Raw genomic sequence first — 71,510 nt, 5'->3', positions numbered from 1 at the left:
GAAACACACCTCTGTGTACAGACATGAACGTCAGCGCTTCAAACCCCGAGGAAGAGAGCTTGACTGCACATGTCAGACAACATGAAGGAATACTTTACAACTCCAAATAATCCAGACAGACTTCATTTTCAGTCATCTTTACTGAGTTAGAAATCAACAGCTATAATTTTATTATGTCCAAAGATTTCCTAAATTTTCTAATTTCTTATAGTGGTGCAAAGAAATAATTATTACCTTGTGAACATCGAGTTTTCCAACTTCATCTAGATCTAAAAACATGTCTAAATCACATCCTAACTTGCCAAATGTGTTCACTGAGGAGCCAAAGGGCCGAACAACACAGCCGGGAAAATACGCAGCAGCTATGTCCTCAATGAGGGAGCAGGTGAGATGGCGGAGCCTGACATTCTCCTCTGTGAGCTGGAAGGCCTTCAGGAGCGTGTTCAGCTGATCGTCCATCTAGCTGGCCAAAGAAAGCAACAGAACACACAGAGGTCTGTAAAATAATGTCATCTGCATGGCTTTGGAGATTTACCTTAAAAATACAATTATTTTCTTCTTCAGTCTTAAAAGTAGATTTAAAAAAATGTATTTGCATGTATGCACTCACACATGTGTACATGTGTATGTGGTATGTTAGTGTGCACAGGTGTTTTCACCTCTTCATTCACGAGGAGATTAAAGGTCAACACTGGGTGCATTTACAGAACACGATGTAGACAATTATTACACTAAAAAGAGGAAACATCTGAATTGTCCAAAAGGGCCACAAACGTGGGCAATCCGTGGTTTATCAATAAGGCTCACAACGGCATGGAGAGTTGCAAGGTGCAGAGGGGAGACTTTTATTTTCCATTCAACAAATTCTGTGGTGTAGATTTCTTTTAATTACATGACACATGTATGTCAGAGAGAGAGAGAGAGAGAGAGAGAGAGAAAGAGAGAGCGCACCCTGGAGTTAGAGTTACAGGTGGTTTTGAGTACCTGACTTGGGTGCTGGGAGCCCGACTTGTCCTCTGTAAAAGCAGCAAGTGCTCAGAACCTCTGAGCCATCTTTCCAGCCCCCAGGTGGAAAGAATTTCTTAAAGCAATTCCACTCATTAATAAAATTAAGAGTTGTAAAAAAAATTAGCCAAGCAAATACATGTTTTAAAGTACATCTTGACCAAATAGATAAAGTCTATGAATACAAGAACGGCTTGTAGTGAGGACATTTAAGACTGCAATTCATTGCTCTGAAAGAAATCAGGAGGAAAAACATACGAGAATTTTGAGATCCCTTGGCAGTTATCAAGATAACCTCAAAGACTAAACTCAACAGCTATCTGACAGGCTGCATCTACAACTCCTAGCAGAAAGCTGTCCTTGATAAAGCTATGCATCGATCCTCATCATTCACCTCCATCTCCTTTCACCTCCTAAAACTAAACCCTGTACCTACTAAACATAATGGAGCTGAGTATCAGAACTTTTCTAATGCACGAATATACACTTAATAAGTCTCAAGTATACATGTAAACTTACGCTTTCTGCGTAACTCAGTAATTCAAAGAGTTTCTTGCTTGAAGGAGGTGACTGGTTGTTTGTTTGTGCATATGACTGTTCAGATATCTGGTTAGATGGATTCTTCAGCTTTAAGTTCAAGAAACGTGACTTAAATGGAATCGCAGGCTCTGTTCTCTGGTTTGGAGTATGTGTTCCATTCTGCAATGAGTTTACACTGTCTTTTTGGCAAAATTCTACAACAGCATAGAGACCCTGTATGAAAGGCATAAGAAAAAGAAAAAAGAACATGTTTCACAATGTTATATTCAACACATTAACACAGCATTCCCAAAACAATTATATTATCACAAAATACTACATTTCAAATTTTATAAATGATATACTTCTAAGACAACTCATTACAAGTAAATTAGGAAAAGGAACATTATAATACCCTGAAAAGAACATTGTAACAGGAGAGCACAGAGCAAAGCTTAGATCCCTTTGTCCATATCTACAGTACTAGACTCCAGGGCAGCTGCTCGCAAATCATGGGTCGATCAGATATCCTGTATATCAGATATTTACGTTATGATTCATAATAGCAGCAAAAATTACAGTTATGAAACAGCAACAAAATAATTCTAAGGTTGGGGGTCACTACAACATGAGGAACTGTACTAAAGGACTGAAGCATTAGGAAGGTTGAGAACCTCTGCACTAAGGTCTTCAGATTATGGAATCACTCCATTAAAAGTTACTAACAACTCGGGCTTGCTTTGCTGCTGTTGTTTTTGGTTTCGAAATGCTGGGGACTGAACCCAGGGTCTCCAGTATGCCAAACAAATGCTTAATTACTGAGCTACATCCCAGGAACAACTCTAAAACACTGCAATAGGGTTTCTTTTCTCATACACAAAAAGGAAAAGCCTCATTAAAGAAATCAAGGAACAGGTAGAATATCAAGAGATCTTTGTCCACACACTACAAATAGCAACAAAAACTACCTTCAAAAGCATAACCACCAAGTTAGACAGGTATTAGATACATACAAAGCTCTCATAGAAGAAATGATTGTTAATTGGTCCATGCTGGGATAAATACTTGAGAAACTTTTTCTCATTGATATTATTTGGGCAATGTATCAAAACAGTCCGCTGGGCCTGTTCTCTTCTCTCCTTCTGCACCTCAGAGAATCTCTTTTTGAGGGTCTTGTCTTCAGAGCCTACAAATGAGACAAAAACATTTCTACTAATACACATACAATTTAAAGCATATATTGACTTAAGTATATGAAGATTATACATGCCATTAAAACCATTTTATCCTAATCATATACCTAAAATTTATTCGTTTACTGTGTGTGCACATATGTGCCTATGCATTGGCATACATGTGGAGGTCCGAGGACAACTTTGGGGATAAGTTCTCTTCTTCCACTATGTGGCTTCTGGGGCCCAAACCCAGGTGATCAAACCTGGCGGCCATGAGCCCCTTGTTAGCCTAGCTGCATGTTTTATCCTCTCTTCTTTTTAAGGTTTATTACGACAGATTGATTTCAATATTCATCTAATGATTTTTTTTTTTTAAAGACACTCTGTAGCCCTGATTGGTCTGGAACTCACTATGTAAACAAGACTGGCCTTAAGCTCAGAGATCCTCCTGCCTCTGCCTCTCAAGTGCTGGGATTAAAGGTGTGTGTCACTACATTTGGCTTATTTTACTGTTCTCTGTGACTATCACTAAAATTGTGATTTGGAATACTTGAGATATATTGCTGAAAACAGCTCTTCAAGACCCTAAAAGCAGAAATAAGAAAGTAAACCATTCATTTAACATTTCCACAAACACATACATACAAAACCTGTACAATCTATAATATTGAAAAGCCTAAAGAAAATTAATACAAGTCTAAGTGTAATCAAACAATGATCTTAAGGCATTTAACATACTGTAATAAGTTACTATAAAGATTTTCTCCATCTAAAATCTTGATCTGACTCAAAACAATTAATACCTCGTTTCCATTGATTAGGCACTCTATCACAGGGAAATTAAAACATTAAAATCTAAGGCTGGAGATGTTACTTCAGTTAGTACAGTACTTGCCTAGCATGCACAAGGCCCTGGGTCCAATCCTCACTACAACATAAACTGGGTCTGAAAAGCACATTTTCATAGAAAAGAGGGAGATTGGGGTTAATGACAGTACAAGGATCTGCTGGATCCAAAACTGTCCTCATCAGAGCCAGTTCAAAGCCAAGTCTCGTACGGCAGAGAATGCTGGCCTTGACCTGCTCATCATTTTTAATGAGGGACCAGACAAGTAGAACTTATTCTTCTCCTCCTGTACTAGACGCCGAAGACACATTCTCTCATATGTGCCCTCCTCTCCACTCCACACCATTCTAACACTCATCTCAGGCCTGTGCCCTCACAACAGCCTGACACCAAAACTGGTCTCAGGCACTCTGTTTTGTCCCTTGATCAATGTTCCACACTCTTGCCAACAGGACCTCTTTTACCTGTAAACTGAAGTCTAAACACCACAGCCCAAGGTGCCTCCTCTCCTCAATGTCAGTATCTTCCACCTCTGCTCTCACACATGGCACTGGACACACAATACCATCACATGCTAACAACTTTCTGCCTTTCATCCCCTGCTGGAATGCCCACCTGCTCACTTTCTGTCTGGCCAACCTCCATTCGGCCTTCAAATTTTGCTCAGGTGTGTGAAGACTTCTGACACTCCACAGTAGACTGTCTTCCACCTCTGTATTCCCCCACTTCAGTATCTATGAAGGAGTGCAATTCATAGGTCATTATGTAATATTTATTTAACAGTCTGCAAGACCATCTTCCTCCATGTTAAGGCCAGAGACTACTCTACTTGCTGTCAATTTGAGCTTCCTGTTCTTCTTCAGTCCTCATTCTCATCTCTTTTCAGGCAGTAGCCTCTGCCTGGACCACCTCGACACTTTTTTGGTTGTAATTACCTTAGACATTCTTGCTTCTCATCTTCACTCTGAGTCTAAACTGGTGTTCAACTGTTTGCTATAAAGGTAAGGTCGACAGTGTAAGATGTACAAACTGGAAGCATCAATCTCTTCTTGACCTCTTACTTTAATAACAGCTAAGATACACTTACTTCTCTCTTGAGCCATTTGGTTACCTGCTATGCCCCTCAAGAGTCCCTGCATACTTATTCAGTTGCGTTATCCTAATGATGCAAATGTGCAACACAATCTATAGTAAAGGAAGAGGACAGCCTCAAAGTCAGGAGAGTTTGATTGCTGTTTTTGCCACTGTATGGATGGGAAAACTTGAACTTGAAAGTCAGACTTGCTTTTGTTTTTCTTCTCATCTATAAAATGGAGTCATAGGGCTGAGGAGATGGCTCAGTGGTGTAAGTGATTGCCACAGAAGTTTGAAGACCGTAATTCAGATCCCCAGAACCCAAGTAAATGCCAGCCAGGCATGCAGGCCCACCTGTAAGAGACAGAGGGTTCCCAGAGCAACTACTGACTCAAGTCACTTTTTCAGGCTCTGGGGTTTGATTGAGAGATACTGCCTCAATGAACAAGGCGGAAGGGCAGTACTGATGGTTCTCCACATCAATCACACACTCGGACCCACGTGTGCTTCTACTCACACACGTGCCCACACATAAGCTACCTTGAACACACATATGCACCACACACACAGAAAATGAAAACAGAAAAAACGGAAGTATTACTAATTCCCTTTGTTCTACTCTACAGGTTTGCCTTGTGTTCTCAAACTTAAACTTAAGCCACCACACAAGAGACTTGGGCAGAATCCTTATTTGAATTTTCAGGGTTACTTAAAAACTTTCAACCGAAGCGGCTTCTCTTAAACCCAATCCAATCACTATTTCAACATGCAGCAAACTTCTTGCAAGGCTGTTCTAAAAATTCTGAAAACAAGTTCTTGGGACACAGGAAAGGTTCAATGAGACTGGGATCTCAATAGACAAGGTGTATACATTTAGAAGGTCCCTGTTAAAACAGCGGACGAAAATCTGTTACCAAACAGGTTGTACTGAAATGCCAAAAAGAACAGATATTTTCATAGGCAGAGGGTTCTGGGAGCCAGGAAAACTGGCTGCTCAGTAGGCTTTGGTGTATTCAGCCTCTAGCGACATCTTATGGGCATCGCACTGGCTAGTTTTCCGTCAACTTGACACAAACTAGAGTTATCTGAGCCGAGGAAACCTCAATTGAGAAAATGCCTCTATCAGGACTGGGCTACAGGCAAGCCCGTGGAGCATTTTCTTAATTAGTGATAGATGTCAAAGGGACCAGTCCGTTGTGGGCGGTACCACCCTGGGCTGGTGGTCCTAGGTGCTATTAGAAAGTGGACTGAGCAAGCCAGTAAGCGCATTCCTCCATGGCCTCTGCATCAGCTCATGCTCCAGATTCCCGACCAGTCTGAGTTTCTCCCTTGGCTTCCCTCAGCGAACTGTGAGTGGAAATTTCTAAGTCAAATAAACCCTTTTGGTCATGGTCTTTCATCACAACATTAGCAACCCTAAGACAGATTATCAAAATCAGATACACTCGGGTCAGGGATGAAGCAATATTGATTATTACTAGTACCACCGCACACGGTTTTTTGTGAACTATAAAGCACTCGCCAACTGTGTTCCTGGCCTAAACAATTTCACTGCTGTGCACGGGAGTCGTCCTCAACAGTGACGAAACGTCCACCTGGGTTTCCACCAGGTCAGCGATGCGGCCCCGGGGCCCGTGCCGCTCGCCCTCCGCCCACCTCGGCCGACCCCGTCACCTGTCTCCGCACCCCCCGAAGGCTGCTCTTCGCTCCCGAAGTTGGCGGCTACAGTCCCGGGACAACTGAGATGCCTGGAAATAGAACGCTGGACTCGGCTCCTTCTCTGGGAATGCAGGGGCAAACGGGTCAAAAGCCCCACGCCGCGAGCCGCCATTGTCAAGGCAGCAGGAAGTAAACGGCGAAGGTTAGCGGGCTTCTGAGCATGCGCGCCTAGAGACAGTGACGACGGGAAGCCCATTGGGTCAAACTGGGGAAAAAAAAGTTTCGCTTTGAAAGCAAAAACATGGATGCCAGAATGGAAAGCCCTGATTTGTTGTTGTTGTTTGTTTTTGTTTGGGGGTGGGAGGGTTCCGAGACAGGGTTTCTCTGTGTAGCTTTTGGTGCCTGTCCTGGATCTCGCTCTGTAGACCAGGCTGGCCTCGAACTCACAGAGATCCTCCTGCTTCTGCCTCCCGAGTGCTAGGATTAAAGGCGTGCGCCACCACCGCCCGGCAAGTTTGCATATTCTTACATGGTCTGAATTTAACTGTCTGTCTGCCTGCCTCACTGTACTCTGGTAAGGTGTACATTATACAGAGTTAAACTTGTGCTTTATTCACATTTTGTTGAGGAGGAAAGTGAATGAGCCTCAGGAATCAGACTCAGGTCAGACTTCCACTGTTATTGTTTTGACCCAAAATAAGCACTACAGTATCTTTTCTTAAAGTGTTAAGTGCTACTAATCTTACTAGGTTTGTATGAATAGTAAGTTACTTCTATAACTGACTCAAATTTTAATTGTATTCCCCCTAACTTTCTCCATTTGTTTCTAAGCAGATTTTACTAATTGACCCACATTCCTGCATTCCACCTCACAACAGGAAATTTTCAGTTTTTCTTTATTTGTAAATTATGTGTATGTGTCTGTATATGTTTGTGCATGTGAGTGCAATGCCCGAAGAGGCCACAAGAGGGCATTAGATCTCCTAGGGCTGGAGTTACCCTGAACTGTGATCCACTTCACGTGGGTGCTAGGAACCAAACTCTGGTCCTCTGCAAAAGCAATGTGTGCTCTTAACTCCTGAGCTATCTTCCAGACCCTCGATAAATTTTTTTATACATGTCAATTAGTTGTAAAAATAAAAAAAAGTGAATTATCAAAATAAATATAATGCCTAATATTTAAAATGTATCGAATATGGTATACTTAAAATTACTACAAGAAAAGCTGGATACAAGTCAGCCCTGTAATCTTACAGCACTTGGAGATGGAGTTAGGAGGATCAGAAATTGAAGGTCTAGGTTCATAGACAATTCAAGGCAGGGTAGGCTACATCAAACCATGTCTCAAATAAATAAAAGATTATTCCAAGGAAAAGATAACTTCAAAGGTTTTATCATATGTATATGTATATATTCTGTGCAAATACCTTATCTTTGACACTCCAATACATATTGTAGTAAGATATTTGTACTGGGATAAACAACAAAGCAGTTTTCATTTTTATTTTCAGACATTGTTCTAATCTGTATTTACTCTTTTAGTCTTTACAACCCCATGAGGTGAAAACTATTACCTCCATCCATTGCCTATGGAGGAAGTAACACTCCTGAAGTCACATGTTGCACGAATTCTAAATGGTCTTATAATAAAAACTGGAGCCAGATATCAGTTGAAAGATCAGAGAAGCAAAGCAAGCCACAGCCACCACCTCTTACCTCACCAACTCCTCAGCCTGGAGGATGTGAGTGAGTTCCTGTCTCCTCCTGCCTTATATTCCTTTCTCTGTCCAGCCATATCACTTCCTGTCTCAACCTTCCTAGTGCTGGGATTAAAGGTGTGTAATCCCAAGTGCTGGAATTAAAGGTGTGTGCCACCACTGCCTGGCTTCGTTTCTCTCTTAGATTGGATTAATCTCGTGTAGCCCAGTGTGGCCTTGAACTCACGGAGATCCAGACCGATCTCTGCCTCTGCCTCCTGAGTGCTAGAATTAACGGTGTGTGCCACCCTTGCCTGGCCTTTATGTTTAATCTAGCGGCTTGTTCTGTCCTCTGATCTTCAGGGAAATTTTATTTGTTCATAGTATCACCCAGACAGGAGCTAAATCCGAGTGACCCACAGAATTGTTTCTTTGTTTTTATTATGTAGAGTCACAGTTTTGTAACAATCTCCCTGATAGTGTTTATAACATTTTAAATCATTTTATCTAAGCCCTTTGGCTCTCTTACCCATTCTGTCCCACCACAACCTTATGCACTGACTTTCTTTCTCTGCAGAATGGCTGATTTGGACTATTTTGTTTAACTTAAATCATACAGCATGCGAACTCTCACAAAGAGACTCTTTCATACAGACGATGTTTTCAGTCTTGCTCCCTTGCTGCAACATCAGCCCTCTTCATAGACAGATGGCATCCCATAGTGTCTGTCTCAGTCAGGGTTTCTACTGCTGCAACAAAACACCATGACAAAAAGCAAGTTGGGGAGGGAAGGGTTTATTTGACTTACACTTTCACATTGCTTCATCACTGAAGGAAGTCAAGACAGGTTCTCAAAGGATCCTGGAGGCAGGAGCTGGTGCAGAGGCCATGGAGGGGTGCTACTTATTGGCTTGCTTCCCCTGGTTTGCTCAGGAACCCAGGGTCATCAACCATGGATGGCACTACCCACAATGTGCTGCCTCCACGCCCCCTTGATCACTCATTGAGAAAATGCCTTACAGCTGGTCTCATGGACACTAGCTTGTGTCAAATTGACACACAGACTCGGCCAATACAATGTTGATGTGCCAAATGTACTCCATGTATCAGTTTGTGGGGCTGGGTGGATTGTTCCTACCTTTTGACTGTTATAATTAATGAAGCTAAGAATATTCAGGTACGATTTGTATGTGTGAGTGTGTGAATCTGAAGGTCAGAGGTCAACATCAGGTGTCTTCCTCTATTGCTCTCTATCTTATTTTTTGATAGCGTGTCCCTCATGGACCTGGAGCTCATAGTTTTGTCTGGAGCCTCTGAGATCCTCCTATCTCTGTTTTCCTTCACCTGGAGCAACTGAACTAGACCTGGATCCTCTGCAAGAACAGTATGTATTCTTAACTGTTTGGCCATCAACCCAGCCCCTGTTTTAACACTAAAAATGTAATATTTATTTTGCTATTATTTATGCATATATGTGTGACAGAGAATGTATATGCACACCTATATGGATGCCCGCAGAGGCCAGAGAGGGCATAGGATCTCCTGGAGCTGAAATTACAAGCAATTGTGAGCCACTCAATGTGGATACTGGCAACTGAACTAGGGTCCTCTGCAAGAACAACAAGTCTCTCCAGCTCCTGCTTTAACCTTTGAAGGAACTCCTAGGCTGTAGTAAGTTTTTTTGTTGGCCACCAGCTCACAAATAATGACACGGAGACTTCTTATTAATTACGAAAGCTTGGCCATTAGCTTAGGCTTGTTCCACTAGCTCTTATAACTTAAATTAACCTGCTTTTCTTAATCTACATGCTATCACCTGGCTCGGTTATCTCTACTCTGTGCTGTATGTCTGACCTCTTCAGTGTCTCCCTGGCGTCTCCTGCATGCCTAGATTCTTCTCCCCTCTCAGTTCCTCTCTTTCCCTGGAAGTCCCACCTAGTCTCTCCTGCCTAGCTATTGGCCGTTTAGCTCTTTATTAAACCAATCAGAAGGCACCTTAGGCAGAGAAACATCTTTACAGTGTAAACAAATATTCTGCAACAGTAGGGTTTGTCCTAAAGGGACTGTACCCTTTCCATTGCCACCAGCAACACACAAGGTTTTGAAGTTTCACACATTCTTGACAATATTTGTTAATTTTTGGTTTGTGATATTAGTGACTTTTCTGTTGCTGTGATAAAACACCATGACCAAAGTAACTTATAGAAGAGTTATTTTGGCTTACAGCTGCAGATAGTTAGAGCCCGTAATGGCAGGGTGGAGCAGATAGGCATGGTGACTGGAGCAGGATGCTGAGAGCACACATCTTGAACTTCAAGCACAAAGCAGAGAAAAAGCACTGGAAATAACTCAAGTCTTTAGAAACCCTCAGTGACACACTTCCTCCTGCAAGGCCACACCCCCTAAACCTACTACCAACTGGGACGTATTCAAACATCTGAGCCCATGGGTAACATTACCAATCAAACCACTGCAAATCATGCATCCTAGTGGATTTGAGGTGATGCTTAGATTTTTGATTTGCATTTATTTCCCTGATGGAGGCTGAGCATCTTTTAAAGTAATTCTTGGTCATTGTGTATTCTCTCTGGAGAAAAGCCTATTTCCATGCTTTGCTTTAAAAATAAAAACAAAATACACAAACAAAAAGCTTGAACTGTCATTCATTACAGATCTGGAAGAGGGTTTTCGTGGGGGAGTAGGGGTTGGTTGGCCCTGTGTATTTAAGAGTTGTAATATTTTCCTGTGAAGGTCAGGAATCCAAGATTTTGTACCTTTATGCAAGTGCTCTACACTGAACTGTACTTTCAGCTCCTGAGGTGTTCTTTATCTATTCCTGAGAAAAGACTTAGTTTGGTTATGAGACTTTTGTATTTGATTTGTAAATATTTAATTCCGTTCTGTGGTTGTTTTTCACTTTAAAAACAATTCATCATATGTGGTGGTGGTGGGGGCGGGTACATGTGGAGTTGAGAAGACAGTTTGCAAGAGTTGATTCTCTTCTTCCACCTTGTGGGTTCCGGGATTGAACTCAGGTCATCAGGCTGGGCAGCAATGCCTTTACCCACAAAGGACTCCTGCCTGCCTCCTGTTATCACTTTCTTTAATTTATTTGTTTGTTTTGTTGTTGTTGTTGTTTTGGAGTCTGTCTCACCATGCCTCATTATGCAGCTCTGACTATCTTGGAAGAATGTAGACCAGGTTGGCCTCGAACTCACAGAGATCCGCCTGCCTCTGCGTCCCAGGTGCTGGGATTAAAGGCGTGTGCCACCACACCTAGCTTCTCTTTTTGCTTTCTTAATGACCAGATAGCTATAACACTACAACATCACATCCCCATTAAAAAGCCTCTGAAAGGGATCCAGGCATTTCCACTCTTCCTGGGAGAAAGTCTACAATCGCATCCCTGATATTCAGGGAACCAGAAGCATGGGTAGCCCCTAAACAGCTGCATCATCACAAAGTCTCGCCCATCATGGATGATGATTTTATGGAAGATGGATAGATAGATAGATAGATAGATAGATAGATAGATAGATAGATACATACATACATACATACATACATACATACATATAGATGTTAGATAGATAGATAGATAGATAGATAGATAGATAGATAGATAGATAGATAGATAGGCAGGCAGACAGACTCATTATTATGGGCTTTTCCAGGGGACATGAGAAGAGACATCTATTCCTGTCAGACAGGGAACCAGATAGATAGATAGATAGATAGACAGACAGACAGACAGACAGACAGACAGACAGACTCAATATCATGGGCTTTTCCCATGAGAGACATCTATTCCTGTCAGACAGGGAACCAACAACAGACCAAAGTCTGGCTCAGTGAACCAGTGAGTTTATTATGACTTACAGAGATGGGGGGATCATTACAGGAGCACAGGTGACCCCAAAGCAATCACATCACCCAAGAGCCCCATGCTAGCATGGATGATGACTTCTCCATAGTCCCCTTCAGTCACTCTCCACACAGTATGCTCTCTAGTACCTCCTAAGACCCGAGGCCACATGCAACACAGGCAGACTTCTAGGTGTAGGGAGGAGTGGCTGGAATCTCAGGTGAGTTTTAGTAATACTTCCAAACCCAGGCCTCTGTGAGGGATGTCAACAACCCCAGTCTTGGGGTCTCTTGTGAATAGTCCCAGCTGATCTGATGAGATGATCAGCTCAAAAGATGGTGTTCTAATGCACACACACACACACACACACACACACACACACACACACACACACACGTTTCTCTAAACACTGTATATTTTCCACATAGCTTTCTCTGTGTGTTGTAGTAGGTTTGTGTAGGCTTATGTGTGCCATAGCACCCATGTGGAAGTCAGAGGACAATTTGGGGTGTTGGCCTCATCTTCCACCTTGTTTGAGACGGGGTCTCTCATCATGCATCACTACACACACCGGGCTACCTGCTCCATGAGGTTCAGAAAATTCTTCAGCCTTTGCTTTCCATCTTCCCACAGGAGCACAGAGATTATACATGTGTGCACTTTCAGTTGTTACATAGTTCTAGGCCTGGGAAACCATGTCATCAGGCTTGGCGTATAACTCTGCGATAGATCAAATGCTTATCATGTGTGATAACGCTGGGTTCAGTCTCACACTAAGTAAGCAAATGAACAAATGAATAAATAATGTGCTCAAACTGCATTTTAAAACCATGAAAGCCTATAATTACGTATTTAAGTTGTATTGTTATTCTAACTGTACAGTTACAGGTTTTCTCCTGAATTTTTAAACGGCCACATGAACCTATTAGCTCTAGATATCCATCTGAATTATGAAATATTCTATATATGAAACTTTTCTGACCTCTAGTGTGATACCACAAGTGGGGAGTTCCACATCTGACCTCATGGAATGAGTCACAGTCAAGATGCAGGGACACGAAAAATATCGTATAAATTGACTTTCAGACGCTTTGCCTGAAATGTTGACGAAACAGAAATGAATTTTATGTTAGGTTTGGGTCTCCTCCTCAAATATCTCATATATGCAAATTCTCCAAATATGAAAAAAATTCAAACCAGTAATGGTCTTTCATTCCAGGCAAGGCACCCAAACTGTACTTTAGAGGCTTAAAATTTTTAAAAATCAAATTTTCTTGCTCTTATTGGGTGAAATAGAGAAACTGAAATTGTTTAAGATGGATATGGTGTGCTACGAAATAAAATTTACGAACTATGTCTGTTTCTCAGCCGGCAAGCCACTTCCTTCGTGTGTTCGAAGTGTGCACCGTCTGTGGTACTGCCGGCTGCATGTTCGAAGTGTGCACCATCTGTGGTACTGCCGGCTGCATGTTCGAAGTGTGCACCATCTGTGGTACTGCCGGCTGCATGTTCGAAGTGTGCACCGTCTGTGGTACTGCCGGCTGCATGTTCGAAGTGTGCACCGTCTGTGGTACTGCCGGCTGCATGTTCGAAGTGTGCACCGTCTGTGGTACTGCCGGCTGCACCGCTACAACCCGGGGCCTCCTGACTCCGGCAGCAGCTCACGCCACAAGACCTTCCTGGAGTGACATCTTGGGTTTTGCTATGTCAGTTCCAACCACACACTAAAATTTAGCGAGGGAGATTAGCAGGTAAAAAGAAAACTGCCCAAGTGACTTTCCGTGGCTGTGTTTGCAAATACCAGACTCTGGGTCATCATCTCAGGAAAACGGAGCTGTCCTATCAGCTTTCCAGACGCACGCCCACCTGCAGGGGGAGCATGGTCCTCACATGGCTTGGACCTCCTTATGCAAGTTTTGAGGCCAGTTTTCCATTTCTTGAGGTTTGGGTATGTCAGATTATTTGTGGATCTCAGGCACAGCTTCTGCCATCTAATGGACAATATCTTAAACCAACAAGATGAGAAGTTTGATCTCTTTTACTAACCCATGCCTGTATCTGGTAGGGCCACACGGGGTCGCTGTTGACATGGTGGTTTTATTTGGACCATGTGCTCCCATCCAAAGCTGGGAGGGAGCTCAGCAGGGCTGTCCTGATAAAGATTACTTACTTTTCCCTTGAACTGAGTGTCGCCAGTACCGTATTGTGTCTCACTGCCTGCAGATGTTATTATGCACCCCATTTTATGGAAGCAAAGATGGAAAAAGATTAGGTAAAATGTCCAAGGTTAAAGGGAGGGTTCTAAACCAGGTTTGACTGAATTTCTCAGAACTATGCCTGAAGAATGGTCACGATACAGTAATTCCACCTTTGAAAACCTACCCAAGTAGAGATGCATTCACTCAAGGATTTTAAATGCTAGCCATAATAGTAGAAAGCAGTTTATCCACAAATCAGAATATAGATTACACTTAGTAAGTAACTAATAATACTAGTCGATCATAGATCATCGTTCACTTAGCAGTCCCCCAAACAGAATCACATTCCATCTATCTAGGATATCAATAGTATTTGACACTTTTTCTTTTTCTGAACCACTAAGGAAGTGCTGGAGCGTAGTTCAGATGGACCACTTGCTCAGCATGCACAAGGTGTCAGGTTCAATTCCCAGTATGGTAGGTATCTGAGAAAACAAAATGTGTTGCTGATTAAGAAACAGTGTGGGAGCTGGACAGTGGTGGCACACCGCTTTAATCCCAGCACTTTGGAGGCAGAGGCAGGTGGATCTCTGTGAGTTCGAGGCCAGGCTAGCCTATAGAGTGAGTTCCAGGACAGCCAAGGCTACACAAAGAAACCCTCTCTCAAAAAAACAAAACAAAACAAAACGAAACACACAAACAAAAAAACTGTGTGGGGCTGAAGTGATGGCTCAGTGGTAAAGAATACTTGATGCGGCCGGGTAGTGGTGGCACACACCTTTAATCCCAGCACTTGGGAGGCAGAGCCAGGAGGATCTCTGTAAGTTCCAGGCCAGCCTGGTCTACAGAGTGAGACAGAGGCACCAAAACTACACAGAGAATCCCTGTCTCAAAAAACAAACAAACAAACAAAAGAACTTGATGCTCTTGTAGAGGATGGGCATTTGGTTCCTATCACCCACAAAAGTGCTTAGACCCATGTAAAACCCCAGTTATAGGGGTCCGGAAGCCATCTTCTGGCCTTCAAGGGCACCTGCACGCAGGTGGTGCACACACCAACAAGCAGGCTGTATTAGTTACTTTTTGTTACTGTGATAAAACACTCCGAGCAAAAACAACTTAAGAAGGAAAGTTTATTTTGACTGACAGTTAAGAGGCTGGATAGCCATAATGGTGGGTAAGCATGGTGGCAGGAACAGGAAGCTGAGAGATCACATTTCAGCCACACACAGGAAACAGAGAGAGCAAACTGGAAGTGAGGTGAGGCTATACCCTGAGAGTCTCTGCCATCAATGGACTTCCTTCAGAAGGCTGCCATCAGAGAAGTCCCATAGCCTCCCCAAACAGTGCCACTAACTGGGGGCCAAACGTTTAAATACATGAACCTGTGGGGGACATTTCTCATTCAAACCACCACACAGGCACAGACAGATACACATAAAAGCTTTAAAATAAATTGCTTTAAAATTTTTTTGATAGTAAGAGACTTAGAGACATTAAAATATGAAAAAATCCCATGTCTTAAAACGGATATTATTCTCTCTGTCTCTCTCTCTGTCTCTCTCTCTGTCTCTCTCTGTCTCTCTGTCTCTCTGTCTCTGTCTCTGTCTCTCTCTGTCTCTCTCTCTCTCTCTCTCTCTCTCTCTCTCTCTCTCTCTCTCTCTCTCTCTCTCTCTCTGTGTTGTATACATTGACTGATGAATGTCTGCATATGGAAGCCAGAGGACGAAATTCTCCCTCATTCCCTTGAAATGGAGTTGGTTGTCTCACTGACTCTGAGGCTTATGTTTCAGCTAGGCTGCTAAGCTCCAGGGGTCTGCCTGTCTCTGCCATTCACCCCCCAGCTCTGGAGTTACCGGCACACGTGGCCTCATTTTTACCTGGGTGTTGGGAATTCAAACTCAGGTCTTGATGTTTGCTCAGCAAGTGCTCTTACCCACCGAGCTCTCTCTGTAGCTTGGTAATTGTTGCTATAAAAATGTAATATCTGAAATTATAAAAATAGTCACAGTATCAATCATTCTCCGGGCGAGAAGAGTTGAAGTACTCCAAAGGAAAAGCTGTTGAACGGAGCTTTTGAGCCGCACTCAGATCCCGAGAACTCTTCTCCACGGACCAGGAGAAACCTCTGGTCCCAGACCAGAGCCCTGGCAGAAGAGGCTGGCTCCTTGTCTCTCCTGCACCTTCTCCGACCCTCTGAGGATCAGGCTTCGTGCTGACAATCAGGGTTTTACCGTTGGAGGCACTGGGGATGAAACCCAGGTCCATGCTAGGCAAGTGCTCACTTTTAAGGGGAAGCCAGCTGATAATAACGAGTGCTTGGACTTGGGCCACGTCCATGAACTGGACGCCCAGCCAGCAGTAAGGAATTACTTACTCATCACGTTCTTGCCACATTGATATCTTGTTGTGTCTTTTCTCTTATAAAAGGTATTACTTGAAGTTTGAGTGCAGAGCACTGAGTTGCGTCACAGCATTTTCCTCATACTTGAGTCTCATTCCTTCCCCTCCCCGACTGCTCTCCCCTTCGCATCCTCCCCCACAGCCTGTCTGTTCCCTTTCCTTCCCCAGTTAGTCCCCTGCTTGCTCATCACAGGCATTCCATTTCACCCCCTGTTTCTCTCTTCCCTCAAGTTCTCCTTCTCTCCAACCACGATCCCCTTTCTACTTTTGTGACCTTTACACACTCATGGAAACACAAACACACACAATGTTAATTGACCTGGGGAACTAGGTTTTACTATGTAGCCCTGGCTGGCCTCGAACTAGAGATTCTCATGTCTCATCCTGCCAAGTACTAAGATTATAGGTGTGCAACACCACACCTGGCCAAGAGAAAAGAGCCTCGGAGGACAGAACTGAGGGCTGGAATCCCAGTGCTAAGCCCCTCTCCTCTGCAGCTCTGAGCCCCTGGCAATGGGACTGGCTCCCTTCGGAAATGCTATGGCCAGCAAGCTGCAGTGAATGCAGGCCTCTCAGTGGTGACAGCCATCTGGGAGCAGTCTCAGTCCACTTCTAGGGTTGGAGTCCATGACTCTGTGTGTGTGTACATTTGTGCATGTTTGTGTGTATGCATATGTGTATGCATGTGTATGTGCACACAGAGGTCAGAGATCAGTGTTGGTTGTCTTCCTGATCATGTCACTCTCCACCTTATTTCTCTATTTATAAAGGGAGGGGCACCAGCCACGGTGTGCGTGTGACTGTCAGAGGACAACTTGGTGGAGTCAGGTCTTTTCCTTCCACCTTTCCGTGCATTCTGGGATAAGGCTCAGGTCCCCTGACTAGTAATCGCTTTACTTGCTAAGCTATCTCGACAGAGTCTTTTACTGAAGCTAATTCTCAGGGATTGGCTAGCGTGGCTGGGTATCAAGTGCCAAGGACCCTCTTGTCTCTCCATTCCTAGAACCGGGGTGTTTAGTGCACAGCCTTTTATGTGGGTACTGGGGATCAAACTCTGGTCCTCATACTTGTACCACAAGCACTTGACTGCCTGAGCCACCTCCCCAGCCCCTAGCCACAGTTTTAAAATAGCTATTTTAAGTAGAGCTATTTTAAGTTCAGCTACTTCCAATTGCTGTACGGTGTCCTAGCAGGGTTAGGACAAGAGAAGTCTGCTTAAGAAGTCTCATGGACAGGCCCAAAGATATTAAAAGTCTGCTTTTATTATTTTTTTTCTTAGCTGTTCCTGGTCTAAAACAGCAATCTCTCACTGGAGGTCCCTGAGCCACAGAAAAACGTGGTCTTCAAACTGACCTTTTACAACGTCCCCAACATCATTAACTATGTCAAACACTGAACACTTTCTTAGTTGGGTATTTCCTTTAAAATGTCCTGCTGCTTATCAATCTCACATATTTTCCCAAGAACTCAAGGGAGATTTGCAGTGGGATAATCCAGTTCACATGCTAAAAATGAAACCCCCAAAGACCTCGTGATGTAATAAAGAGAATGTAGTAAAAGAGGCTCTGAAGGGAACCGGAAGATCAGGTATCTTAAAGAGAAAAACCACACTGATACAGCTTTGGCCTGCTGAATTGCTGACCAGGTTTCTCCACGCACAGAGCTGGGGTTTCTGTTAGTAACTGTAGCCCTGATGTGTTGAAAGGAAAACCACCCACCATCAACTGCTGTGTTCCTGCATGGGAGAGGTTAAATGTCTTCTCAATGTGATGTTTTAAAACTATAATCTTCCACATTTTTATATTTAACCTTGAAATAGCAAACCTGTCTCCATAGTGTCCTGTGTCCTACATAAGGAATCTAGAGCCCAGAAGGAGAAAATGCTTTCCCAAAGCACACAGCTTGTGAAAGGCAAGCAGACATCCCTGTGGGATTCACACTGGAAAGTGTGTTTTTCAGACTTTCCACGGCACAGAGACGGGGTGTGTGTGTGTGTGTGTGTGTGTGTGTGTGTGTAAAGCTAGGTGGTTGACTACACTCTATCCCAGCATGTTAGTGGGAATTCCACAGAGTAACATCTCGTCCCACCACTCCATTACCACACGCACATACTGGCCAACAGCTGACATCAGGCATCTTCTTTTATGGCTCTCCACTGTACTCTATGAGACAGAGTTCAACAGTGAACCTGGAGTTTGCCATTTTGTCAAGACTGGCTGGTCAGCAAGCCCCCATGACCCACCCATGCTCTCCCTAGCCCTAGGGTTACAGGCACCCACCACCTCCTGCAGATTTTGTGTTCTGGGAATCCGAACTCAGGTTCTCATGCACAGCAAGCACATGACCCATTGGGCCATGACTCCAGACCCCAGTTCTGTTGTTTGCTAGTACTGGGAGTCTGGCTGTTTCCCGCTTGGCCTCAGGTTAATCATGTGTAAAGTAAAGTTACTGAATTAAATCACCTCTGGGACCTTTGATGACTGTGGGTTCTCACCACATCAACCAGTAAGTAATAGAGCAGACACAGACCTTGTCACCCAGTGACTTTTGACCAGGCTTTTGTCATCTCCAAACATTGTCTCCGTGTAAGGGCATCTTCTCAGAAGACCCCTGTGACCTTAGGAAGGTCGAGAGAATTGGTCTCCAGCCCTTTACTTTCTTCTCTTTGTCCACGTCTTCCAGGGCACTTGTCTCAAGCTACGGTCTTACACGCAGCTGTCTGTCTGTCAGTCTCTGTCCCTGACCCAGCTGTAGACCACTGGGTTTTGTGCACTGCTATCCCCAGCACTGGGCGCGGTGACAAGCTCACAGTTCATTCTCAACTCTTCATCTCATAACTGAGCAAGCTGCTTTAAAATGGCACAGTGGGAGCTGGGCTCGGGGGTTCACACCTGTAGTTTTTGCATTTGAGAGACAGAGAGATAGGATCAGGGGTTTGAGGCCAGTCTGATCTCCATATTGAACTCTAGGCAAGCCAGAGCTACATGCTGAGAACCATCCTCTCTGTCTGTCTGTCTCTGTCTCTCTTTTTTAAATGTATGCAGGTACTTTGCTTTTGTGTGTATTTGTGCACCCCATTTGTGCCTGGTACCTACAGAGGCTAGATGAGGGTGTCGGTTCCTCTAGGGCTAGAGTCATGGCCAGCTATGAGCAACCCTGTGGTTTCAGGAATTGAACTCAAGTCCTCTGGAAGAGCAGCCAGTGCTCTTAACCACTGAGTCATCTCTCCAGCCCAAGACACTGTCTGAAAAGTAAGACAAAAATAAATAAATAAATAAAATAGCACAGTGGAAATTCTTACTTGCAAAGTTGATTTTATTTATTTTAATACTTTTAGTGTGTGTGTGGGGGGGGGTACAGAACCCTTCTCAAGAAAAACTTAGAGAATTCTGTTCTCTCCTACCATGTGGGTCCCAGGGATTGAACGGGGGTCTTCAGGCATGGTGGCAAGTGCCTTTACCTGCTGAGCCATCTTGCCAGCCCAACAAAGTTAATTTTAGAAGCTATAACCTGTATTGTAGATAATAAAATGCTCATGTTTGTGCATAGTAAAAAAATCAGAATAAAATTGCTTAAAACATTAAGAGCATTTTTTTTTTTTTTTTTTGCTGGCCACAGGGTAATGGCTGGGAGTAAGTTAGCATCATCATTTTGGTTTTCCAGAACATCTTTATAACCACAAACTGTTTTGTAATCAGATTTACATTTCCAAGAAAAAAAGAGCATGAACTTTCAATGAGCTACCTAACTTGATGCACCCTCCCCCCTTTTCAGCATTTATAAAGTGAGTGTGCTAAAACACCTCGAAGACCTTTGCTTATGCTGAAGTCCTGTCCACATCAACTAATAACAAAACTTAACTTTGGATAGAAATGATGAGTCACATCTGGGAAGGGACCTTAGAAACTTCCCCACTTTTAATTGGCTGGAGCCCTGTCCAGACATCTGTACCCCATGACTATGATCAGGAAATCTTGGCTAAGAGGGTGATGCTGGGAAGCTCAGACCAACAGCTACTTTAACCAGTGTGGGTTCAAGGGGAGGGGAGGGAGGATGGCCTGGTCTAACTGACAGCAAGGCTTTGGACAGAAGTCGGAAGGAAGGAAGACCAAGGACTGCTTCCTGGTCTGCAGCAGGTGTGGGTGATGTGGTACTCCTTCCCCAGCAGGCATGGGTGATGTGGTACTCCCTCTGCAGCAGGCATGGGTGATGTGGTGCTCCCTCCCCAGCAGGCATGGGTGATGTGATGCTCCTTCCCCAGCAGGCATGGGTGATGTGGTGCTCCCTCCACAGCAGGCATGGGTGATGTGGTGCTCCCTCTGCAGCAGGCATGGGTGATGTGGTACTCCCTCCGCAGCAGGCATGGGTGATATGTTACTCCCTCCGCCGCAGGCATGGGTGATGTGGTACTCCCTCCGCCGCAGGCATGGGTGATGTGGTATTCCCTCTGCAGCAGGCATGGGTGATGTGGTACTCCCTCTGCAGCAGGCATGGGTGATGTGGTGCTCCCTCCTCAGCAGGCATGGGTGATGTGGTACTCCCTCTGCAGCAGGCATGGGTGATGTGGTGCTCCCTCCCCAGCAGGCATGGGTGATGTGGTACTCCCTCCGCAGCAGGCATGGGTGATGTGGTGCTCCCTCTGCAGCAGGCATAGGTGATGTGATGCTCCCTCTGCCGCAGGCATGGGTGATGTGATGCTCCCTCCACAGCAGGCATGGGTGATGTGGTGCTCCCTCCGCAGCAGGCATGGGTGATGTGGTACTCCCTCCGCAGCAGGCATGGGTGATGTGATGCTCCCTCTGCCGCAGGCATGGGTGATGTGGTGCTCCCTCCACAGTAGGCATGGGTGATGTGGTGCTCCCTCTGCAGCAGGCATGGGTGATGTGATGCTCCCTCTGCCGCAGGCATGGGTGATGTGGTGCTCCCTCCACAGTAGGCATGGGTGATGTGGTGCTCCCTCTGCAGCAGGCATGGGTGATGTGATGCTCCCTCTGCCGCAGGCATGGGTGATGTGGTGCTCCCTCCACAGCAGGCATGGGTGATATGGTGCTCCCTCCGCAGCAGGCATGGGTGATGTGGTACTCCCTCCACAGCAGGCATGGGTGATGTGATGCTCCCTCTGCCGCAGGCATGGGTGATGTGGTGCTCCCTCCACAGTAGGCATGGGTGATGTGGTGCTCCCTCCACAGCAGGCATGGGTGATGTGGTGCTCCCTCCGCAGCAGGCATGGGTGATGTGGAACTCCCTCCACAGCAGGCATGGGTGATGTGATGCTCCCTCTGCCGCAGGCATGGGTGATGTGGTGCTCCCTCCACAGTAGGCATGGGTGATGTGGTGCTCCCTCTGCAGCAGGCATGGGTGATGTGGTGCTCCCTCTGCCGCAGGCATGGGTGACTTGGTACTCCTTTGCAATGATGTAGAGTCCTAGGGACTAGTACCTACGAGGTGCTAGTGGCTACATAATTTTGAGGTCAATAAATGTGGGTTAGAATTTTGGCTTTGTGTGTTATCTGAGTATTCTCAGACACTTCCAAATTCACACTACTCAAAGATAAAACAGGGTTAGCATATTATTATGATAACTAACAAGTAAGTGAAAGTATTGTACTTTTCAAAAGCTCCATAGGATCGTGTACAGAGTGAATTCTGAATTCCTTCCTGCTGTTAGAGCTGTAGATAGTAGAAAAGGAAAAAAGAAAACAAAATCATGTTTTCCCCCTTTATGGAAACAAAGAAACCAAGGTTTGGTAAGATTGAATGATTTGCCCAGATCATATGGTCAGGAAAGAGGGGAGCAGTGATGTGTGAATTTGAAAGAGTTTTTTTCTCTTGGCTAAAAGTTTCTAGTTCCAGGCCCCTCACACTCTGTAAAATTTCTGTTTCACGATCGCATGCCTACACCTTGCTGAATGAAATTTCCTAGGTGATAATTACTGTCAAATTCCCAGACCGGATACTGCTCAAGTTTGGTCCATGTGCAGGCTCTCTGTCTCCATTCTCAGTCATTAATTCTGGGATCCCGGATGCTCGGGATAGACAGGCACTCCCTGGAGTTTGTCCGTGAGTCCATCAACAGACTCCCCAGACTCCGGAGGCTGTTGGTTGTGACATGTCCCCTCCCTCCACATATCTCCCCAGTCATATCATGGGTACACCTCAAGTAGATGTGTCCCACCTCCTCACAGCCTCAGAATCACATACTCCTTCCCCAGGATTCTTCACTTGCCTAGAAGCCTGGGAATCAGAGACACCATGGCCGGGTTCCTGAGATGAAGCCCACCTCTTTCCTCTGAGACCTATAAGAAAAGAACACCAGACTCTGACTCCTGGGCCTGAACTCTCATCAGAGTCCCCGATGTGCTTCTGTCTGTCTGTCTGTCTGTCTATGCTCTTTCTAGTCCTTCTAATAGACATCTTATCCCAAAGGACAATCTGTCTCAGTGTGCCTCCCCGCTGGCACCCCAAACTCAGGGCAATTCCATTAGGAAGCAAGCCATAAGCATGGAGTGGAGTCCTGAGTGAATGTGTTTTGATTCATCACTTTCTTGTTGTAACAAAATATCTGCAGAGCAAATTAAGAGCGAGGTGGTTTATTTTGGTAGAGTCTATCACAGCCATGGAGACTGGAACAGTTTGGTTGATGATGGCAGGCGCTTGTGGCACAACTCCTTCACATCTTGGCAGATCAGGAGCAGAGAGCATGCTGCCAGTGAGGCTAGGCTATAATCCTTAAAGGTCTGGCTCTGTGATCCAGCTGTGCCTCCCGCCCTGAAGGGTCTACAGTACCTCAGACAGTCCCTTCGGCTTCATACACGCCTTTTGAAAGTAAAGCAGGTCTCCTCCTCAAAGATAAACAGAACCAGTGTTCCTTTAGAGTATCTCAGAAGAACAAAAAGAGTGGAGTTAGGGCGCATACCTGAAATCCCAGCACTTGAGAGGTAGAGGCAAGCCAATCAGATGGGTCTTAGTAGAAAAGAGGCTCAGAGCAGCACCCTGAGGAGGAGGAGGAGGAGGAGGAGGAAGAGGAGGAGGAGGACACATCTGACCTTGGCGAGTTCCCCCAAGCTACCCAGGGCAGCCCTGTTCCCCTTCTACAGCTGCTGCAGATAAACACCAGCTGTGCACAGAAGTGCTTTGTGTCACGTGCCTGCCTGTGGACACAGGGAGTTGTTTGTTTGATTTTCAGGTCAGATGCACACAGACTCCTTTGGAGTCTTCTTGAAACTCACTTCCATCCCACAGGAAAGTGGAGAGGACAGTTCACACCCCAGAATGACTCAAAGGGGCAGAGGAGACAGACAGACATACCCCATAAAGCACCCCGGGGAGAGTGCCTGGGCCAGTCAAGTATCCAAAATGCAATTTTACTTTATTGTTGGTGGAGAAAGGGTCTTGATTTGCAGCCCAGGGGAGTTAGCATTTGCTCAGGCTGGCCCCTTACAATCCTATTTTCACCTCCAGAATGCTGGGATTATATTTGAATCTGGTTGGCATCTGTAAAGACACCTCACGACTATGAAACAGAGAAACAAACGTCTCTAGTCTAAGAAAAAAAAAATGTTCTGCTGGACATTGAAACATAAACTTAATTTGAAAAAGAAACTGGGGCTATGGTGCTCATTGGTTAAAGGGCTTGCCACCCAAGTGTGAGGATCCAAGTTTGCATCCCCCAAACCCACCTAAATGCCACGGGGACACGGTGGTCTCTAACTCCAGCTTCTGAGATCCCCAAAGCAAACTGACTAGCAGGACTAGTAAGCTCTGGGTTTGATTGAGAGACCCTGCCTCCATGAATAAGGTGAAAGAGTCATCAAAGAAAGATTCCCAGCATCCACCCCGGCACTGCTCCACAACCAGGCAAACACACCACACACGCATGCATGTACATACCCACGCGAAAATATGCATACAGACATGCACACACCACACACGCACATACGCACATGTGCTGGGACACAGAGGTAGAAGGCTAGAAGTATCTCCCTACTGTTAGCTGCAGACGGCGGAATTTGGCTGGTGCTTGCCAGGGTTTCCAGGTTCTCAGGACAACAAAACATCAGACAAGTAGAAAGTAGCAGGACAGAAACGGTTTATCAGGAAAGGATGTGTGCCGGAGCTGGGAAAGGCTAGAAACTCACTCGCAAATGCTGTGCAAAGCACCGAGATTGGTAAGTGTGTGAGAGCTAGATGGATAGACAGAGGAGTGTGCATACCTGTGGAGGCCAGAAGAGGATGTCGGGTGTTTTGCTCCGTCACCACCCCCACCCTATGCTCACACTCATCTGAGCACACACATACACACACACACACACACACACACACACACACACACACACACACACACACACACGACTCCTTTGAGACAGGGTCTTTAATGGAATCTGGAGCTGAGCTGGCAGCCAGCAAACTCCAGCAGCCTTCCCATCTCTGCCCTCACAGCTCTGTGGTCATGCCTGGGTGTTTACATGGGTGTCTTCAGGCGTGTACGGTGTGTGGTGGTTTGAATGAGAATGGTCCCCATAAGCTCATTGGCAGGACTGTTTGAGAAGGATCAGGAGGTGTGGCCTTGTTGGAGAAGGTGCATCACTAGGGGAGGGCTTTGAGGTTGTAAAACATTCCTGCCATTCCCCGTGTCTGTGTCTCTCTCTGCCTCTCGGTTGTGCCTCATTATGAGAGGTCTCAGGCACTGCTCCAGTGCCATGTCTGCTTGCCTGGGGCCATGCTCCCTGTCATGGACTCTGACACTCTAACACTGTGCCCCACATTAAACACTGTCTTTTAAAAGTTACCTTGATCACGATATTCTGTTACAGGTATAGAACAGTAATTAACACATACAGCAAATGCTCCTACCCACTAAACCATCTCCCAGCACCAGGGATTTGGGGTGTTCGTTTCCCAGTATCGCAGGCTTTGGCTCTGGCACAGCACTGTCCTTTTCTCCCATGCCCTGCTACACGGGGGCCTTGAGGGACTGGATTGCCAGTCTTCCTCTTCACTATCTGGACAGCTTGTTTCTTAATTTAGATATTATCATTATTGTGTGTACGTGTGTGTCATGGCTGAGGTTTAGAGGTCAGAGCACTCTTGAAGGAGCTGGTTCTCTCTTTCTGCCATGTATGGCCCGGGGGATTAAATTTAGCCCTTCATCTTTAGCAGTGTGTCAAGTGCCTTTACTCATCGAGCCATCTTGCTGGACCTCATCTAGTCCATCTTGCTGGACCTCATCTAATTTCTTTCGCACGCCAGTTTTAGTCTTGCTTTGTCCTGGTCACCTGCCTTGCTACCTGTGTTTGCATGAATCCCCTTGAAATGCAGGCATTTGCCAGCACGATAATGGGGCCTTTGAGAAGCGAATAGCCATGAGATTCCTCACAAGCCCGTACAGGTGGGATTCTGGTCCTTATAAAAGGTGTCACGTGGTGTTTGGCCTGCTTGCCCCTCATTCTTCAGACAGCCTTAGCTCCCTCCAGCCGTAAGCAGGCACCAAGTTCTGTTACATTTGGTTTATTTTGTGTATGCGTGTGGACCACAATGCACCTGTGGGGGTTAGAGGGCAGCTTTTGGGGACTGGTTTTCTCTTTCCACCTCGTGGGTCCCAGAGATTTGAGTCAGGTTGACAGGCTGGGTGGCAGGTGCTTTTATCTAGTGACCCAACTTACCTGCCTTCCAAAGTGCTATTTGGAAGCAGATGGCAGGCAGGCCCTCAACAGCCACGATACCTAGGTCTTGAGCCACTCAACCTCAGCAACAGTGAGAACGGAAAGTTTTGCAAACCCCCAACTCTCTGGAACTGTGAGGGAGGAACACACAATGGAGTAGGGAAGGAAAAGACAGGACTTTTTTTTTTTTTTTTTTTTAAATCACAGTCACTTGGTTGAAAGCAAAGCACCTAGGAGTGGAGAGATGGCTCCGAGGTTAAGAGCACTGGCTGTCCTTCTAGAGGACTTTGATTCCTAGGACCCACAGGGCGACTCACAACCACGTGCAACTCCAGTTCCAGGACCCAATGCCCTCTGCTGGCCTCCTCAGGTACTACACACATGATGTACAGATACAGATGCAGGCAGAACATTCCCCATCCCCACACATAAATTTTTTAAAAAGTCTTGAAAAAGAAAAGCCAAAACCCCAAAAGGCTAAGAACATCAAACTCTGAACCTGTTGAAATAATCACAAAGGTTTCTTCTCATGCTTCATGAAAAGAATGTCATTTTGATGGAGGCTTAATATGTCTTTTTTTTTTTTTTTGAAGGACAGAATAGTTTTTTTCTTCATTGACCATTTATACTTGCATGTATGGGAGAAGGATCAAGTTGTACACAGTCTTTTAACCAGTTCCTCCCGTACCCAAACAGTGCATGGACAACAGGTCCCTTGCATTGCGGACACTGCTCTATGTGTGTATCCGTTGCAGGTACTGTATACACTAGGAGCAGAGAAGGTTGTGTGGTCAGTAGGAAAAGGAGAGGTAGGAGTCAGGTAAATCCAAAAGGGGACTACTGTATAACCTGGCCCCAGGCAGCATGGGGAGATGGACATTAGGAGGATCACCGCCGATGTTTTCCTCCCCTCTGAAAATGTGACTAAATAAAGCTGATGTGGAGTCCGAGGGCAGAGCCGTCCACAGCCCTGGGGAGCACCCTGTGCCCTGTGGTCATTTTAGAAGGTCTTGACTAAGAACCACTGCACACGAGCTTTCCACTTGGGAGGTTGAGTGAGGAAGCCCGAAGCAATAGTCTCTGTTTTCCAAGTGTGGCTTGAGGAGCTCAGATCTGGGGAAGTCTCGACACTCAACAAGGAAAATTAAAACGAAAGCCTACGTGTCAGCTTTCTGCAGCTAACAGGTGGTCTCTGCTCACACACAGGCCCAGTTCACATGCAGCATTCATAGCCAGGCAGCAGCCACTAAGCACATTCAGGGAAACCCCTTCGATTCCTATGGCTACCCCTCAGGACTCCCTCTAACCTCAAGAATCCATCTCTGATGAAGCCCGAGTCCCCGTTTCAGTGGCTCTTCCAACTCTGCACACTGATGTCAAGAGCTGATGAGTTCACAGAGGAAAAGGCAAAAGAAGGAGGGTGAGATTTTATTTGTGCTTTAATAAATAAAGCTTGCCTGGAGATCAGAGGGAAAAGCCAGCCATCATAAGTAAACACAAAAGTCATGCAATGTTACCACATGCCTTTAATCCTATCACTTGGGAGGCAGGGATCTGTCTGGATCTCTGTAAGTTCAAAGCCACACTGGGAACAGAGCCAGGCATGGTGGCACATGCCTTAAATTCCAACACTAGTTAACCACGGAGGTCTGGAGGTCTGTACAGACAGACAGGAAGTGACAGAGCTGGGCAGGAAGAGGAAGTGATGTAGCTGGACAGAGAGCGCAAATCAGATGGCAGAGCAGCAAGGCATGCAGGCGTGGTAGCAGTATAGACAGGAAGTAGCTCACTTTTGGAAGCTGTGGAGTTGGTGAGGTGAGGTTAGCATGTGGCTGTTCCTATTCCTCTGATCTCTCTCAGGTTTTCACCCCTATATCTGGCTCCATGTTTTCTATTAATATGACCGTTTAGAAATTCGTCTACAGGAGGGGGCTATTCTTTCCATCCTTGTCTGCTCTCCTCTGCTACAGCCAGTCCCAGGGCACATCTGAAGGAGATGAGGCCAATGCCTCACAGGCTTCTGAACTACGACTGTTCCCATGTAGACTCCCTCTTTCATCCCCAAGGTAGGCAGGGGAGGGCTGAGCTCCAGGGTCTGTCCCCTTTCCAGTAGCATCTGAAAAGTCTTAGCGAACTTCAGGGGCAGAGCAGAATCTAGTGATGTACTCTGTGGTCCCCATGAGTCTGATGAGCATCCTTGATCCACCCTAAGGTGCAGAGTGTGACTGAACAGATGCTTCATTAACTAGCAGCTGCACTTATGGTGATGGACAGGGAGACAGTGTGTGCTAGAGAAAGAAGTTAATATTTTGGGTGCCAGAGGAAAATGGCTAAAAGCGAGAGGTGGGGTACAGAGTGGAAAGCCTTGACTCTTAGCTGGTACCTAGAGGATATTCCACCCTTGGGGTTGCTGTGCCTTTTAGGGGTATCCTAGCTAACTACTCTGACAAAACATATGTGTTCTGCTTGAAAGAGTTTTATTATGTTGAAACACTAAGGATGAAAAAGTTCAATCGTAGCTAAATCCACACATGGTTATAAGAAATTTAATGTTAATGAAAGAAAAAGAAAGACCAATAGATTTTTAAAATCCAGGTCCAACTGTTTAAACCATTTTAACAAGATAGCGGTTTTATATTTATTACCTGCAAGCGTGCATAGTTACTGATGGTTCCTGTCAGAGTGTGAGTGTGAAGATGTCATTACTGGAACACCCTAGTAACAGATGTAACTGCTTCAACATAGAACAACATAGAAAAAAAAGTTAGACTCACAAATTAAAATCAACTTCCTCTTAATCTAAAATATATTGTATTTAAAGCTTTCTTAAAATGGAACATTTAGTTTTGTTTCCTCAATGCCTTGTGTTTTTGTTATAGTCTTAAAGAGAATACTGAACCATTACTTTGACTAGGTTGAATATAATCTTTCAATTTATTTTAGTTTATTTTGTTCACAAAAGTCTATATTTTATTTTATTTTTGCCCTCTTTTTTTGTTTGTTTGTTTTTTTTCAAGACAGGGTTTCTCCGTGTAGTTTTGGTGCCTGTCCTGGATCTCACTCTGTAGACCAGGCTGGCCTCGAACTCACAGAGCTCTGCCTGGCTCTGCCTCCCTAGTGCTGGGATTAAAGGTGTGTGCCACTGCTGCCTGGCTATTTTTGCCCTCTTGAGACAGGATCTTGCTATATAACCCAGGATGATATTGAGCTTTTAAAAACTATTTTTTAATTTTAATTATATGTTTGTGTGTTGGTCTCTCTGAGTGTGTGTGTGTGTGTGTGTGTGTGTGTACAGTTGCAATGTCTACAGAGGCCAGGAGAGGGCGTTGGATATCCTGCAAATGGTTCAGATGGCAGAGTTTGGAAAGTGGTGCCTCATAATGAATATACTAAGACACAGGCATATTTCCAATTGCATGGGCTAGTGGACTGTCAGGTTATTTGTTAATAATTTTCTTTCCTAAATGAGTAAGTAGGCAAAAACAAATTCAGATTTTCTAACTACAGATTCTAAACTCATTGTTGATCCAACCTGGGGGGGAAAAAGCTCTAGGTAAACTGCCACTGGTTGCAACCCAATTTGTAAGTGCATTTGGTCACTATAGAAACCTTCGCCAGAGCTGGATTCCCAGTATTCAGGAGGTGAAGACAGAAGTAGCCCATGGGAATTCAGTGCCAGCCTGAGCTGCAATAGTGAATTACAGGCTAGCCTGGGCTACAATACATACATGCATATGCACATACATGCATAAAATAAAGCAGATTCCTCCAAGCCGCAGTCAGTTGGTTCTCTATACTCTGTCTTCTCATCTCGAAAGTTTAGCCCTGTATGGTGGTACACACCTATAGTCCCAGATACTTGTGGGCCCAGCACGCACGCACGCACGTACGCACGCACGCACGCACGCACGCATGCACGCACGCACGTGTTTTGCTAGCATGCACCTGAAAAGAAATCTAATAAAACTGAGCAAACTTCTTTCTTTGCGGTTGCATTCTCTTTTCAGTCTGTTCGGGGACGCTAAGTTCAATGCTGTGTTAGACTTTAAAAAATGTCTGAAAGTAACGGGGGCATAGAGATGTATGCCTTTAACCGTAGCACTCAGGAGGCAGAGACGGGTGGGTCTCTGAGTTCCAGGCTATCTTAAGCTACAAAGTGATTTCCCAGACATCCAGGGCTACACAGAAAAATCCTGTCTCGAAAAGAACAAAAAATAAAATGCTGGAAAATAAGTTTTCTAAATCACCCCACAACATAAAACCAGCTACTGCTTAAGGCATTAAAGCACAGCTGTATTGGGGAGACTTCTGTAGGGAAATCCGGGGCTTAGTTCCCAGATTACACGTGGTGTAATGAGCTCACTTAAGGGGGCGGGGCGGGGCGTGGTTCCACGGTTCTATTTTTAAAGTGTTTATAAGCCCATCCTTTATTGCCAAAGACAGCAGGCAAGGGAGAGACGACTCTCACGCAGCAGGTAGAGGCAACCTCTGTACTAAACTGGGTTTCAGCAGAAAAACTAAAGGGTAGCAGTACTTCTGTTTCAACCGAGCCCCTCGTGATCGGCTCTCTCACCAGTGATAAAATCCACGGAGTAAGGCCGCAGGACATCCGAGTGCAGGCTGCTTGGCTGGTGCGGACTATACTCGCTCCCTCTCTGTGAGAACAGAAAGGCCAAGTCATCCAGAAGCCTAGCTATAGAAAGGTTCCTGTAACCACCAAAGTGATGCCCAGCCTCACTCAAGTCACAGCACTCACATAGCGCTCTCACATTTGAAGAAATTGCAGGTAGCCAGTCGGCTTTCCTCTCCATGTAAATTTAGTCTTGCGTGTATGAACTTTAAGGCTCTATAACGCGGGCGCTATTCCTCACCCCAGCTTTCTGTTTCTTAGGACGTCCTTGAAAGCGCAATTCACTGTCCACAGAGGAATTGTGGAGAGATCAATTTAAGGGATGTTTTGAACTTGGTGAGGGCGGATGGGCCTGGGGACCGCAAAGAACAGAACGTGCAACACAGTCATAGGGGCTCTGACTTCGTAGCTCAGCCTGGGACCCCCAAGTCCCATCCGTGGAATGGAGATGATGTCAACGTGACCTTTCCTCTTGTTCTCTGGGATCTTGCAAATTACTCAGCTCCTGGTAGGTTGTTGATGCTCGGGGCATTTGGAGGGAGGAGCAGGATAAGCGGTGGTGGACTGGAGTTACTGGTGGCGCTCTTCTCCTAGAACTGTCTTTGGACCTCACCTTCAGTAAATTTTCTAAGGAGCAAACCCCTAGGTTATTACCCGGAGCTAAGGGCCAGAGGGATCATAGCAGGCAATTCTCACAGTGGAGCGGTGTCGCCAAACAATCGGTTCCATTAAACTAAAGATCAAAACTAGTTGTGCTGGCAGGGAAGAGCGCAGGCGACTTTCGCCAAAACTTTAAAGCACTGCGGGGAGTCAGAGTTTGCGGACTTGGACTCAGCGCCTCGTACAGTGCAACTGAACCGAATCTGGGCGAGACCTGTCCTGGCTACTTGCAATCAGATTGATAGCCCGTAAGCCTCCCGCAGCTACTGTGAGAGCGCCTCTGGGCGGGTCTTGGGGAGGGTCTGGAACCGCAGGCTCAGGCAGGGAAGATGGGATCTGGCCGCAGGTTGGGCGCAGAAGTCCCGAGAGGGGTGGGTCCTCAGGGGCGCTCCGCCCGGTCCCGCCTCCATCTCCACCCCGCGCCCGGGGGCCCAAGGGTGGGAGGACGGAATTTCCCAGCGCGGGGGCTCCCGTGTCCCCGGCCAGCCAGCAGGCCCTTTCTGTTTACCGAGAGAAAGGGGAAATGGAAAAGGCGGGGAGGAGGCTGGCGTTTGCTACGCCGCCCCGGGGCCGGTTCAGACGCCGAGAGTCAGGGGCCAGCAGCGCACCGTGCTCCCGCAGCGCACGGGTCCTCCCGCGGCCGATTGCCGGCTCTCCAGCGTCTGCCACCCGCCCTCGGGACCCCAGCACTCCTGGCTCCCGCAGGCAAGCCACCCACTGCCTACCTAGCCCGAGCTCTGTTTGGGCACTTGGAACACTCAGGTAACGGGGTTTGGGGTGCCTTGGGTGTGTTTCCGGGGCGCACCTCCTAAGTGTCCGGGAGTTCCCACTCCGAAACGGAGCGTGCCTCCCACCACGGGAGCCTCGGGTGGCCTGCTGCACGCAGGTACAGCTGGAAAGCACCTTGCGCAAGGAGGCGGGAGGTGGACTCACGGCTCCTCCCCCTTCCTCCTTCTTCCCGGATTCCGGGTGACCAGTCAGTGTCGGCCTGGGCTGTGGCTGGGGAAGTGAGGACCCGCGCTCTCCGCGTCTCCCGCGGGAGACGCTGCTGCTTCGACAGCTGCGCCCTGGTTGCTGAGCCTGGGTGAGTGCAACTAGGAGGCTGTAAGACCTCACTACCTTCGCTCTGTCGCTGGGCACTTTTACAATATGCAAGCTCCTTTAGGCTCGGTTATCTTAAGAGGCCAGGTGGACCAGGAGGGAGTGTGGAAAAACATATTTGGATCTCGAAGGGGTGAGGTGGGGGGCATCGTTTTTTGATAAAAACTGAGGCGGGGGGAGCCAGTATACTTGTTTAACATTATAAGGCTTCCTGCTGAGGCGCCCAACTCTGATGGATTGAGGCTAGTGTGCTCTGGTTCTTAAAGAGTATCCTATTAAGAGAATAGGGACAGAATAGTTGAGGTGTTTGGAATTTTTGAAGTGGATTTGGTTCTGCAGGGCTGAAAAGCATCTTTCTGGGACTTTTTCAAAAGAAAAATATATTAAGAAATGTGTCCTGAGGAGTAATGGGTTGTTTCAGTGGGGGAAAATCCTTTTAAAAATGGGAAGTAACACAAGGTATCATTCCCCCATTGCCGGGCAGAATATCAAGACTGTGTAGTCTGCATTCACTTGCTGGGAAGGTTTGTTTGTGTGGATGGAAGCAGCTGAGAGCCTTATGCTCCTGTTTTTGATTTTTATAGCTGCTTCCTGAAATAATTCTGTTAATTTCTAGTTAATGTTTTGAAGTTTAATTACAAAAACTAGTCCCTTACTGCATTTGGAGCAGTCTGTAAAACTGGCCTAACTCCATTCTGCTAGGAGGTATGGAGTTTATGATGAAGATTTTTATCACGAGTCCTGGAGCAGTCATTTTAAGCTGAGCGTGGTTGTCACTAAACTGGAATGCCTTCACCGTCCACGGACAGAAAGGGGCTCTGGCCTTGTGTAGCTCAGACATCGTTAGTATGTGGTCTGTTCAGTTGAGGCAGGAGGGTGCAGGGCCTTTTCATGTTCTAGAGGCTGTTGGGGCATCTGGGTTGCTGGGCAGCAGATCTCTGAGACAGGAGCCTCTCAGGAATTGAGCAAGAACCACAAAAAGTCTCAGAGTTAAACATTCCTCCATCTCCCTGCCCTCTCACCTCTCTCTGTCTCTCTCTGTCTCTGTATCTGTCTCTCTCTGTCTCTGTCTGTCTGTGTGTGTGTGTGTGTGTGTGTGTGTGTGTGTGTGTATGTGTGTCCCTGCCCATTTGGTGTACGTGTGTGTGTGTGTGTGTGTGTGTGTATGTGTGTCCCTGCCCATTTGGTGTACGTGTGTGTGTGTGTGTGTGTGTGTGTGTGTGTGTGTGTGTGTGTGATTTCTTAGGCTTTAAGTGAAGCCTATAAGAGGAGCACACATTTTGCTTGAGATTTTCTGCAGGATTAAAACCTCAACCTGGTCTTCCTTTCTGAACAGTACAGTGACTTGGAACTATTTGGATTTCCCCCCTTTCTTGAGTCATGAACTTTATTTTCTGTTAGGTCACTTATTTTGATAATTCAGTTTGGGAGCCGTGAGTCCTTCCTTTACTCAAGGGGGCCCTAAAGTCAACCACTTTTAACTTCTGTTTTCCTAGTAAATTCTACAATTGTAGAAACTGCAACCAATAGCTCTGTGAAACTGAGGCCAAAAGTTCTCCTATTGGTTCACAAAGCTCCTTGTATAACTTGACAAGCTGGGGACTTGAATCACAATCTTTCTCAAAGATGTGTAAGATGTCTGAGAAGGCACTGTCTGGACCATTGTCTAGATTTAAGTGTGGTGATAACAGACATCAGCACACTTCACGGGTTCGGGCCCCCCTCCCACCTTTGTTTCAGCATGGACACAGTCTTTAAAAGCTTACCAAGGAGTAGTCTGGGGACAAGGCAGCAAGTCCCACTTTCAGATGAGAAAGGAGGCTGGCGTGGCATCTGCTGAGCAAGGGCCACATCTCAGTACTTGGCATAGCTTTACTTACTCCATCCCAGATAAAGGTTCCATGTGCACAGGAGCTTCTTTAACTGGATGGTAGCGGCTGTTATTATCTCCACCTGGGGGAAATCAAGGTACAGAGAGCTCATGGTACTTGCCCGACATCTCATAGGCACTGAGGTTGGTGGTGAAATTTGGCCATAAGGAGAGGAATATTTAATGTGGCCTGGACGTTAGATACTTTCCTCAGAGTAGTTTGTACATCAGAGGCACATGACTTGGTCATGTGTGCAGGTGGCCCCAGGTGGAAGTTTCCAGGATCTTTGAACTGAAGCTCCAAGTTGATACAGGTGCGTGGCTTTGGCGGAGTAATACCTTGTTACCTTGTGTGTGTATATTGGTGCAATATATGTACATGTACATGTTTGTGTATATATTTCATGCAGGTGGACATGCATGGTGCACATATGTGCTGGTGCATGTGAAGGTTAAAAGTCAAAATTGGGTGTCTTCCTCACCTTACTTTCTCACTAAACCTAGAGCTTATGGGTTCAGCTGGGATTGCTAGCTAGTGAGCTCTAGGCACCCGCCTGCCTCCATACCCCAGCGCTGTGATCCGTGCCAAGCGCCTGTGCTTTTAAGAACCCGAAGTACCTTCCAGAGAGGCTATGCTTTCTTTCTAGAGCAAGGTGGTTTAAGTCAGACAGGCTTTGAAATTCTCTTAGATCTCCAAGCTGCTCTTGTCTTTTCTCCTTTGTAGTGGAGCCGAGTTATCTTAAGACCCGGGGCACCAGTGTCACTTTTTATTACTGTGTTTGCCTTCTTTTGTCACCTACATTTCCTGAGTGTGGCACCTAATTGTGTGGGACTGAAATGTCACCTTGGCTAGTGAAGTCAATTGATCTTCACCTGAGCCTTGGTTATAACAAATTTGGCTTCCCTGGCCTCTTTCTACTGCTAAAGCTTCTCCAGGCCAGTTGGTCGAAGTACTAACTTCGCTTTCTGGGACCCTCGAGATGTGTGTGCTTTGTGCTATTAAAAAATTTCAGGTGTCCAGAGGGAACTGTGGCTCACAGGTCAATGAGTCAGTTACCTTTGTCATCTTGTTTATCTTGGGCACAACTTAGATCCCGGGCCCCTGTTCCCTTCTAAAGAGCCGTTTGATTTATTCACACTAGATTTTCCCCCACAAACTTAACTTCTCACTACCCCACTTGCTCCAATCAAACTCTGTTTTGCATTCCTTCTTCTCTCTTGGGACTTAGCTTATTGGCCAGGTTGGTTCCTGAATTTTAGTCAAGTAGTTCTTTTTCTTTCAAGCCATGGGCGATCTTTTTGGGGGAACAATGACGTTGTGCAAGGTCCGTGGCTTTAAAAAACAGGAGCCTTCGTCTTCAGAGAACCCTGGACTGCTCTTTCCTGTGTTTGTGTTTAGTGAAAGTTTGTTTTCAGTAGCTAGAGCTGATGCCACAGTGAGTAAGTCCCGAGCACTCTGCATCTCAGGTTTCCCCCTGCAAAGTGAGCTGGGCTAAAGATTATCTAAGGTCCCTTTGAACGTGGCAGTGCCCACATGAATTCACACGTGTGAGTAAAGAAGAATCCTCGTTATGAATAGAGGCACGGAGGCCCCTTGGTCTCCGATTCAAACACATTGTAGTGAAGGAAGTGTTTGTGTTTCTTCATAGACTCCCCAGCAGGCACCACAGTGATGGAGTTCATGAGCACGGGAAGTGACGAGAAGGAAGAGATTGATTTATTAATCAAGCATTTAAACGTGTCGGAAGTCATCGACATAATGGAAAACCTTTACACAAGTGAAGAGCAAGCAGTATATGAGCCCAGTCTGATGACCACGTGTCCAGACAGTAATCAGAACAAGGACCGTTCGGAGCCACTGCTTCGGAGTAGCCAGGAGGTGCCCTGGCTGTCATCTGTCAGATACGGGACCGTGGAGGATCTACTTGCATTTGCAAACCATATATCTAATACCGCAAAGCATTTTTATGGACGTCGGCCGCAAGAATCTGGAATTTTATTAAATATGGTATGTTTCTTCTGATCAGTTGAGTGCTGTGTGTGCAGCTTTACTGGTATGGCGTCAATGAATGCAGAGTGGCATTGAACGTGGCTTAGGATGGCTGCCAGATACGAGTTTTAAAGAATGTAGTTATTGGTAAGGATCACCTCTGTGTTAACCATGAAAAGGAAATCTTCACACAAGCTCCGTTGCAGAGGCCTGTAATTTAGTAGTAATTCTATGAAGAAGCGATTATGAATATACTTTGTGTTTTCAGGGATAGGGCGTGCTAGGTAAGCACTGCACCCCTGAACTACACCCCCAGCCCTTACAGATGTATTTTAACACATCCCTTAAAGGCACATTCACTATATACACAAAAGAGAGGGTCTTAATGGGAGTCCACCAGCCAAGAGACGAATAAATGCTGTCTTAATAGTGTTGAAAACTGTATTATTTTCTCCTCTTATCACATTTGGCTAAATTTGGTTCCTGCAGAAATGCAGCTTGTAGGTAGCAAATAGCTATCCACAGATTCACTCTCTTTAAGTGGCGATGACCCACAGTGATGGAGTTGTGGAGTCATCCCAAGTATGTAGATAGTCCCCAAAATATTGTGACAACTCTTTGTTGCCACAATCGTTGGTCAGGTGGAGTGTTTAGGTGTGCCTGGCATTCTGTCAGGTCCTTGGTGTGTTAGAGGTGAACACGTGGGCGGTGATTAAAAGGTGACTTAATTTTGTAAAAAGGACAGCTTGCAAAAGAGTAGGTGGTAAGTCACAAACATGCCTGTTGATAGAGGCAGCTCTCTTTCCCTTGGTGTGTACAAATGGCAGCATGGCCTGTGCTGGGGGCAGCTGTTGCTGAAAAGCCTGAATTGGGACAAAGGAAATAATAATAATAATAATAATAATAATAATAATAATAATAATAATTTTTTAATTGTCCCACATTCATTTAATGAAAAACAGCACAGTAATTTAGGTCAGCTATGTAGTGAGTTGTTTTGTTGCCAGTCAATTGTGTTTGGCTCAGAAAGAAGCAAGTTCACATTCGGCATCAGGGCGTGACTTCCTTTGGTGTGGATCTACCACGCTGCATTTAACAGTGAACTAAAGGCTCTGTCTTTAGAGTATGACTTCATTTTATCAACGGGAATTCATCATTTGAAGCAGGAGCCATACCTGGTTTCCTAAGCCAGAGTAAAACTAGGGGAGGATGCTTCAAAATAATACACATGTGGTCAGTGGCAAATACGGTGCTGATGTAGTTCTTTCGGTTTTCCACATATTTGACAAATAAAGACAAGCAGAACGAACTAATTGTCTTTGCTTGTAAATGTAGAGAAACAGAGGTTTCTCTATACTTTTCCCTTCGCCGTTTCTTGTGTTTGCCCTCACCGAGGAGAGATGCATCATGGTCCGTGTACACATGGGAATGCTAGGAAAATTTTAAAGGATACCAAAAAGTAGCTTCTTGCTTCTTTTTTTTTTTTTGGTTTTTCGAGACAGGGTTTCTCTGTGTAGCTTTGCGCCTCTCCTGGAACTCACTTGGTAGCCCAGGCTGGCCTCGAACTCACAGAGATCCGCCTGGCTCTGCCTCCCGAGTGCTGGGATTAAAGGCGTGCGCCACCACCGCCCGGCCCTTCTTCTTGCTTCTTTTTAGGAGTAGAACCAGAAGAGCTCATGCAGAAAGGACCAGAAACCCCAGTCATTAGAAAGAAGTGAAAACGTGGCCAGCAAAGGCTCAAGTGTGGAGGCTCTGTCTTTCATTCCTTGCCAGAGAGCCCATGCTCGATAAATGAGCAACTCCAACTAAAAAGAAAATGTGAGAATCAAAGATACCATCAAGGCATGGGTCTTAAGAATCTTAAAAAGCACTTGTATTTTTTTTAATGCTGGTGAATATAAAATATAAAGCAAGGTGACCAAAATGAATGAAATGATGGGGAGCAGAATGAAATTATAGCCCACAGGCCTGTGGATCTGGCCCCATTAGGCCTGGGGACTGTGCCTCTGGGGACTGTGTTTGAATTTCCTGTCGCTGGCATTAAAAATGAAACTGCTCTCTAAGGCTAGTAGTAATCTGTCACAGCTCTGTGCTTTATAACTGATTGCCTGTGCATTGGTCTTCGGTCAGAGCCAGCCTGACACACGGCTAGCTTTTAATATCATTGATTCTGGCATGATGCCTTCTGTGGAGCCGTCCATCCTGTAGTCAAGATCTTTCTTTTCTCATCCTTCATCTACGGACTTGGCAAAGCTGTGTACTTTGGGCTAGCTTTGCTTAGAGAATTAGCTGCCACCTAGACTGGGTCCTTAGTAAAGTGTATCCATAAAAGCATCCTACACAGGGATAGAAGCCTTTATTCAAATATCTATTTTTTCATTTGCTGGACATAGCGGGGACAGCCACAGTGTATCAGGCTGTTCCAGGTGCTGGATAGAGTTCTGAGTAGTTTGTGTCACAGGGAGCTGTGTGCCTGCTGTGTGCAGGATGCAAGTGAACAGGTAACACAGCACTGTGTGCCCAGCCACAATCTGTGTACACCCTGAGAGCCTTTGGGATGCTTAGACAAGATTCTCACACCCATGAGTGTGAGGAAGGGAAGGGGAAAGGAAGATGTCGGCACAGGCTTCCATGAGGAATTGGTACCCATGCCAGGGTGTAAACATCAAGCTGGAGTTGGGTAAATGAAGTGAAGATTGTTTCAGGGGGAGAGACAGCGTGTGCAAAAGTCAGAGGCAGAGAGACCTGCTGTGCTCAGGCAGCCAACACCCACAGTGCTGCCAAGTTAATTAGACAGGATGAGGACTGCAGATTAAAACAATACCCCAAAGCATGGGCATGTTGGAGGAGTTCTCCCCGGGTGTGGATTTATGTGTGCCATTTCCCTTAAAATAATATACATTAAAGATTGCACTAGCGTCCAACAAAATCCAAGGAAAGAACACCAAGAGACCAACCCAGGAACTGCTCTATGTCAGTGCAAAGTTATTTATTTATAACCAGTTCATACATGATCTGGAGAGAGTTTTAAAAGAGTCCCCAAGCACTCAATTCTGGGGGTTGTATGTGGATCTGAACACCCCCACCCACACCCTGGATTCTACTATTTATTTACTACAAATAGTGGCATTTGGAGTGATGATCCTCAGGGCTTAGTCAAGGAGTCAGAGCTTCTCAGATTGAAGAGTCCAGGCTTCTACCCGATGTTTGAACCAGGCAGTCCATAATACTGGGTAGAATGTTCTGGTTTGTTCCTCCAGACCCATTAGGAAGAGCCATCACACATGGCATCCAGTGCCTCATTTGTCAAGTCCTGACCATAAGAAAGTTTCCTCTTGTAGTCAACCAAATCCATCTCTGACTGGCCCTTGCCTTAGAGCCGACCCTCTGCCCCGCTCCTATCCCCAGTAAGTGCATATGATGAGTAGCGGTGATAGCCGAGAGTTAAGACCCTGGTATGTCCTTTGCCATTGGAATGGAAACCCTTTCTACCTGCCTTACTAACCGGAACTGAACATGGGGGTCCACTCATGTCACCAGGAAGGTAGGAGAGACATAGCTTTGCCTTTGTTTTTTAGATAATCTGTTTCCATGGATGTAGCTGAAGACCACTTCTACTTCGTAGGAACCAGGTCACACAGCTCACGCAATAAAATACCTAAGAAATTTCCCAGACACTGCCCCCTGTGTCGTTTAGTATAGATAACAGCAATTTGGATGAGGGACTAGAACGCTTATGTCTAGTGTCTGCCCTTGACAGTGACTTCGGTGAGTTGGAGAATTGGCAGAAATGAACAGCACAGGCTTCTGCAAGATTGTTTAGAGGGGACCCTAGGAAGGAGGAGATTAAAGCTAGAAATGCACATCAGTCTCAAGAAGGAAGACCTGGTGTTAGGGAAAGAGCTAGGACTCTGAATTGCACACTGGCTGGGACTTGGGCCTCACCGGGTGAGTTTGGGAGGCTTTGAAGGACTGACTCTGCACCCTAGCATGGCTTTAATTACAGCCTTCTGGAACTCCAAAGGCTCTTACACAAAGAGTGGGAGTTCTGGCTTGGGGGTTGGGCAGACCTGAGTGCGAATCCTAATTCTGGCCCTGATTAGAGAGTTGCTTCACCTCTGGAAGCCAGCCTCAGCCACGAAATGGAAATAAAAATAGACCCGAGCTCAGGATGGCTGTAGACTTTAATGAGCTAATGCAAGACAGCGGCGCTGCACCTGGCCCCTAATTAGCTCTCGGTGTGGTGGCTGTTTCTTCCCTCTGTCGGCTTGCATAGAATAAGGGGGTGGAGCTGGGTCATCACACTTAGTTCGGTCAAAAGCCAAACTTTCATGAGCATGGGTCAAACCCTGAGGTGGTTATCTAGAGTTGTTCTGTGAATAACAAGAAGGGGACCCCCCCAGCAAGTGCTGCAGGGCCCTCGCTCTGTCTAAATGTGGGAGACACCACCATCAACATCCTCAGCACACTGCAAATGAGGCCTGCAGTGACAAGAAGTGACACTTATTCGGAGAGGCGATCATCATATTTTAAATGAGACAGATCATGGTTTCTATTTACTTCCTGGAAGGACCTGTATGGGGTCCCCCCTCAGCAAAAGCACCCTGTAAATACTTAAGTTTTAGATTTAGTGATTTCTGTGTTTCCAAGCATTGGGTTATTCTTCACTTGATTTCCTGAGGAACAGTGAGCACATGTTTGTGGACTGGAGAGCTCATTAGCCGTGATGGAGGTTGAGTGAACAGCCCTTATGAGGTCCATGCCCATAATGATGAGCAGAAGCCTGGATGCACCTGCGGTAGGATCGGATGCCTGTTCTTCTATGGGATAGGCTTAGGGGTTCCACATTCTCTTCAACTCTTGAGGTAGCTCAATACTATTTCAATCAGAAGTCCTGGATTGATATCGCAGGCCATAATATCACTAGTCACACTGAGGAAACAGCTGCATTTGGGGAGACTATCCCTTAGAACACTTTAGACATTTTTTAAAGCATGTGTTCCAGGCCATGTTTCCCATGGACTACCATTTTATTTCAATTGTGATATTCACTTTGCATTGATCTATTTATTGTTTTGGAGACAGGCTTGGCATGTAGCCCTGACTGGCCTGGCCCTCACCATTCTTTTGCCCCAGCCTTCCCAGTGCTGGTACTTCTGTAGTATCGCACCATAGTGGGCATCCTCTGATCCCACATTGCTCTCAGGGTATAGCTCTTGACGTTTTAGCTGACTGGTTTTGTTTTTGTTTTTGTTCTTTGTGCGGAAGCATGTTTTGTTTGTTGTTTATGTATGCCGTGCTGGACATCAACCCCAGGACCTTGTACACACTAGGCATGTGCTCTACCACTGAGCTATCCTCCCATCCCTGAGTCCACTCATTCTGAAAGACCTGATGCTAAAGGTTTTCTTGCCCATGAGCCCTTAGAAGTCTGGACCTGCCCATCTCTGCTTATGGCTGCCGCCTTGGCACCAAACCCATTCCAGGGCACATAATAGGCACACTGTAAAATTCAGCGAGGAAGCCAAAGAGAAACAACTCTGCCCTTCCTTATTTATGAAGCATTGTCAACTCATGACTCTGGCATCACACACTAGTTCCACAGTCCTCCCCGAGCCTCAGTTAATTTCCACGCTCGCTTGCTCTCTCTCTCTCTCTCTCTCTCTCTCTCTCTCTCTCTCTCTCTCTGTGCATCATGTGTGAGTAATAGCTATGCAGACGAACAGGTTAGTGCATTTTAATAGAAACAAGTCAATCTCCAGGCACGAATGCATCCTTTATTTTCAGTCTTTGGGTCACAGTTGTCAGACTCCCTAGATAAATAATTTCTCAGCTTCTCTTTGGCAGCTAACTACTCACAAGCATTTGGAAATATGAGCAGGTTGGACCAGGAACTTGTGTCTGTTACAAGCTTTCTCTGTCTTGCTCAAGGTCTAAATATAGCCTGTAATGTCAGAATGACTCGTAGTACCACTGCATTGAATGTTTCTAAAATAGCCTCTATGGACTGGACTTCACCTCAGCATCCATATCTCCTCACAGGTAATCAGTCCCCAGAACGGACGCTACCAAATCGACTCAGATGTTCTCCTCGTCCCTTGGAAGCTGACTTACAGGAACATCGGCTCTGGTTTCGTTCCTCGGGGGGCCTTTGGAAAAGTGTACTTAGCCCAAGACATGAAGACCAAGAAAAGAATGGCATGCAAACTGGTGTGTTCATCCACACCGTGTGTCTGACTTCCTGGCTGTGGGTTATTTACCATGACCCAAGGTTCTGTCCTTACACTGGGTTTTACTTAAGATTCCTGCCCCAAAGTGTCTGTCATTTCTGGAGTGGCTGGTGATCTGGAGCAATTCAGTTCCTACATCTCAGTTGTGACCTAGGACCATTCAGCCCCTATATCTCTACTTAGCTGTCTTGGAGCTTGTAATCTAATTAAAAGAATGGTTTGGTGTGTTTAGCTTGGATAATACCATCTCCCTTAGATGGGAGTGGGGGAGCTTGCCTGAGAGAGAGGAGTAGATCTGTGTGTAGCTCCTGTCCACTGGGGAGAGGTCCATGGCAGGCAACAGAGATTAGGAAAACAGGATGTTCCTCAAGACTGCAGATTCATAGGGTTGAATTCAAGTGTACCAATTGCTGAAAGGACCCCATCTCTTACTAAGCAATGACTGCTTAAAATTAATGTATTGCTACTTCAGAAGACTGCTGGGCAGACTCTGGCAGCTGAGAATGTACACATCCGGAGTGACCCAATAACTCCATTGCTTAGTTACGCCTAGCAGAGAGGTGTGTCCATATGCGTGACTATTTTGGGCTGTTCATTTCAGCACTGTTTGCTGAAGCCTTCTGGGAACTTCCCAGGTACCAATAGGTGGATATTTATGCTCTGGAACACTAGACCACAAAGAGAATGAATGGTTTACAGCTAAAGCAGTGTGGATGCATCTCAGAACCCTTAAGTTCAGACAGCTAGACACAAAGTAAGATCTATTGTATGAGATCCCATTCATAGTAAGTACAGAAACAGGACCGCAAATCCCTCTGCCCGATGCTGTGATCACGGGGCACCCTTGCAACGTAGTGACTGAAAAGGGTCAGGGGGATTCCTGGTGGAGCCTGGCGCTTTTATTTCAGTTGGGAATCACAGTTGTAAGCCCAGTGGATGATTCCTTGGGCTTAACACCACACCATTTTAAAGTGTGAAGAAGTTAAGTACCATTTTCTACTCTTTTGCGGCACTTGGAAACAAACCCAGAACCTCACCTAGCCCTAGTGTAGTGTTTACTCTTGATTTAGCAAAGAAGTAAAATAAAAAATAGTTGCCAGATCCCGTGTGTCCGTCTCTCGTACTAACCTCAAGACCAACAGTATCTTTAATTTGTTCTTTCGTTATGCTTCACTAGAAAAGTCTTTAATCCCAGCACTTGGGAGGCAGATCCAGGACAATCTGGTCTATATAGTGAGTTCCCTGCCAGCCAAGGCTACATAGTGAGACACCCCCCATCCCAATCTAAAAAAAGATTGACTGGATCATCTATATTAAAGGGAAAATAAGACTTATAGTAAGCTTTTTGAAGCTTCTATCTAGAGTGACCCTTCTAAACTGTAAACTATCTAGAGACCTTTTATAAAAAAATTTTAAAAAATGTTTATAAACTTTTATAAAAGTTTTTTTTTAATTTTTAAATTTCAAAATCCTATTTTTAAATTTTAATACAAAAGCATGGGAAAATGGCTTTGTGGGTTAGTTGTCCTTTTGGTGTTTGTTATATTTAAACATTTGAGGAGAGTATTTTTCTTAAGAAAATTAATTATGCAATTAAAAATCTCAGACAGGCTCAAAAGGATGGAGGCTTGTGGGTGGGGTCCCCTTCCTTAATATGACCACTGCTGGGAACTTCTTATCTTTCCAGATGTGTGCATATCATCATTTTAGAATAATATCTGAACTCCTACAATTTGCCTTTTTCCCCTGGCACAATGTTTGGAGACATTTTAAGAGTCTCTGCTGTATGAACACTACCTCTTATCACAGTTCTTATTGATGGAGGACTGAGTTTTCATGGGATGTAGGGATGGGTGGGCACTTATTCTCAAGCCATAGCTTGAGTATGAACTAAGGAACTAATGGCTTCATATTATCACACAATAAGGTGAAATACTGAAAAAACACGGTATTCTGGGGGCCATGGAGAGGAGGATGTGTATTGGTCATAAGACATTCTCTTAGCTCATTCATTTTAAACTTTGTTTGGATTTCTAAATTCTAAATGAAATGAGTGTTTCCCCTACCTTGTTTTTTATGTTTAAAACATTTATATCTAAAGATGACGTAATGTGGGAGCAGGTCTGTGGTAAATAAATTTTGACACCACAGGGCCCTGTCATACACCTGTACATGTTCTTGTGTTAATTTGGCTTCTGGTTTGTGGGTTGATCTGTACTGTCTGGTTTTTGTTTGTTTTATCATCTTGAGGTTGTTTAGACTCTTACCCATGTTTTGTAGATTCCGGTGGATCAGTTTAAGCCATCGGATGTGGAAATCCAGGCCTGCTTCCGGCATGAGAACATTGCTGAATTATATGGTGCCATCCTATGGGGTGATACTGTCCATCTCTTCATGGAAGCAGGCGAGGGAGGGTCTGTTCTGGAGAAGCTGGAGAGCTGTGGGCCCATGAGAGAATTTGAAATTATTTGGGTGACGAAGCACGTTCTCAAGGGACTTGATTTCCTGCACTCCAAGAAAGTGATCCACCATGATATTAAACGTGAGTAGTGAGGTCTACCTTGTTGTGGTTTAGTGGGACTCACTAGATTGGAGACAAATGAGATGTTTTAACACTATCAGTGGCAGGCAGTACAGCTCCCTGCAAACACAGCTCATCTTCCTTTTCTCTGCCCCCGAAAGAACTCACAGAATGAAGCCCAGTCACTAAGAATGGTAGCAGTCAGAAGGGAGGGCGAGGACTGAACAATGGACCAGGACCAGGAGCACATGTCTGTTGGGTGTGCTGCCTCTGTCCTTGTATAGTGCTTTGAAAACAATAATGCAACGCTGAGGGTGTGGCTCAGTGGTAGAATTCCTGCTTGGCCCAAACAAGGCCCTGGGTTTGATCCCCATCACATACACACACACACACACACACACACACACACACACACACACATACCACACACCACACACACACACACACACACACACACACACCACACACACAACACACACCACACACACATACCACACACCACACACACCTCACACACACACCACACCACACACACACTCAAACACACACACACCATACACACCATACCACACACACACACCACATACACACACACACCACACCATACACATCACACACACACCATACACACCACACACACATACACATACCACACACACACACACCACACACACACACACCACACCACACACATCACACACACACTCACACACATACCACACACACCATACACACACACACACCACACACACACACACACCACACACACACACCACACCACACACATCACACACACACTCACACACCACACACACACACCACATACCACACACTTACACACACATACACACCACACACATACACATGTACCACACTGGGGTAGGGAGGATGGGAGGGAGATTACTTAATGCAAACACACAGGCATATATTTTTAAGGAACAAATATCTTCTTAATTTTGAGCCATAATTTGGCAAGAATTCATTAAACAATCTCTTTAAAAAACAAATTGCTAAAACTCAGCTATGATAAAGAAATAGAACAGACTCACTATAAATCTTTAATACCTAGTGACAAGCACAACTTTAACCAGAAAAACAACTTTACTTTTTTCTTTGTTAACAACAGTTGCTTGATAGTGGATGCTTATGTCTTAGAATTTGAAGCCCAAGCCCTGAGCTGTACTGATGGCTGCGCTCACATATGTCACACTGGGTGGGCTCTTGACAGGCCTCAGGTGGTTCTCCTGACCTCTCACCAACACTCTCTCCTGGGTGTGATCCACCTGTGTCATCATCGGAAGCATTTCATTCCACTCTGACTGGGACGCGCTGCTCTAGACGATGTCTTCATGTTGTGTGAGGATGTATTGACTCACATTACAAATCCTTCTCGTTGCAGCTAGCAATATTGTCTTCATGTCTACAAAAGCTGTTTTGGTCGATTTTGGCCTAAGTGTTCAAATGACTGAAGATGTCTATCTGCCCAAGGATCTCCGAGGAACAGAGGTAATTGTATTGGTGTGAAAATTGTTACTTTCGCATTAAGAATAGAAATGATAGTCTAGAAATGCTGTGGCAAGGGACAAAGAAGGGTAAAATGACAACATTAAGTCATCATTGTCGCCAGAACAAACTCATTTTACTTCTCACCTTTGTTCTGCTATTTATATAAGACTTTAAATATGTATGATCATATTTATAGACATTATCTATTTCTATGTTTATATATACAACACAAAGCACTTACCAACAGTCCAGTGCTGAAATAGAGGACCAGTTGAGCATCCCTAATCCAAAAGTCTAGAGAATGATGCAGGAGCTGGAGAGAGTTCTAAGATGCTTGCTGCACACACCTGAGCACCTGAGTTTATATCCTGAGAACCCACATAAAGCCAAGTGTGGTAATTCCGTGCAACTGTGGTTAGGTGAGAGGCAGACAAGAGTTTTCCCCAAAGCTCGAAAGTGACCTGGAATACACAGCTGTAAATAAGAGATCCTGGCCCAAGGTAGAAAGTGTCCAATATGCAACAGTCTCTCCCTCCCTCCCTCTCTCTCTCTCTCTCTCTCTCTCTCTCTCTCTCTCTCTCTCTCTCTTACACACACACACACACACACACACACACACACACACACACACACGCAGAAATGCACACATCAGACAGATGAAAGATACACAAAAGATTAAAAAAACCCACGTATGTATGCAAATACCCCAAAATATGAATTCCCAAATCTGAGAGGTTTTTGGTTCCAAGCTTCTCGGACATGGGAAACTCAACTTGTAGATTCAGAATTCATCTCTTAAAACTGTTACAGAATGGCAGTCAAAATAGTTCGCTTAGTACTTTAAATGAATTATTTCTTCCTTAAAATAACTTCATTGTTGGTGAATAGTGTTATTATAGCAGAGAGGCGATTGCTGTTATTCTATTTTATAATAAAGTCATAAACATGGAAAGATTATAACACAATGCCTGAAGTTACACAGTTACACAGATCCTGAGCTTGAATTCTTAGAGAATAAAGATTTAGTTTCTTATTTTCTTAGTTCTTACTTTCTAAGGATTTGAGCTCTAAATTCTGCGTAACTTTTTAGCATAACTAACATGTTAGATATCAAAGTACTATGATGACTACTCCATCTCTTGGTTCAGTTTGTCTTAAGTGTCCTGGCTGTTACGGTTTACTGAGGACTGACCACCAAGGCCTGTCTGTCTTTCATCCAGGGATAGTTTTAAGCCTGGAGTCATGAGCACAACACACCTTGTTTGAAGCTATAGTAATAAAATTTAACTAATCTGTGAATTGAAAACAAAACTCAACCTGGAAAGCTCTTCCTGGGTCTAAATGAGCTTCTGGAATTACTTTATTTTTATTTCTGTGAGATAGGTCCTCACTCTGCAGCCCAGGCTGACCTGGAATGCATAGTCCTCCTGCCTCAGCCTCCCCAGTGCTGAGGTCATACTGGTTCTGTAGACCTTTTTTTTTTTTTAATTAAAGAATGATTATTCCTCACTTCTTAAGAGTGCTTTGCCACAGCAGAAAGTCTGATCAGCCTTAATGCTTAGGCCATTGTCTTTGGAAGACATTTCAGCACTTTTTGGCATTAGTCAGGAGTTCAGATCTGGGACATTCCACCCTTTTCCCTGGAACCAGTTTGAGAAACAAACTATTAATGGTATTAGAGAAAAAAAAATACCTTTTGCTTCCTGGCAGTGCAGTCAAGTTGAAAATTATGCAATGTTGGAGGAAAACTTGTATTTCTGGGATTCTCTACCAGGATGGCTGGGTGGAGTCACATAGCTCAGTCCTCAATAGGGTTTCTTTTCATTTGAGTTTGCGGTAGCTCAGGCTGGCCTCAAATGCATTGGATAGTCTAGGCTGTCTTGTACTCAGTGTCCTCTTGCCCTGCCTCCTGTGTTCTAGAATTATGGGGCGTATAGCACCCATCTAGCTCCTGAGTAGTATTTAGATGAAGTCTTTTCAGCTAGTGTTGATTTCTATGTACTTGGTATAAAATGGATCTTCGTGTCTGTTCTTATAAACCCCACCCTGCCCATTGTCTCTCTTCTACTGTGTGCTCACAAACTGAAGCTTGATTGTGACCAGTGTGAAAATGATTATGAAGTCCTGATGCAAATTTTCTGCAAGCCTGCTTTTACTCCTCATACTAAAGAGCAAATTAGATATCACTAGCCAGGCAAGCAGGCAGATTTGCTTTCCATTAGAATGCAATTACTCAGCTGTTGGGAAGCCAATGACTATTTCAGAACTCTGCAGTATAGCTCACATACACAAACTTCACCTCTGGTTCTCTCTCTCTCTCTCTCTCTCTCTCTCTCTCTCTCTCTCTCTCTCTCTCTCTCTCTTCTTATTCAGAGTGTTATACCATATCATGTCATATATACTCAAGTTTAATCTGACATATATTTATTTGTTTTTAGTTACATGGTTCAGAGGAAAAAAATAGGAACAACATTCTAGAATTATTTTGCTGTGGTTTTTGTTCTTTATTTTTACAGTTGTTACTTTCTTCTGACTCTGGTATTAACTTCTATAACTTAACATAGAATGAAGACGTGCACATGGGTTCATGCAGACATATCCATGATAGTCTCTTTTCGTTGCTATAAAACACTAAGGCCTGGACTCCGGCTTCAGGTCCAGGTTCCCCTGCACTGTCCTCATTCCTGGGCATGGGGCAGACATCGCTGGAGCAAGTACTGTCAGTTCTGAGCCAGACCTTCCAGGCGGCCTGTCCAAAGACACACCATTCTGAGCTGTCTGCTCTGCTTCTTCCGGGAGCTTGAGGAGGAAGAAACATTGAGCTGGAAGCTCCTGGCTGTGTGCCAGAGGGCCTGCACCCAGGCCACCATGCCAGACTGATACTGCCAGCTTCAAACGTAGGCTGGGTGTGCAGGCATATAGAACTGTGACACCACCCAAGCATACGGTCTGCTTTGTCCCTACTCTGTATGAGAGAGAGAGAGAGAGAGAGACTGAATACTGATACTGACAGCGGGCACGTCTCATTTCTTTCTTAACTGTGTTTGATTATGGTAAGAAGTTTCAACAGGAAGTCCATTCTCTTGGCAAGTTGTAGATGTGTAACTCCTTGTTGACCAGAGGGTATAAAGTTGACTATTTAATTTTTTAACCCTGTGATTGAGATTGGATTTATTTTTTTTTTTTTTTAAAAGTCGAGAGGCACATGCTGTTCATTGCAGGGCAAGTGGGTAGACACAGAGCTCAGTGGTGCCTCCTGGCTGAGGGCAAAAGGAAGCCGGCAAGGAAGTGTGTTTTAGGAAGGACTTCAGCAGGCTGAGATGGGGAAACCGGGCAATTTCCCCAGTTTTTGTAAGCGAATTTTCTACTTATTTACTCAGAAATGAATTCTGAGAATGCTAACCCTTTCCTCATGTTCACATGACAGCGTAAAAACTTTTTAACACTGAAGCAGGATAAGTACCGTACCTGAAGAGCTGGGGGTCAGGAGTGTTTCATACTCCCCTCTCCCTCCCCTCCCCCTCCTCTTCCTTTCCTTCCCCTTCCTTCTTTATTTCCTGTTTTCTTTTCTTTCTCCCCTCTCCTGTTCCTTCACTTATTCTTTTTTTTTTCTTCCATTTGCTCTTGGAACATTTGTGTGTTGTTGTTGCTAGGAGATAATCCTGAGGATGGGACCCAAGTAGAAACAGAGGGTTCATTAGCCTGAAAGACAGCTAGCAGGGTATTCTCTTTAACTGTGGCCCGTCACATGAGGTCATATGTGGATTTTTCCACTGGTGGCATCAGCCTGCTCCAAAGCTTCCAGTTTTGAAGGCCTCTGTACCTTTAAATTAGAGCTATTCACCCTGCGTTGTTAATTAGGATGCTAACACTGGGTGTCGGTGCCAACCCTAACTACAGATTCTTGGTGGCTAGGGCTTTCTTTTTTTCCTCTTCCATCTTATATTTAGAAAAATAAAATTTAGAGAATTGCCCCACTTACTCAACATTGGCTTGTGAAATCAAATGCAAATTATGCTGTATTTTGTTTATTAATTTTTTTGTTGTTGTTTGCTTGTTTTTAAAGACAAGGTCTCAGTCTGTAGCCCAGGCTATCCTTGAGCTTATGGTAATCCTCTTGTTTTAGCCTTGTTGCTGCAGTGGGCATTTGCTGCTTAGTCACTGGGATACCTGTCAGGTATAAATGACTCATTAGGGTCATTTTCCCAGCTTTACCCTTAATTTTTGCAGGCTCTTCCTTTCTAAGCCATTGATGCAAATGCCCTGCAGGATTCTGCCACATTTTGACAATTAAATGATAAACAGGAGAAGTATATGTGTAGTTTCATTTAAGTCTGAGAAGAATTGGTGTTTTAGTGGACAGTTGTATATAACTGATGAATGTCTACAGATCAGTGGGACTTAGTAGGTTCAAAAATCTAGGCTCTTTGAAGTCAGATCTGCTGTGTGGGAAAGATGTTCTAGAGGACATCTCGGGATCCTCCTTGGCTTGAGGGGCACAGCAGTAGAGTTCCATCTGAAAGACAGAGCATGCAGCAAATATCACAGAGGCAGAGGAGCCGGCTTCTAGAACTGGGCGGGCAGAAGGAAGCCAGATGAATGATGCTTCCCTTGTCTCTTTCAGATATACATGAGCCCTGAGGTGATTCTGTGCAGGGGCCATTCCACCAAAGCCGACATCTACAGCCTTGGAGCCACACTCATACACATGCAGACAGGCACCCCACCCTGGGTGAAGCGCTACCCTCGATCGGCCTATCCCTCTTACCTCTACATAGTAAGTGAGAGTCAGCTGGGCTGGGGTGCAGTGAGCCCCACCATCTCCTAGCACACCAAAGAGATGAGGTGATGGTAGAATTGTGACCCACGAGATGTGGTTGCAATTCCATTATTTAAAAGGGAGTCTATTTTTAATGGAAACTGACCAAAATGAGAAGTTGACATAATTTGTATGCTATCCCATTATACTTTATGTGTGATAAAACACACTTAGAGGCACCAGGGTCCTACAACTCCGTCAGCCAAGGAAGGTGTATATGTTCTTTAAAATGTCTTTTTTAAAAAGAAAATGTAATGTTACTGCTTTCTGCTCCCTCAAACTCCCTCCCTTCTGCTGACAGCGTGTCCTAGAGTAGGGTGTGGGAAGGAGGCAGAGGCAGGCATTTCTCCATTAACTGCAGCCACCTCTGGACCCCCCACGAGAAGCTGTCATTGCTAATTCAAACCCAGCATGTACTTTGTGCCACATTAAACCAAAGCTGGTTTAACTGCTGCTAGGAAGTTGAAAGGTCTTTGCTAAGGGTCGTGCAGTGGGATGTAGGTTGCTCCTCACTGTTTGAGCGTCTGTCTCTACGCCATCCATGCTGACAGAGCTGCTTTGTTGGCAGATCCACAAGCAGGCACCTCCCCTGGAAGACATTGCGGGTGACTGCAGTCCAGGCATGAGGGAGCTGATAGAAGCTGCCCTGGAGAGAAACCCCAACCACCGTCCTAGAGCGGCAGACCTACTGAAACACGAAGCCCTGAATCCCCCTCCAGAGGACCAGCCACGATGTCAGAGTCTGGACTCTGCCCTCTTTGAACGGAAGAGGCTGCTGAGTAGGAAGGAGCTGGAACTTCCTGAGAACATTGCTGGTAGGTCACCCTGCTGTGTGCACGTGGGTGTGTGCCTGTGTGCCCGTGGAGCCACTGGCCTCCCTCCTCCTGTCCACAGAAACCTTGGCTGTGGGTCACGAAAACACTTGGCTGTGGGGTGGGGATTGGAGTGGGGGATGAAGGCCAGGCATGGTGGCACAGGCCTGTAATCCTAGTACTTGGATAGGGCAGTTAGAAGTTCAAGGTCAGCCTCGGCTCCTTGAGACCCTGTCTCAAAAGAAAAAGATGGGCCTGATGGCACAGGCAGGAAGACCACAAGGTCAAGGCCTGCCTGGGTTACAGAGTGAGCTCGAGGCTACCCTAGGCAGCTTAGTGAGACTGTCTTGAGATAAAATGTAAAACAGATGTTGGGGTTGTAACTTAGAGGCAGAACACTTGCCTGGCATGCACAAGGCCTGAGTTCCATCACCTGCAGCACACACACATGCACACACACGCGCGCGCGCGCACACACACACACACACACACACACACACACACACACACACACACACACACACACACCAGGCACGCCTTGGGAGGTTAAGACAGGAAGATTGCACAGACAGTAGCACAACATAGTGACACCTTCCCTCAGACTGAAACAGAGAGGGGACTTGGAGTGTCGGTATTTGAGAACCCAAGTGGAAGCCTTAGGAGAACACTTTTCATCGGCTCGCCGATCACTCGTTGGATGTCGTCTCTGACTCGCTTTATTTGGAAGAGAGGCTCTCATTTGACTTTGGAAACCAGTGGAGAGTGACGGCCCCGCAGTTGGGAATGTGTGGGTTTCTGGATAATTCGGTTTGGGCTGGAAGTGCAGAGAAAGCACCTGGAGGAGGCACCTTTTAATTCACTCCTGTAGAGCCAAACTCAGAGGTCAAGCCTGGAGTGCCTGTTTTACTTCATTCTTGTCTCATTGCTCTGTATCTAGTGGGGAAAGATGAGGTACTGAAAATCATGTCAGAGTTTCTACCTCGTTCCTGGTCTTCGTTGGCCATTGGAACGTTGGCCGTGATCTATGAGCTATTCCATAGGTAGCTCATGGTGTTCTTAAGGCTACCAGTGACAGAGCCAGAGCTGGGCCATGGTCTCTTGAGTCCCACGGGGTTGTTTCTTAGCAGAAGGGACATGTAGCTGTTACTTGCGGGTCCCCCCTATCATTTTTTTGTCATGGGTTTTTCTCATTGTTTCCCTGTTCCCTCTGCAGACTCTTCATGCACGGGCAGCACTGAGGAGTCTGAGGTGCTCCGGAGACAGCGTTCCCTCTACATAGACCTCGGAGCTCTGGCCGGCTACTTCAATATTGTTCGGGGGCCACCAACCCTGGAATATGGCTGATGGATGGCTTTGTCGGCCACAAACTAGGATGGACATTTCTCTCCTGGATGTTGGCTTTGCAGACCCTGCACAGCAGCTCTGGAGAGGGAATTTTACCCATTTTTTAGTGAGGGTCAGTGAGGCCTCTAATGACACATGAATGTCACTGCAATGCCCCCCTTTGTGAAGCTACTCTGGCATGTCCCAGGGCCCAAGGTTCTCATTTCTCAGGTGGTGGGACTGGACAGGAGGGAGCAGAGAGCTCAGGGAAGGATCGTTTCTGACGACAATTCCATTCACTGTACACTCTGCTGGACATGTTAAAAATATCCCTCATAAGATATTAACCTAAAATTCCTATTCTTGGTTCTTATTTAAGCATGGGATCTTCACTGGACTCAGAAGACCTATTCTGTGTATATATTGGTGTGTATTATATGGTAATTCTTTGAGCCATGGTGGGTAGGCTCCAGTATAAGTTTAATTCATTGTATTTTGGGTGAATAGAACAACTTTAATATCACAGCAATATACTGGACTAGTGTCTTACAAATGGCCGGTTCACTCAGAGCCACCTGACAGTCAGTCACTAGAGACAGTTTCTGTTATGTTCCTATGGAAACACTGTGTACTGTACATGCTATGCTTAAAACATTTAAAACACAATGTTTTTAAATGTGGATAGAACTATGCAAGCCACATAATTTCTGTACATCCCAAAGGATGAGAAGTGTGACCTTCAAGAAAGTGGAAGCTTTTGTAAATTCTTGGTGATGCTACATTTGTAATTAATGAGACTATTTTCTTTAAAGTGTTTCTATATATTTTTTTTGTTTGTTTGTTTGTTTGGGTTTTTCGAGACAGGGTTTCTCTGTGTAGCTTTGCGCCTTTTCTGGAACTCACTTGGTAGCCCAGGCTGGCCTCGAACTCACAGAGATCCGCCTGCCTCTGCCTCCCGAGTGCTGGGATTAAAGGCGTGCGCCACCACCGCCCGGCAAGTGTTTCTATATTAAAATAGCATACTATGTATGTTTTATTCCAAATTCCTTCATGAATCTTTCATATACATATATGTATATATATTTTAACATTGTAAAGTATGAGCATTCTTATTTAAAGTATATTTTTACATTATGCAAATGAAACTCAACAGTTTAGTCCAATGCAACTGGTCAAATAAATTGGATGAACTGAGTATTTTGTCTTCATTTTTGAAGAACATGTGCCTCTCGGCTGAGTCATGGGGTTGGGGTATATGTTGGAATGATGTGTCTCAGACACCAAGGGCTTTGTCACTTGCTGGCTCCTCTGCTGCTGCCATGGACCGCCTTCCTGGGGACTTGGTAAGTGCTCTTTCCTTGGGTACACTGAGGCAGACAGGCAAGCGTGAGCCACTGATGTGGGACAAATGGAATTCCACTCTTGTGTCTTGTGTTTATACAGTTAAACCACCTTGAAAGCAGGCTTGCGAGCTATTTACTCATGAATGCTAACGCTAATCCCTAACTTGCTTTTGTATAAGGCCAGTCACAGTCACCAAATACCAGAGACTTCATTCCCTAAGTAGAGAGGCTGCAACTTCCCACATGTGTTGGATACAGTGCACCTTGTCAGGGTGCATTAGTCGGCATCCCAGCACTGTGAAATGGTGCCAGACAAGAGATGCCCGGCTTTCAGGAAGGGGCTTATGGTTCAAGGTTTCAGAAGTTTCTCTCCATGGCTGCTTGACTCTGTTGCCTTTGGGTCTATGGTGAGGCAGTATTTCACAGCAAGGGTGTGCAGTGGAGAAAGCTTCCAGGAGAGAGATGGAGAGAGAGAAGAGAGAAACTGAAGCCCAATATTCCCTTCAAGAATACTGGCCCAGACGTCTGTCTAGTTCCCTAGGCTGCTCCCTCCCTCTAGCGCCACGACCTGGGAATACACCAGAGCCTTACCATGGTGTCTTGTAACACACACATAAGACATATGCTCTTCTTAGGGAACCTGAAGCATTTTGAGGTTCGTTGGTTGTTTTTCTCAAGAGCACAGAGCAGCTAAGAGGTGAGAATGGTGTTTGAGACTAGACCTTTCTGAATCCAAACTCAGGCCCACTTTCAGTCTGATGCTCAGGGAGTGATCACCTGCAAGTGAGGGACAGTCTCTGGGGAGACTCGGCACACACTGTGGGATGCAGTGTCCTAAGTGAGAGCAGGGGCGTAGATACCAAGGACATGAGAGAACTTCAGCCTCAGAACTCTCCACTTGCATGACCCCTCCGTGACCCCAAATGAGGCCTGAAAAGACTTGGATCTGCCCTTGATTTAGAGATTTCTATTGAACTGGGAGGTCCCCTGCGACCTCCTGGCATTGTCCTCTGCCTGAAAAACGCAGTAACTTGGTCTTCGGTTGATGATGCAGTTATGTGCTATAAATCTTCAAGGCGAAAGCTGGACTGTGTTTGCTGGATGGCCTGAGGAAATATGCTGTAGGTCTGAAGCCAGGCAGTGGTGGCCTTTAATCCCAGCACTGGGGAGGCAGAGGCAGGTGGATCTCTGTGAGTTCGAGGCCAGCCTGGGCTACAGAGCTAGTTCCAGGACAGCACTACACAGAGAAACCCTGTCTTGAAAACAAAACAAAACAAAACAAAAAACAAAACGAGAGAGAGAGAGAGAGAGAGAGAGAGAGAGCAGATTGCTGCATGCCAGGTTCTACTGGCAGCCGGGTAGGATGTACCCAGTTAGCTGTCAGTTCTGTTAATGGAGAATTGAAGACTGATGGAGCCACTATGAGCAAAGTACTGTGCTGGGTCCTGCAGGGCACACAAGGAATAAAAAAGGCCCTGGCACCTCAACTGTCTAATCCCAGTAGAAAGGAAGCACACTCCATTTTGGAATTGTTAGAGGATTCTCTGCTGCAATTTATATTATCTATCTCAAAAAAGATGTTTCTGGTCAAGTAGTTAACTGACATTTTAACTTTTGCCTAAGAGCTAATTTTTATTATTTATTTTGGTGCGAGGGACGGAATGTAGGGTCTCATATGCCCTAAGCAAGTGCTCAACACTGAGCCACACACTCAACTCTACAAAGCGGCTTTTAAAAGCGGGTTTCATCTGTGATGCTTGAGAACATGACCATAGGCAGTAACATAGTCAGGCACCTACGTCGGCCTCTCACAGCTCTCTTTGGGCCAGAGAGGACCAACATGAAGTCCATCCATCTGACAGGCATTTGTCAGTGCATCCATCTGACAAGCAGGGCTTGCGCCTGCCACTGGAGAGAGAAGGCTGGGTAGATCAGAACGAGAAGGGAGCATGGTGCTCCTACTCTATAGTACACCACCCAGAGCAACAGCTGCCTCTTCACCAGCTGGCTCGTGAGCTACAGATTCCTACTTCCCAGGTAGGAAGTAAGCTGGGTGACTTATTTCCTGGAATAAGGGCCACTCGTTGGTATTTCCTGGAAGAAGAAAGTGTGTCCTTCGCTTATTTTCCAGGCTAGGATCATCTCTGATGCCTTGGCCAAAGTAGAGACATCTGCTCCTCCACAGCTGGAGAACCAGAGGTGTACACAGGGGGTGACCTGGTTACCCCGAAAGCAGTGACTGACTTTAGAAGATGGCTGTCTGGAAATGTAAACTGATGTTCAATTGGCCGTGAGCAGAGCAATCTCTCAGTACAACTGTGCACAGAGATGTCCTGGGTTGACTTTGTAATTGGACCATTCTGGGAAAAAACCCAAGATTATGAGAGTAAAGAATTGATACTATCATCTTTAATTCATTAATTCTAGCCATTGAATGAAACTTCATCTTCCCATATGAATGCAAAATTTCTTTTTGGTGTGGTGTGGTGTGTGTGTGTGTGTGTGTGTGTGTGTGTGTGTGTGTGTGTGTGCATGTGTGTGATATGTATGTGTGCACATTTATGCATATGAACAGTGAATATTGGCACATATGCATATGTGAATTTCATGCACATGAAGGCTAGAGGTAGACAATGGGTGTCTTCCTCTATAGTACTCCACCTTATTTTTGAGGCAGAGTCTGTCCCTGAACCTGGCACTCACTGATTTGGCTACACTGGCTGGCCAGTGAGATCTAGGAATCTGCTTGTCTTTACACCCTCAGTACTGTGGTTATAGGCATGCCTTTGTCTCTCTCTGTGAGTGCTGGCAATCTGAACTTAGGACCTCACGCTTAGCACAGTAAGCACTTATGGACTGAGTTACCACCTCAATCCCATGAAGGTAGAATTTCACAGAGCATTTTATTTGAATGTGTCTCTGTAGCAGGTCATGTATAAACTCAAATACTCCTGGCATTTTTTTTTGCCTAATTAACATACTTCTGAGACAACAAGGGAGATGAAAAGGAAGAGTATTTTCAGCACAAGGAAGGTTTTAATGGGCAGCACTGAAGCCTTAAAGCTGGGAGTAGAGGGCACTTGTGGTCCATCTGCTTTCCTCAGCCTTCTCTGAGCCCTTAAGAGTGAGGGCAGCAAAGGTGACCTTCAAATCTTCTGGACGGTTTGGGTTTGAATGAAAAGGAAATGGCACACGGTACATGCCCCGCCCCCCAAACACACTCACACATGCACACGGGTACGTGTGTATTCACATGTCCCCTCCTCTCTCTGACTAGGTGTTTCTTCTTTGGTCTTGCCAAAGTTTTTATGCCAATAGGACAGTCTAAAGAGTGATATAGGGCTCTAGAGAGGCTTAAGGCATCTTCTTTCAGCTTCTTTATATAGACTTACCTGTGATTGCTTGCCTGGGAAAGCCAGAAAGAGAGAGAGAGAAATAAATAAATAAATAAATAAATAAATAAATAAATAAATAAACAAACAAACAAACAAACAAATAAATAAATAAATAAATAAATCCAGTTTTCTTACTGGCACCCAAGAAGTACCTTCGTTAGGTCTGGCCAGCAAGCAGGAGAGAGCAGAATGTTTGGCACTTGCCTATCCAGCTTCTACCCACTATTGTTATACCCCCAAACCTTATCCAGTAGTATGCTCCCCTGGAAGTAACTGTAGGTTTTTCTAGGAATATACAAACCAGTGATTCTACAACAGCAAACACACACACAGTAGCATCATTTATACACATTTATGTGTCCTTTTGATAAAACAGTCCCCAACTATTACAGAAAAAAGCATTTTACTGAGAGCAGCCCTTGGCATGAGTCTACCCTTGGAGGCAAAGCTATCCCCGATCATTCCTTGCACGCAGTAGGAGGCTCTGGTTTGACTGTCCTTGTGCATTTTGTATTTCTTCAAAAAGTTGAGGAGTAGAGTTGCATCTGACCATTGACTCATTTCTTAGGAAACAAAATTGAATGGCAAACAACTTATCAACTGCCTCCGGTCCAGTCTTACTTGTTCAGAGAGCAGGCTTGGAGACCAGAGCCATTGAGTTCTAACCTCAGGATTTGACTAGCAGAACATACTGTTGATTTCTGCTTACTGCTTCTTCTGGTGTCCTTTGCCTGGGAAATCCCAGAGCAGAAGCAAATAAAGCACCACACTGTACTTGTGTTAACTTTGGGGTGTGGGGAGTTGATAGGAGCTATCTGGCTAGACTGACCAAGGTTCTCTTGTAATGACAATGAAGGACTAGACCTGCTGCACTTGGTGCCACCAATAGTAATTCAGAGTTGGCCAAAGCGTGGAGGTAGGAAGAGAGGCCAAATCCAAATGATACTAGAGAAGTGAGAGTGTTTGGGGACAGAAAACTGAGTCATGGCCTCCTCACTGGTCTTCGTGGGAGAGGATGTTAAACCATGTACACCCAGGAGTCGCGGATACTGTGTGTGGAGCTCCCTGGTCACACTCCGTGAACTGACTCGGTGGTACTCAAGGACCTTGTTTTAGTTAGGGTCACCATTGCTGTGATGAAACAGCATGACTAAAGCAGCTTGGGGAGAAAAAGGGTTCATTTGGCTTACTCTCCAACGTCACTGTTCATCATTGAAAGAAATCAGGACAGGAACTTAAGCAGGGCAGGAACCTGGAGGCAGGAGCTGATGCAGAGGCCATGGAGGGGTGCCGCTTCCCGGCTTGTTCTTCATGGTGCACTCAGCCTGCTTTCTTACAGAACCAGGACCACCAGCCCAGGGTTGGCCCCGCCCACAATGGGCAGGGCCCTCCCCCATCACCCACTAATTAAGAAAATGCCCTACAGGCTTGCCTGCAGCTCGATGTTATGAAGGCATTTTCTCAATTAAGGGTCCCTCCTTTTAGGTAACTCTAGTTGGTGTGTCAAGTTGACATAAGACTAGCCAGCACAGACAGATCTTTTTGTGTTAGCCATACTGGGGTGGTGTTCTTGCTCTACTTAGGATAAAAAGAATCTCAGAACTCTATGAATTTGGCAATCTGAGGTCCTAATAGTCTCAAAAGAAAGCTCTTCCAAACTTGCCTAGCGCTGGAGTTAGCAGGTGTGTACTAAATTGTACTGCTTTGTGAAATTGCTGGAGGAAAAGGGAGAAAGAAATTCTTTACCAAAGCTTATTAAAGTAGGAAGCCAAGCTGAGCAAAGGTGGCTTGGCCCGTAATCCCAGCGCTTGTGAGGTTAAAGCAGGAAGATTATGAATTCAAGACCCGCCTGGGCTACCTAGTGAGACTGCCTCCAAAGCAATCCAATAAAAATAAGTAAATAAAAAAACAAACAAGAGAGGAATCCAAGTATGGTGACATGTTAATTCAGTTTTTAGGAGTGATGTTATTACATTGCTGTAACATATTAAAACAAAATAACTGTAGAATGTGCTTTTCATTCATAAAGCGTGTATCATTTCATCAGGCAGTGATATCGAGAACCACAAGAATGGCAAGAGTAGGTCACGTGACACAGTTAAGCATGGACATGAGTGGTGTGGGCCGCGTGTGCGTCTATGTGGAATGTGACGTGGACGTGCTATGGGCTGTAGAAACTCACAGGACAGGAAAGAACCCCCTCCATAAGCGTTGTTCTGAGGCTGGCCTTCCCGGAAGACAGAGCATGAAGTGGAGCTTAAGTGCATGCGTTCCATAGGCGATACAGTTCCAGGGAGTAGGGAATCATAGCCCAAGACAAGGCAGATAGACACCAGCTGTAGGAGAGATCAGTGAACACTGAACACTCCATGGAAGGGAAAGGGGAAAGAGTTTGTTCTTTCCCTGTCTACTCTCTCATAGGTCAAGCATTTCCCAGGAGCATTAATTCTCTTACGCTTTGGGTTTTTTGTCTCCAAATACCTCTGGGAAGTTTCTTGAAAAACCAGTTTCCATGACCGTTGTTTATCACTTCATCTAAATCTTTTTATGAGAACCTCCTGAGTCTAGTCAGCTCTAGGCAATGGAGCTTCTGCGGCTCCTAGTGAGATGGTGGTAATGGTCACTGTGTTGAGATCTGCCTGCCTGTGGTGCTTGATGAGGTAGTGGACCCTTCAGGAGGTAGGACCTTGTAGGAGGAGTTAAAACACTAAGCCCTGCACCACCACAGACTCAGGACACCAAGGCTAGGGAACCATGGACCCTGAAACCACCGGCCGAAATAGACCTTTAATCCCTAAAAGCTGACTATCTCGGGTTATTTGTTCCAGCAACAGAACTATCAGGCAGTGTGAGCACAGTATGGCTGGCTGGCCAGAGAAGAAGAGTGGAGAAATGATCAGCAACAGGAAAGAGCAGAGTTTGTGGAACACTAAAAGGGGCTGCCTTTTCACAGAAGAGAAAGATTGTGGGAAATACTGGCGTTTGGGGTTGTATTTTGAAAGCTTTGAAAATAAAGTAGGCTACCTTCCCTTTGGTTGCTATTAAACTTAGAGATGAAAGCAACATACAATAACATTTGTCTTGGGCCGAACCAGTCCTTTAGGAAAGAGGGAAGCCATGTCCCAGGAGTCTACCTGAGGACTTGCTAAGGAAATGCAGAAATGCACCTGGGCACTGGTGGCAGCCTAGGTGCTGACAGCGTGGAGCCAATAGTCCTGTTTTCCAAAGGGAAAAAGTGGGAAGAGATGCGCGTTGACAAATACAGGGGTCTTGCTGCCTGAACCAACAGCAGTGACTGCAGAAAGAGAGCTGCAGGTCATTCCCAGCAGTGCTGTGGGTGGAGGTGATGTAGGTTTCAGTGGGAACATTCTGAGAGGGAGGAGAGCCACTGTTCAAACTCCTCCAATCTTGCTGTGTGCTCCGTGTTCTCTGTAAAAGGAGAGAGCAGTCTTGTACCAAGGGTAGTCAGTGGGGGTGGGCTTTCAAAGAGCAGGTCAGAAGGGAGTGCACATTTGTCCTTTTTTTTTTTAAAGTATGCTTAGCATGCACAAAGCCCTAGGTTTAATTTGCAGGCCCAATTAAACCAATTAAAATTAAAATGTCAGGAAGGAAGGGAGAAGGAGGGAGGGAGGGAGGGTGGGGAAACGGGAAACTTTATCATCCGTTTGAGAATCTGGTAAAAACTAAGTCTTCAGTTTCCCAAACATGAGATTGCCAAATTAAATCTCCCTTGATAAGAAAATGGAAACACTTCGGGGCGATGTTGGCACACGACTTTAATCCCAGCACTCGGGAGGCAGAGGCAGGTGGATCTCTGTGAGTTTGAGGCCAGCCTGGTCTACAGAGCGAGCTCCAGGACAGACTCCAAAGCTACACAGAGAAACCCTGTCTCGAAAAAACAAACAAAAAACAAAAACAAAAGCAGGAAGAAAGAGAGGAGAGAAAGAAAGGAGGAAAGAAATGAAAGGAAGAAAGATGTGAACATCTGGCAATGGGACAGAAGGTCCTAAAAGCTGCTGATAAAATCCATCAAGTAAAATCATGACCAATGCTGAGAATGTTTATGGCATCTTTGGTACCTACTTGTATTTTTAGCTAGACTGAACCTCGCTACTCCCTTTCAGTTCTGGTGGAAGTGTGTCAAATTGCAAGCCGGATTTTGTTTACTTCTTGCTTGTTTTGTTTTATTGCTATGGGGGATTGGACCCTGGGTCCCTACATCTCAATCTAGTGCTGATCATTGAAATCATTAAAATCAGAATTCAGAGAAATTGAATCAAGTTATAAATAGTAGTAAAAACAAGGCACACTGACATACTTTTGATAGACAGCAAACAGTTCAGTGGTTGTTAAATCCTTGAGTGGGTGATGATGTCAGTTCTGCCACTGTGTCCACACTGATGTTCAAGTTCATTTTGAGGCATCTTTCCTATTTGTAGAAGGTAAATATCTAATGTACCCACTGTCCACTGGAGCCACTGAATGTGGGTCAGCTGAGCATGAACCTTTGTGTGTCCATCAGAATGGGAAGACCCCATTAATGTAAAGTATAATTTAGCAGAGACCAAGGAAACTGGAGGCATCATCAGAGCCTTCTGCACATGACTGCCTGCATCTTTTCGGAGTTTACAGCTATTGGCTGTGATACGCAGTCCAGTAAGAAGGCGCAGCAGGTAAAGTTGATTGCCACTAAGCCTTAGCGATCTGAGTTTGATCTCCAGGACCCATATGATGGAGAGTAGCAACTCCTACAAGTGTCTTCTGACTTCCACACATGTGCTGCGGCATGCACGTGCTCAAGCATGCACATACAAATAAATAAACGGAACACAAAATATTAAAAACAAATCAACTTTTGAAGCAAGAGGGAAAAAATGTAATGAAAATTAAAATTAATATGGAATAGCCTCAGCTAACTGCTAGTAAAGATGGACAAAGCTATCATAGATGAATATGATAAGACTGACTTCTCAAAGCCATTGACAAGTTTGTAGGAATCAGAGTTAGGAAACAGAAATGAATTTATGGTTCTTTACTTCACAGACAAATATATGCAGACAGTTTTTCCTCTCAAAAATATATTCATGCAATTGAAATTAATCACGTGTCTTTGCTTGTTTGTACTGCAATGTTTATTTAATTTATTTTGGTTTTTACTGGCCTTAGAATTTATTTTAAAGTCAATAGAAGAAAGTTTTCACTGTCTGTTCTTCATTTCTGGCTGGAATTGTAACCTACTTCATTCTGTGACTATGACCACCACAGATAATTTTGTCAAAGAAAGCAAAGAGGTGTTAAAATGATTTGCCCTATGGATGAATTATGTGAGGCATGCCTCTGTGCAGGGAGGCCTTGTTTGGAGAGGTACTCAAGTCATTGGATGACTTCTTAATTGTAGATCACAGTTTGAGTCTTGGACTCGAACTCTGCTCCTATTTAATTTTACCCAGACTCAGGTAGATTGGAGCATGACTCACAAAATTGTCAAGTATTGGAATCTATGGTCCACATGCCTCAAATAAGCAAGTGCATGAAGAACTCTATTCCGTGGAAGTCCTCCGTGTACATAAAGGAACGTGCGATTCCTAATAGGACTTAGAGGGTTTGAAGACACACTAAAAAGAGACTGAAGACAAGTTTGTTTATTAGTGTCATATTTCTGGAAGAGTTGTAACATTTGACATGGGGGTTTTGGTGTTTTGGTTGTACACAGCCTGGTTCTTAAGAAACTATAAACCGTGAAAACAGGCTGTTTCCTCAATGAACAAAACACATTTAATATAAGAGGAAGAAGCATATGGTCAGGAAAGATGACAGCGAAATGGAGGGTACTACTTTCCCCAGACATCACTGAGAATCCCACACATTGGCTCTTTGAAGCCAAAGCTAAGAGGTGAGTTTTGGTGATTACAACATTGACCAGCTCCATGGAACCTCAGCACCAAGCTTCTTTTGCAGATCCAGCAGCACATCTGACCAAGAACAGCTGGGCCACTCAAGAAGAAGGACTGTTTGCTTCCTTCCTCTTCTTATACTCTCACTGATGGTAATTAAGAACTGAGCAGGAGCCGGGCGGTGGTGGCGCACGCCTTTAATCCCAGCACTCGGGAGGCAGAGGCAGGCGGATCTCTGTGAGTTCGAGGCCAGCCTGGTCTCCAAAGCGAGTTCCAGGAAAGGCGCAAAGCTACACAGAGAAACCCTGTCTCGAAAAACCAAAAAAAAAAAAAAAAAAAAAAAAAAAGAACTGAGCAGGAATAACTTTGAAAAGGCCCCAGAGAAAGAAGAAGTGCTTAAAAAAGAGTGATGTGAGCTCTCAGGAGACCAAGGGCTTATGGATGTCTCCCTGTGCTTGCTCCTGACTGCGGAAGGCTGTGGGTACACTCAGTGGGTCTCTCTCTGGTGTGAAATGCAGTGCTTGGATATTCCTCACAGTTTCTGGAGGGCCCCCTGGAAGTTCTGTAGTAGATATAGGTGGATAAACACCAGTGGTCATGTGCAGATATTTGGATATTAGCTTTTCCTTTGAAAAAATGTTTCGTTTAATTTTTGATACATACTGGCCATATGTATGACTCATGCATACTTAAGTGTCACTTCTGCGCTTTCGTCCATGCGTACATTGCATGATCAAACCTGGGTAATTACTGAATCCATTGCCTCAAACTCTTCATTTCTTTGTGGTGAGAGCATTTAGAATCTCTCTTCTCATTCTTTTCCCCCTCCCATCTAACTTCAACTTTGTAGCCCATGGCCAACCTCTCCTCAACACTCTCAAGCCCAATCCAGCCTCAGATAAGCACTGCTCTAGATTCTCCTTCCATGAAACCAGTATTTAGAGATTCCGCATCTGAGTGAGGTCATGCCGAACTTGTCTTTTTATAGCTTGTTTCACTTCACACAGTGTCTTTTAGGTTCACCCGTATTGTTGCATAGGTTTTCTTTTTATGCCTCCCTTAATAAACCCTACCAAAGATACCAGTTTGTGACTTTTATTACTGACATGAAATATGAACTAGGGTTGAAACAAAGGAATGACAGAGTGAATACACAGAAGAGGCTAGGCTACTCAGATAGTGTCCTGATATTTTAGTTGGTGTGGAGAGAGCCGCACCATGTTTTCTGCGGTATTGCCTGTTGTCGTGAAGGGGTTGGTAACAACAGAAACATACTGGTGTCACTTACAAAACACACACATATGTATGGATTTTATGTTACCAACATAAAAATCCTGTCATGAAGGATAATCATAAAATGGGCTTGTTCATGCTCTGTTAGAGCTGCCTGAATAGCCAATCTGAGAGTGCTTAAAGGGAAATCTCCCTTGCTGTTCTGACAGAACATAAACTCAGTGCCTGGCTTTCTGCCCTTTACAGCCCCTCTGATTCAGCCTTTGAAGCCTCCCTCCCCCTTCCCCCCCCCCCCCAGGCTTCACTCAGCTCTCTGTCTGCCTTGACTGTCCTTCTCGACTGCACAGGAGAACCCTGGAAATCTTCAGACTTTGCTTGAACCTTCTCTTAGCACCCCCACAAGACCAATTTGGGGAGCAAGAGCTCTGGCTTCTTCACAGTGTCACAACTCCCCTGTTTCTGTGATGGGACAGGAGGAGACACTGGTCAGGAGTGTTGTATTTCCAGGGCCTGACTGAGTCCTTCACACATGCAAATGCCTGGTTAAGTACTTAATTAATGACTTTTAATCTGGAATGAAAATGCAAGATCAGCAACCACCACAGGATTACATTTTTTATTACATTTTTAAAATAAGAGCACACTTTGAACAACAGACAGATAAGACAAAAATGTTAGTATTTTCATTGCAACACTTCTATTGTGGCTAAGTCTTTTTTCTTTTCTTTTCTTTTGTATTCTTATTTTTTATTTTTTATTTTTTATTTGTGTGTGACCAAAAGAGGAACGATCTGAATTCAGCCTTGCAGTTAGGAACTGCTTCAAGCATAGTGCCTGTAAGCATGCTTTGAGAAAAAAAAAAAAAAAAGGCTAGAGAAGTTTTGGGGGAAGGGAAGTTAGTTCTATAAACTATCCAGCTGCAGGCCAAGCATTGATAGGCTTTCACACTGAGTGGGGAAATGAAACAGATTGCTGTCAATGGCAGGCAGGGCCCACCCTGGGAAAGAAAGCAAAGCTTGCAGGAAATGTTGTGGGTAAGGAGGAGGTTACAGGGAGAGAAGCAGGATCTTTGGGTAAGGAAGAACTAGAGGAAAGGCCTAGGAGGCTGAGAAAGTAGCCAAGGATGTCCCGAGTGTGGGTGTAGGTGGGAGCAATGGTTAGCTTGCAGCAGATAACATGCAGTGGGGGGAGGATGGGCTTCCTAGTGTTATGAATTTGCACGTGTGGGGATCCCCAGCTGGCCGGGCCAGGGTATCCCATGCGTGCAAGGAACCATGCTGGCATGCTGGGCAAATGCAGCAGCGGGCGACCCACGCCATGAGGGCATGCCAGCAGGGCGGCAGTGGATAGTTATTCATGACCCATAGGCTGCATCCGTGCGGAAATGTTTTATTATAATAGAGAGACCAAGAGAAAGATAAGAAAGAGGGAGAGAAGAGGAAGGAAGAGAGAGAGAGAGAGAGAGAGAGAGAGAGAGAGAGAGAGAGAGAGAGAGAGAGAGAGAGAGAGCCTTGTGGGAGGAAAAATGGAAGAGAGAGAAGGAGAAGAGTTTTTCCTTAAAATGAGGTTTTCGTGTGAGGACGCAGGGCGGCGCCCAGGGGCGGGTCAGAATATTAACACCTAGGCTTAGCTGGATGTGGTGAGCATGGGAGCAGGTTAGAGTTTCTGTGGAAATCAGATGGCAGCAATTGTGCTGTTTGCATGGGGACAAGTATGGCTCCCAGGGTGTGCAGGGGACACGGTCCTGGAGGAAGATTCCAGGGAAGCTCAGAGAAGGATGCCAGAGGGAATGCCAGTTTGTGTGCCCGAGAGCTGAGGGCGTCAGAAGGGAATGGTGTCAGAGGTGAAGGACATGCGGGGGCAGAGGGAAGATGAGGAAATGGACTCACGTGGTGAAACTCAGCTGAAAGTTGACATGCCCGTGACTAACCCAGTGAGCAAGAGACACAGCAGCCTGACCCCAGGAAGAACTGGAGAAACGGGCGGTGAGCAGGCGGAAGTGAGAAGTTGTTTGTTGTGCTAGAAGGAGCTGGGCGGAGGTGCATGTGAGGGACAGCTGGCTTGTCTAGGAGGCCGGGACAATAAGGGAGGGACACATTATCAGGACCTTCTCAAAGGAACAGTAGCAGCAGCGAGGGAGCTAAAGGGAGCTGCACCCTTAGAATGCTACAGGCAGGCAAGGCAGGCAGGAACATGAGGGTGGCTGCCCTGAAGCACAGGGAGCCCTGGGTGGGTTCCCCTGGCTTTGATGGGCAGTGCCAGGCTCCAGGAGCTCACAGCCCTGCAACTCCATTCCCCTATAATCTAGTCCCTCCTCCTGCTGGCTTTGACCAATCAGCTTCAGCAGGTATCAGGAGACAGACCAAGCCTGTTTCGGCCAAGAGTTTTGGACCTTATGTTTTTTTTAAGACCCACTATGCTGAAATCAGTTATCTCCATCAAATGCATTGTTGTGCCAGACAATAATCACATGCCTCGGTGGAATAAAATGAGCATCCTCCTTCAGGCAGGGCTCCCATTGCTGACTGAAGACCTCAGCAGAGACTGTGGCAGGGACTGGGGCTCCTATTCTCACCCCAAGCCCTGTTTCTAGCAGATGCAGTGATAACAGCATACTTGGGAGACTTTGGTCCAAGCAGGGTGTCTCAAGGGATCCAGACAAAGATGTTGCCAAGAGCCGATGGGTCCTCCCAGCCAAGGGTGACTTCAGGGCCACTGGGGTTTCATGTTCCAAGTTCACACATAAGCAACGATGAACTATGAGTCATACACACACACAGTGTGTGTGTATGTGTGTGTGTGTATGTGTGTGTGTGTGTGTGTGTGTGTGTGTGTGTGTGTGTGTGTGTGTGTGTGTGACTTTGGCCCTTACTTGCAGTCTTAGTTTCCCTGTATTCCAAAAGAAATCAGGAAACAAAACTTAGTAAAGGGAGTGAGGCCTAGTTCCCTCTCCTCACACACTGTGGCCGTCTTCAAATTCATAGATAATCATGAAACAGAGGCCAGAGATGAGTCAATTTAGTTGAGACTGGTTAGTTGGTCCTTTTCCTGGGGTGGAGGTGACTCAGGCCCAGGTTGCCTCCAATGTTCTTTTTCTATGTCAGAGACACTTTTGTTGTTGTTATTATTGTTGTTTTGATTGTGCTGCTGTTGTTTCAAATTCAAGTTCTGGCTTGGGGAAAATGGGATAGGTGTTAGGTCTTAGAAAGCTCCTATTTTTGAAGAGGAAGAAGTCTGGCTTTATGGGCTGATGGATATAAGATATAAGGTGCTTTCCCCCCAGGTCCATTTCTTTGATAGGTGCAGGTAGCAATGGGTAGTCTATTTTCTTCCAGGGTAGATGCCTTTAGTCCATTTTCTTCCAGGGCCTCTCTCAAGCTCAGTCTCCTGCATAAGTATTAAACACATTAAGTGAAAATAAAAAGACACTGCTTCTGATGGCTGGGAGGAGGGATACAGGTGTCTGTCTCTCATAGCAATGTTTTGTCTCCTGTCCAGAGGTGGGATCATGGTTATGGTAAGGCTACCATTAGGACCTCAGGAACCGTGTCCTTTGCCCTATAGGAAGGCTGCTTATCTAGGGCACAAGCGTGGGGGCTTGGTAGCACTCAGATCTCTAGCTGTGCCTTTTCTAAGCTCAGCCACATCCCCAGCCCTCTCATTTTCATGAATTTTCTGGGATGTTTGGACTCTCCTCTTGAACTAGCCTAGTTTGAGTTGGAATCGGTCTCTTGTCATCACGTCACATTAGTACACACAGGCCAGGAAATCACAGTGCCAGCCTTTGCCAAGCAGAGCACAATTCTGGTGGTGAGTTGCTGCAGAGACAGATGGTGGGCTATGGGTAATTTATGACCCAAGAGCTCTCACCTGGCTTTGAGACAGGTCTGGTGAGTATTTTAGGAGCTGGCAGCAGGAGTTCTGGGGTAGGATGTTGAGGGAAAGGTGGAAGGTTGTGGCAGTTGGGGAGGGGCAGATCGAAGACACCAGGGCAGCACTATGGCTGTGAGGAGGGTAGCTGTGTATGAGTGCAACCCCAGTGGCCCTGGCTGTGAAGGGCATCCCAGGCTTAACCACTCATCCTGGGAGCTTGTCCTTTAAAGCACGACTTTAGCTGGTCTAGAATACTGGATGTCCAACTCACAGTGCATCGTTCCTGAGGTGAATCTCTGTCTGTGACACAGGGAAATTGTGTCTAGGCAGCCAATGACCTTGTGTTTCTTATTTCCAGTGTATGTTTTTAGACCTGTCTCCCCGCAACAGTGGTGGTTAGAAAATCCTAAGTTAAGCCGAATTTCTCTGCCAGGCCTCACAGGCTGCCAGCCCCATTCCCCTTAGCTAGTTTCCAAAAGGAGTCCTTGCTGAGGGGCTTTTGCAAAGTGATCTTTACTCCAGGCAGCTCCCCCCAGCAACGCCCCCCCCCCCCCAGGAAAGCGGAGAACCCAAATCTAGATCCACCTCACTGCCTACACACACAGCTGCTAGCTCCCCTTGGTCTCCATTGCTTTGCCCAAGTGAAGGGGTTGATCTAAGATGTTCATGTGTTCAGTAACCCATGTCTGTCCCAGAAATCAGCATTGACCAGTGAGCTCAGATTTCTCAGATGTCAAAGCATAGGTCAGTCACAGGCCTTCAGAGTGACAGCTTCCTCCAAGGGCTTGCTGGCAGCCTTCTGTGCATTGACCCAGGCTTTAGTGATCCAAACTCTTGTGTCATCCTCTGCAGGGCCCTAGAGTCAGGCTGTGACACATGTTAATCCAATTGCCTGTAGGGACTTACTCAGGCCCTGGTTACACCCAATCCAGTTCGACGGCCATGACTCACTTGGTCTGTGACACCTCAGAATCCTCCAAGGTCACCCCCCTGCCTCCGCGCCCCCCCCCCCCCACCCCCCGGAGCTCACACGCTCTGCCAGGAACACGTGGCCCTGTGGCTCTGAGCTCACTAGACCTGACAGTGGATGCACAGTTCTGTTCTCAGCAGCTTTTCTGATTTCACCTTCCTGTTTTATAAATCCCTGATGACTCTCTTTTCTGTCCTTCCAGCATGGACAGAGCTTTCTTTTTCTCTCATTCCAAAGCCACCACATCCATCTCTCTGTGCTCTGTGGGCAGCAGTTACCAATCTGCTTCCACGTGGGCACCTTGAACCCAAGGCTCCCTTCGGTTACGATGTATCTTCTTGTCTGTTCACTAGGGGACAATAGATTTTTACCTTTCAAATTGGGATATTTTGAGAGTGAAAGTAAGGGCTGCTGGCACTTATACTAAAATAGCAGATGTAAACCAAGCTGGTCCCAAGGGGAACTTAGAGTGGCCCCCCTGTGGCAGACCTGTGGCCAGCCTCCTGAAATGCCACAGTTCTCCTTTGTGAGCTCCGATTGCATCCGAGTCTCGCCAGAATGAAGAAGTCATTTGGCCTGCATGCATGCTACATTCATGTCTTTTGGGTCATGTGTACTGCAAGTCTCTGCCTGTCCCCTAGACCAGCTAAAGTCGTGCTTTAAAGGACAAGCTCCCAGGATGAGTGGTTAAGCCTGGGGATGGCTTCACAGCCAGGGCCACTGGGGTTGCACTCATACACAGCTACCCTCCTCACAGCCATAGTGCTGCCCTGGTGTCTTCGATCTGCCCCTCCCCAACTGCCACAACCTTCCACCTTCTTCCCCTCAACATCCTACCCCAGAACTCCTGCTGCCAGCTCCTAAAATACTCACCAGACCTGTCTCAAAGCCAGGGTGAGAGCTCTTGGGTCATAAATACCCATAGCCCACCATCTGTCTCTGCAGCAACTCACCACCAAAATTGTGCTCTGCTTGGCAAAGGCTGGCACTGTGATTTCCTGGCCTGTGTGTACTAATGTGACGTGATGACGAGAGACCGATTCCAACTCAAACTAGGCTAGTTCAAGAGGAGAGTCCAAACATCCCAGAAAATTCATGAAAATGAGAGGGCTGGGGATGTGGCTGAGCTTAGAAAAGGTACAGCTAGAGATCTGAGTGCTACCAAGCCCCCACGCTTGTGCCCTAGATAAGCAGCCTTCCTATAGGGCAAAGGACACGGTTCCTGAGGTCCTAATG

The 71,510-nt window shown here is 45.6% G+C and overlaps 2 protein-coding genes across 5 annotated transcripts in view; one reads left to right on the top strand and one right to left on the bottom strand.

Annotated features, from left to right (window-relative positions):
* Mtpap (mitochondrial poly(A) polymerase) overlaps positions 1–6,482 on the bottom strand; it is a 19,687-nt gene extending 13,205 nt beyond the window's left edge. Inside the window, exons 1-4 of one of the 3 annotated variants that reach the window (XM_052728203.1) lie at positions 6,295–6,482; positions 2,538–2,710; positions 1,525–1,758; positions 235–459 (exon numbers count right to left, since the gene is read on the bottom strand). In XM_052728203.1, coding sequence (XP_052584163.1) covers positions 235–459; positions 1,525–1,758; positions 2,538–2,710; positions 6,295–6,451 — 789 coding nt within the window. In that variant the 5' untranslated portion in view covers positions 6,452–6,482. Of the gene's footprint in view, positions 1–234; positions 464–1,524; positions 1,759–2,537; positions 2,711–6,294 lie in introns of those variants that run through there. The other 2 variants (XM_052728204.1, XM_052728205.1) reach the window with 2 other exon arrangements.
* Positions 6,483–31,829: 25,347 nt separating this feature from the next.
* Positions 31,830–54,735, top strand: Map3k8 (mitogen-activated protein kinase kinase kinase 8). 2 transcript variants are annotated; one of them, XM_052729164.1, is made up of 8 exons: positions 31,830–32,156; positions 36,015–36,373; positions 42,398–42,565; positions 44,866–45,127; positions 46,506–46,612; positions 51,237–51,389; positions 52,000–52,246; positions 53,457–54,735. In XM_052729164.1, the coding sequence occupies exons 2-8, from the start codon at positions 36,038–36,040 to the stop codon at positions 53,585–53,587; spliced, it is 1,404 nt and encodes a 467-aa protein (XP_052585124.1). In that variant the 5' UTR covers positions 31,830–32,156; positions 36,015–36,037; the 3' UTR covers positions 53,588–54,735. The 2 variants fall into 2 exon arrangements, with proteins under 2 accessions (XP_052585124.1, XP_052585125.1); XM_052729165.1 differs by lacking the exon at positions 31,830–32,156 and adding an exon at positions 32,184–32,478.
* The last annotated feature ends 16,775 nt before the right edge of the window (positions 54,736–71,510 follow it).

The sequence above is a fragment of the Peromyscus californicus genome, unplaced genomic scaffold, assembly GCF_007827085.1.
Source record: "Peromyscus californicus insignis strain IS unplaced genomic scaffold, ASM782708v3 Scaffold_8__1_contigs__length_139910024, whole genome shotgun sequence".
NCBI lineage: Eukaryota > Metazoa > Chordata > Mammalia > Rodentia > Cricetidae > Peromyscus > Peromyscus californicus.
This window is presented reverse-complemented; position numbering and strand designations above follow the sequence as displayed.

Coding starts and splice junctions, on each gene's coding strand:
- Map3k8 (XM_052729164.1), top strand. CDS start 36,038: ATGGAGTTCATGAGCACGGGAAGTGACGAGAAGGAAGAGATTGATTTA. Junction 36,374..42,397: donor CTGGAATTTTATTAAATATG/GTATGTTTCTTC, acceptor ATCTCCTCACAG/GTAATCAGTCCCCAGAACGG. Junction 46,613..51,236: donor AGGATCTCCGAGGAACAGAG/GTAATTGTATTG, acceptor TGTCTCTTTCAG/ATATACATGAGCCCTGAGGT.